Below are 72089 nucleotides of genomic sequence, written 5' to 3'. Positions count from 1 at the left end.
GGGGAAATCATGCAGAAAATTAATTCATACTGCTCTCAGACCTGCACAGTAAAAAAGGAAACAAGCTCAAATTAAAGAAAGAGAAAGGCCAACTTCATTCAAGACAAAAGGTTTCACCACAACAGTGGTCAAGAGCAGGAACAAGTGTCCAGAAGTAGTGGAATCTTCATCCTTGGAAGCATCCAAGCACAGACTGAACATCCTCACCCTTGGTCTTCATAGGAGCAGGGGCTTGGAGAGGATGGCATGCCATCCAACCTACATGATTCTGTGATTCTAAAAGAAAATAATAAAAGGCTTGCTTTTTGCCTAATGTATCCCCATTCCCAGCAAAATACCTCTAAAATATAAAACCAACATTAGGTAAATTGATCTTCCCAGTTTCTCCACTGCTTATTCAACAACAATAGATCTGTTAAATGCTATTTTTCTCTGGAGGAACATGAATCAGTATCCTTGAAAATAACCTGTCCATTTTATCAACAAACCTTAGTCCATCTGGTTTATGCTAGATACACTTATTTTATTAAATTAAAGTTTGGACATGCTATCTATCCAGCAACAGAGAAAAACATTGCTAAAGACAATTGGTCCAGTCTGATCTCTCTCTGCTGTGGAAGGGCAGGAACTTCACTGAAGTCAAATGAATTTATGTTGGCATAATAGTGGTTCCTGGGGGAGTAGAACGGATCTTGGCTGCCCAAGTCTGTTTGACAATAGAAGAGAGAAGTTCAGCAAAAGCTAATGGGTTTATAGTGCTTACTCCTATAGTCTCTGGGAAGGCAGAATACTTCTGCAATTAAAACTTTCATGCCTAGCTACACACTGGGTCAACAGCACAAAATCACCTCTGGCAGAAGAAAGATCTGTTCACAGGTGCTGATGGGAATTGCTGTCATATGTGGGCAAAGCATTCAGTGTGTTTGGTGTAGGGTTATGGCAGCAAACAAAGGCTCAAGAAACAATCTAGAACTCATCTGTCTTTATTTTATTTTTGTTTCTATGTCTCTACTAGCACCAATTAGCTCTACTACTATCTGAGCCAATGGAAATGGCAAAACTACCACATTGATCTTTCAGGAGGCCAGACAATGAAAACTGGGAGGACTGGTTCGCTTTTGTGGATAAAGTTTAATAAAGAATCTGCTTGCAGTCTTGTGATGAATTGCTTTGCTCAATGTGAAGAGAAGGATTGCTTGTGTTTTTTCTGGTGGCCAGCAAGAGGAGATAAGAACACCAGCATGTGACATTCTTCTGGGTTGGTTTGTGTTTTCTGCAAACACTGTCTGATCTTAGTCTGTGCACTAGTTATAGTCATTATAAATCTAATCAGCACACTAGAATCAATGAGAGGGAAGACAATTTAAAGAGATTAGAAGAAAATTCTGGTAAACAAGAGCTGCAGCAGTTCTCTTCCAAGGTGATTCAGACAAACAAGTTTAAGATGAGAGCATTGGTAGTATGCATACAACCTCAAAAAAGCAGCAGAACATGTTTTTATTCTAACAAATAAAAGAACTTCACCATTTGTTAAGATTTCACCTCAAGCTTAAAGCCTACTATCAGTTTATGTTCCAGCAATACACTACTTTAAAACTTCTGTAAGTCTTCATAAGGACGACATGAATAATGACTTCAGAAAATACAGATGCAAATAGCCAATCTGAAGATTTGTAAAAGCTTATTTGGAAGAGGGAAGAGAGCTACAGAAGATTGCCTCCATGAAAATTATCCTTAGGAAAAAAATTGCATTTCTTCAACTAAATCAGCTGAAGTTTTGTGTGCCTTTAAGAAAATCATCTAAGCCGAGTCTTTTTATATGCTTTTTCAAGCATATGGAGACTAATTTAAATTACAGAAGGTCCTTTCTGGTTGAGCAACAGCTTTCAGTCTGAATATAACTTTTGGTACAATAGACTTTAATACAGTTCAAGGTGGGTTTTTCTACATCCAAAAATAGCTTGAGTCATTACTGGGTGCTGCACATTGAATCATTACAGTATTTAGAAAATACACATAAATGTATATATACACATATGTTTGTTCTACTTCTGGTGGAAGTTCTGGAACTTTCTTTCTATGTTTAAACTGAGTTTTCTGCTATTGCTTCACATCACACCTGATTTTTTTTCTGAGTCTGTCCTTCTTCAACTTTCAGTCTGTGAGAAGAGATGACTCACCACCATGTGTGAGAGAGAGGCAAATGGAGGGCATCAGGCCCATGTAATTCTGCCTCATTTTTGCCTTATATCCCGCAAGAGTCTGGTTTCAGGGCAAGAGCAAGGGTAGGAGGGGCTTTAGATCCCTTTCTGTATTCCAGATGTTCGTCTGTTGAGTGGGTACAGACAGGGGACATGACTTGTATTCCTTTGCCAATGGCACATCCCTCCCTCACAACACCATCCCAAGGCAGCTGGAGCTGGCAGGACGTGTGGCAGGGACTCTGCCTTTGCTGCTGGTGGTCTGTTTGCTGCTATGCTGTTCAGATGAAATCACCTGCTGCCCCCTTAAATTTTGGTTTTATCTACACGTGAACAGTAGCTAAGTTATTAAAGTTCTAGCTAACCGTGCTCAAAACAATCCAGCTAAAAGTAAAATATGAATGGCAGCATTTGCATAGAACACCTCAGATCTTTTTAACAATAAGATATGTTTTAGAAAAACAATAGCACCTTTGAAGTAATTCCTGAGTGCTATAACAATTAAAGTAGTGCAAGAGCGATTAAAGGAGGGATGGATTTGGGACTGAATAATGCAACAACGTGTGCTGCTGACAGTGCCAGAGAGCCATGGAGAGCCCAGAAATTGTCACATTTTCTGTCTCCATGAAAAAGGAACAAAGACAGCCCTTATTTCCAATAGTACAAGGAAATGTATTGACATCAAGAGCTAATATGGGATTAGTGACCAACGTGTGACCAATTATCCACCAAAGTTCCTCTCCATACCAATTGATGTAGCAGATGGGAACCTGCCTTTGAGGTTATCCAGAGCCCTTGAGAGCCCTCCATTGCAACAGTCTGGTATCAGCCAGCAGAATCTTAGCTGGCCTTTTCATCTAAAAGGTCACAAGGTTTTTACAGGAAGAAGGAGGGCAGAAATTGTAATGAAAACTATAGGGTCGTTCCTGACAGCTGGTTTGCCCTTCTGAGAATTGAGACAACTTTTCCCATGGGATTTGACTAGAGACAGTACGTGGCAAGGATATCCCTTCTCTCGCCCCCAAAATTATCTGCCCAGGTTCACCAGAGCTGAGCAGCTCCAGTCAACAGAAGTTATGCCATATGAAGTGTGACATTGCAATTTGAAATTAGGTATAGTGCACAGTCAAATGGAGCCAATTGCAGCTGTATGGCATTCTCTACCTGGGTGTCTGGTGCTCTGCACCTCACAGGGGGCACCTGAGGACACGGAGTGGCTGCAGTAGCTAACCCAGAAGCTTTGCTTTCCTGCATCCTAACCTGCTGTCCCTGACTCCCAGCAGTGTTCTGACAGACAGCCCAGAGGAAGCTGATCTCCATCCTGTGGCACAGCAGGAAAAGGCACATCCAGCTGCAGTGGGAAAGCCCTGCAGCTGCATCCATGGGGTGCAGTGCTCTGTTGTGCACCCCCTGATCCCCAGCACAGCCCAGTCACTTGAGCTCATGGTTATCAGTGCCTGGGTTGGAGCTCAGGCTTGGAGCCCAAAGTTTCCTCCATCAACTATCCTCAATTTTCTAAAAAGCAAAGATGGCCTCCAAGCTTGCACCGGTTCAGAAAAAGTTTCTGCTTCATAGTCGGTTTTATTCTTCCCAAGTTACACAGTCCTGGGATTTGAGAGGAGCTGGTGTTTTCTATTCAGCTGATGTATTGCATTAGCCTGCTCTGTGAGTGCCATTATAATAAGAAACAAACCTATACAAGTGATAAAATAAGACACTAATTGTTGTATTTATTCCCCTGTGAAGGCACATTCTGGCACTATTAATTGTGCTTAGGCACAATCTGTTCATCATCTAATTGTTTTCCACAGAGCTGAAGAGAACCAAATATTTACCCACATGAATTTATAAATATCTACTCATGAATCATAGATTTCTTTTTAAAGACAAGAAAAAAATGCAGAAAATGAGACGTACAAGACTGAACAGACTTTGGGTGTCAGGGCTCTCTGGGGACCAGGAGCTACGGAGCCTCTCTGGAAGCCCAGGGCTCATCCCACCACCCTGTCCAGGACTGGGACAGCTCCATCCCTGGGCATCCCTGTGGGGGCTGCAGCCATGGGGGAAGGGGCTCGTGCCCCACCCTGTGGCCACCACAGCAGCTCTGGGGGCCTCTCAGCCTGTGGCTCCAAGAAATTCTCTAAGGATGCAATCCTGGCCTCAGCTGGGATCTTTTCCAGACCTTGCTTTGGCTTGTCTGTGATTTCAGGGTGATATTTCTGCTGCATTTAAGTTTAAGGCAGATTAATCTTTTAACTGCTGTAGCGACACCATCTCTGAACCCAGCGTGAATTGAACACATGAGCTGGCACTGCACTGATCAACCAATGGGACTAATTGACTTTCCCAGCATGTCATAGAAGAAATGTACCAAAAATAATTCTCTGATAATATAGCAGGTATTTTCAAACTCTAAAAGCAGAGTCCTCAAGTCCCCCAGAGAATTACCTTTGCTGCAGAGGTGGGAGGTGGGCTGTTGGCTCACATCAACTCTTGGTTTTTTCCAGATAGATTCTCCCCTTTACAATGTACATTTATTGTGATCATAGATGTGGTGAATTACTTGATCAACTTGTAGGGAGAAAAATTACGAACTTTTCTTTAAGTGGCAAGGGACATTTTCCTTTTGACACATTCTAAAATTTGTAAAAACAGTATGTGCTTAGTCAAACTCTACTTTCAAAGGATTGCAAGAGTCAATTTCATGTTAAGAATTACAGGGGCGGTTTTATAACTTTCATGTTGAAAACAATGCAAACTCTCTCTCTACCTGAATAGCAGTCAAATTTAAAGACAGAAAATTGGTACAAGAGATAACTGTAGTACAAACTAAGTCTTATCAAATACACACAGGAACTGTGGTTCTACTGCACATTTCATAGGAGAATATAAATCTCCTCTGTGATCTTAAATTTAGCCATTTGAGGTCTCCTTTTCCCCTTGGAAGTTTTGCAGCTGTGAAAGCTCTAGAATATATAGCATGGATAGATATGTAAATATTCTTCTGCAGAAAACATCTTCCCTTTTGTTCTGGGGTTTGATAGCCAAAATTACAGATCCAACCATGCCTAGGAATATTCTTTCTATAAGTCAAAGTGAAATTTATGTTGTTAAATTACTTAAAATACAAAGTCCTAGAAAGTTGAATGTGCATATGTGAGAAGTCCAGTAGATTAAGTGGCTTGCTTGGAAAAATGAAAGATTGTAGTTTTAATTTACAAATTTACAAATTTATATTTGTAAAGACTGTGGACCTCATTAACAACATCCTCCCCAAGACACTACCTCAAAGTAACACTAAATATACTGAAATACTCTTTTCTTTCACCCGTGGCTGTGGCTCACTGTGTAGGATGCCTGGATAGAACTGCTACCATAGTACACTTGATAACAGGGATGTATCACAAAGATAAAATCTCCTGGCGGTAAAAGCTCACTGTAACAATAAAAATCCAGAAAGAAAGAAAGAAAGAAAGAAAAGAAAGAAAGAAAGAAAGAAAGAAAGAAAGAAAGAAAGAAAGAAAGAAAGAAAGAAAGAAAGAAAGAAAGAAAGAAAGAAAGAAAAGAAAAAAGAGAAAAGAAAGAAAGAAAGAAAGAAAGAAAGAAAAGAAAGAAAGAAAGAAAGAAAGAAAGAAAGAAAGAAAGAAAGAAAGAAAGAAAGAAAGAAAGAAAAGAAAGAAAGAAAGAAAGAAAGAAAAGAAAGAAAGAGTGTCACAAGGACTCTGACAACACCATGTGTGAGTCACTCTGATCCTGCTTTCCTCCAGACCACCAGCAGAGAGACCTGTGCCTGGAACCTGAGAACCTGGAACCTTGCACAGCCCTCTGGGGACCCCTAGGGTCACTAGCTGTGACCACAGAGACAGTATGAAATCCTCCCCTCGCAGGGGAAGTGCTTGGGCATTCCCAAACATACCCAAGCCATATTAATCCATGGAACTCTGTGTTTTGTGGGACCACCACCATGAACTGGCTGAGCCACAGAAGCAGTGATGTGGTGAGCTTGGAGATGGGGCTTCTTCCATCTGTCCAAGGTTCCCTCCAAGCTCTGGATGCTCGCCCTGGCGCTGCCAGCAGCTTCTCTGGCACACCTTCAGTCCCAGGACACAGCTGTGCCTCAGCACTTCTCTGTGCAAGCTAATCTTCAAGGCTGAGTTTACACAGGGTAATTTAATGATAAAAGAATAGAGGAGAGGATGACAGGACAGGTATTTCAGCTTTTTTTTTTTCCAAATTATTTGTGGGATTTACAGCTGGTTTAGAGAGAACTCATACTGATTGATATTGAAGAGCTAGAATAACCACAAATATGATGCCTACTTAACTAACAGATTTCCAGAATTTCTGAGGCATAGGTTGAAATTCTTAGTGTCATGACAGCCAGCATCCTTCAGAGCTGCTCTTGAACCAAGCATGAGTCAACACAGTGGTTTCAGCCATGAAAAACTGGAATGTTTATAAGAAACTGATTAGCAAAACACAACACGTACATTCATCTGTCTGAGCAATTCATGTGAAATTTGGGGAGGAAATTAATCAATAATTCCACATTTTTATACATCTCAGTATCCTACCAACACCAGGTTCCCCATGGAGCAAGTCACTCCACCCAAGCTGACAGATGCAGGTACACAGTGGCCTAGAGCAGCAGAGAGAACACTTCCCAAAAGAAATGAAATTGCAATGAATCACTGTGATGAATAGCCTGGGACAACAGCTCATCCTGTGAAGGACCATTTTAAAAATGTTTTTCTTTTCTGTCAATGAAATATTGTCCCATCAGAAAGCACTGATGAATGAGTTGTGCTGGATCCATCTCCGCAGCAAGATGAATCTGCCTATTCCAAGGGAATGCAACGTGAGGTTTAGCAAGGCCATCCATGAACCAGGACACTTCTGCAGCACTTTGGTGCAGACAAGGATGCAAACCAGCATCCTTGAGCCAGCATTTCCTGTGCAGTGTGCTCCAAGAACCATCAGGTACAACAAAAACTTGCTCATATATGATAAAAAAAAGGGAGCTTGGGGCTGTAAAACAAAGCAAAAGGCTGTAAACCTGTTTCTAAGTGAACCGATCATTACAAAATCAGGATCATGTTTTTCAAGAGCATAACAAGGTTTCACAAAGGAAATTAGGTCAAATCTGTGTTCCTCATCTTAAACAGAAGTTACCAGGGAGCTATTCAGAACAAATATATGTTCTGAATATGTGCCATTGTCATATATTTCATGAATAAAGCAGATTGGCAAAATGAGATTGAAATAGGGAAAACACCATGCTTTTATAGACTGGTGAATGTTTCATAAAGATCATGTGCCATTCAACTCACAGCAAGAAACCGGGATGAAATATAACCCACTCATGCCTGCACCTATGGAGAACATCCTCTAGCTAATTTGAGCCAGGCTGGATCCTGTAAATCTATAATAGTTTGAGACAATCATTCTCATCTCTCTGAGAAACTCAGGTTTCAAAACAAATCAGAGGAAATTGCTAAGAAACGGCGAAGAATGGGGTCTGTATCTGTCTCAGGACAACAATATTGGACAAGTCCTTGCCACTAACACCTGCACCCCATCTAAATCTGTGATTAACAGTCAGACACTACTGACTTTGGGTACAATTTCACAGCACAAGGTCCTTTTCTGCTTCTTTTGTCAATTAACAAAATGCTAGCACTTCATTAATGTTAACTGCATTTCCCAGCAAACTTCTAATATTCATTCACTTCTCATGACAGTCCATATTTTGGGTGTTTCTGGGTGTCTTGGCCAGGATCCCTGAGCTAAGTAAATAGTGTTTTCCATGTCTGGAAAGACTGACATTTGGAAATCTTAGCATTCTTCTCACTGGAGCTTTGGCAGAGGAGAAGGAGGTAAGACACATGCCCACTCTTCAAGCACCTATCCCAGCACCTTCACATCCTAACAGCACAGTAGCATCCACAGTGGCATCCCTAAAATTCACTGCGTGGGGCAGAAAATATCCAGCCTGTTTTTTCTAGTGATGCAGCAGAATTTTTAGATCCATTAGAAAATTACTGTTTTCTTTCTTTTCAGAGACCAAAAAGACTCGGGTTTACAGTGATAGCTAATTGCACCTCCATGATAACCTCATAAAAAATTCTTCTTTTAGTTCAGTTGCTAACAAAGGGATTTGGATGTAAATTAGAACTCTGGAAGGGTTAGGATTACTAGGGATATATAAAATGTATACGCAGGTGAGCTGCTTTTGCAGTGCTACCTACAAGAAGCTGGTATCAAACATTACTAATGTTTTCAAATTTTGCTGCTAGAAAGAGCCTTCCTCATATGTTTTACCAAGAGGTAACAACAAAGTTTCTACCCTAACAAGACAGGCTTGGGGAGTCCAAGCATCCTGCACTGAAGGAGTTCACCTGGAGGTGAGCAAGGCTCAGTGCTCCAGCCCAGCTTCTGGGGAAGCTGTGCCAACAACAAGGAGCTGTGGAAATGAGTGTTGGCAAGGGCAGAGGCATTTGCAACATCTGTGTGATTAATGCAAGCCATGCTTGCAAAAACACACAGCAAACCTTGACCTGCATTAATCACGTTAAGAAGAGGAATTATTTTCACTGTCACTGTGATTAGGCTGTGTCAGAAGGAAACTTTTTCCATACTGGTAGTTACTAATATTTACTGAAATGCTTTAAGGCATTATTTAACTAAACTTCATTTCACTTTGAGTAAGGCCTTCTCTCTTGCTCTTTTCACCCAATTCTCTTCATCATGCTGGTGAGGGGGCTTTTGTCCCCATTTTTTGTGGGGCTTGGGATTTTGGGGTTTTTTTTTCTAGTTATGGAATTTTGAGTGGCTTTTTGATTAAACTGAACACTGAGCCTTTCTAGTTTCTGAATTGTTTCACTTGGCTGTAGAAACAGCAGGAGGTAACAATAGTATGCAAAGAATTTTTCACAGTGTCTGTGTTTCTCCTGCCTATTTGGGAGGACCACAGAGCTCTCCAGGATACAAAAATTCTCTTTCACTCAGACAAAAAAAAAAAATCACATAAGATCTGGTTCCATGCAGACATGACAAAGTTTTTTCTTGAAATTGAAAAGTTAAAAAAAAGGAAAAAAAGAGAAAGAAAAAAATAAAGAAAGAAAAAGACACATTAGATAGTCTTTAGACAAGCCAGTTAAGATTAACATTTGCAGCATCAGCAGGAGCTTGAATCTGGGTCTGATGCATTTCCATGTTCAGCCCACTCCCTCCCTCCCTCTGACTCACCACAATTACAGCCAAAGATTAAATCTCAAGGGATGTCCTTCCGTAGGGATCTTCATCTTCAGCCAATCTACATTTTGTGATGGAAAAATGTTTCATATACCATACCATCAGTTAATTGTAGTATTTCCAGGAAATTTTTTTTTTAAACCAAAACTACTCTGGATAGTGGAGACTTTGCATCCAAAGATTTTCCTTAATTTCTTTTTTTTTGAATTTCAGCACTGATCCATTAACTTATAAGGGATAATGGAGAGCATGTTGCTTCTTGTGTAACAGTGCTAATGTATTTCATTTATCAGATTTGGTAATTTTCTGTTTACAGGAAGCCAATATTTACCAGTCATTAGTCTTTATCCTTTTCATCCTTTGCAGCAAGGAGTGATCTGTATTTTCTCCAGTGGAGCCACTGAGATTTGTAAGCCATACAGCCTTGAATCTGATATTATTCACAATGGGAGCACTCTCTGAAATTAACTTATTGCAGAGAAATGTAAATCAATTATGTTTACAGCTCTCAACAAACAGAATTAAAATGTTCCACCAGTCTGTTTCGAATTCCTAATCATTTTTGTGATTAACCCAGTGTCTGGGATTTGCAAGAGAGTAGGAGATGAATTGGTTTCTCTTCATTATCTGACACAGTTTGGTTATTCCTCAGATGTCCTGAAAAAACAAGCAGCCAAGCAAATTCCCCTTAAATAGTGAGCCATCAAGAAATGGTTGACACCCACTGCCATTCCTCAGGACCACTGTGCAAGTCAGAAGGCCATGCTCTTGAGATGGCAAATGAAGCAAATTCAACCCCAGGCCACGAATGAGCACACAAGGCAAGGCCAGCCTGCTCATGAACTGTGAGTGAAGGCAAGAGAATTGGGTGCATGATAGACAGAAATGCAACTTTGGAAAATAATGAGCAAGCTCAAAGCACCACTCATCTCCCCACCACAACATTTTAACCCTGTTCTCTGCAGCAGCCATCTCCCATTGATTCCATTTCATTTGGACCAGTACAACAAGAAGATTTTGATGATCCCTGGGATCTGTCTGCTTTTGCAATCACATTAATAGCTAATCCCTCAGTGCATGTTTGATTGTCTCCTGGCTCTGAAGAGCCTTTTGGGGCAGGAGAGGTCTGTCTTACACCACCCTAAAGATCCTGCTCCCTGCTGACAGCCATTGGGGCTTGCATCCAGGCTCCCCACCCCTCTCCTGGGGAGGGCAGGCAAGGAGGTTGTAGTGAGGTGGAGGTCAGTCTGTTCTCTCAAGTAACAAGCCACAGGATGAGAGGAAATGGCTTCAGGTTCTGCCATGGGAGGTTTAGATGAGATATTATGAAAAATTTCTTCATGGAAAGTGTTAAGCATTCTAACAGCCCGACCAGGGAAGTGGTGGAGTCACCATCCCTGTGGGTATTTAATGGATGTACAGATGTGGTACTTACAGATGTGGTTTTAAGGTCCTAAACTATTCTATGATTCTGTTTGTGAAGGACATATGTCTTTCAGACATGCAAAACAAAACCAAAAACAAAAACAAAAAACAGGGCTGGAGCATTTTACCTTTTTGTACAGTAAGATATCACAATTTTTAACATAATCACGTTTGTCTTCCCAGCACACATGAAGCAGAAGACAGATGGGAGGCTCTGGCAGTCTGAGCACGTGACAGCTCCCTATGTAATATTCCAAAGAAGTGCATTAACTCAGGAGAATCCAGCCTGCTCATACTGCCCAAGAGCCCAGACAACTTTTCTGAGATGCAATGGCTGGGTCAGCTCTGCACGAGACACCAGCCTGAGCTGCCAGGCTGATTGTGCTCACTCCACCTTGAGAGGAATTGGCCAGCTGGGAGGGAAAGGAGCAGCCTCCACCCAGAGAAGAGAGGAGCCTCCACAGCTGCAGGAGCCCAGCTCCTCCTGCTCTCCAGATGTGCAGGCTCCCATGGGACTGCAAGCCTGGACCAAAGCACAGTTGCAGCAGGAGCACTGCTCTTGCAAAGAGCTTGCTGTGCTCAGCAGCTTCAACCATCTCTGAATTTCAGCAGCCCAGATCCTTCACATCCTTATGTAAATCTCTGCTCAGTCTAGACTGACTTACGCAAAAGCCTGCACTGATTTCTACAAATCCAGCATTTAGTGGCTTGACACACTGATGAAATATCACATTTTTTATTCCAATCTTATAATCTGAAAGTCAGAATTACAGTAAATGGAATCTTTTCTATCCTCTGTTTTAAAAGGTCTAATTATTTTATTATTCAGTGTATGTACACGCAGATAAGTAATAATTATTCAGAGTATTATCCTGCATAATAGAGCCAGTTAATGCTCAGAGATAATAGCACAGAGACAGCTCATTATACCAATTTGTACAAAAATAACATAATTATTTTCTTCTTCTGAACAAACTTGTTCTGGTGTGATAAGAGCAAGTTTCAATCACTTCTTTATTTGCTGAAAGATTAAACGCTATGCAGGCAGTAAAGTGATTATTATTTTCATAATGAATCATCATGTGCAATGAGGAATTAGGCATCCAAAGGATTTGAAGACAAATATAAGGCTACATTAAAATAAGGATGCTCCTGAAATTATTGCACATCTGTTTCTAAACAGCTTCTTACTGGAAATATCACTTAGGGGTTCGTCCTGCTAACAGCTGAGAAAACCCAGATGAGTATGGAGAGGCAGAAATGGTGATGTTTCCCAGACTGCAAGTTTGAGATGGAGAAAACCAGTTCAACCACTAAGTGTTTGGTTTCACCAAGGCTGAACTTACACTCCAAAGCAGGACAATGGCCACACAGAAGGAGGTTTTCCTGCAAAAAGACAGCTTTGCTCCCTGATAACCCAGTGGCCTGGAGTATCGTGGTCTCTGCTGGATCTAGCCGCCTGCTCTCCTCAAAGTGGGTGTGGAAGTCCTGTGACAAAGTGTGTTTTATTTTTCCAGCCCTTTTTTCCTTCATCACCACTGATCCAAGCCCTCTTCATTCAGTACTTCTTTATCTAATCCCTTACTCCACTTTTACCCTGAAATAAAAAAAAAAAATCTGGGGGAAAAAAAAGAGAAAATATAAACCAATGCTTGCCACTCTTGGCTCCTGTCTCTCTTGCTCCAGTATGTCCCCCAAAGTCAGCTGTGCCCCAGAACTGTGTCCTGGGAGCAGGGCATGGCAGGGCTGAGCAGCAGGAAGGAGACTGACCTGCCACCACCTCCTTTGCTTGTGGGATGGGGCTGCCAGGGCCAGAGACTCTGGGGAGACAACTTACTTTCAAGTAGGAAAATAAGGGGGGACAAAGGAAGAACTAGAATAAAATCTCCATGGAAAAGGAAGACTTTATTTCAAGCTTTTCTGTCTCGCATACCTCGGAGTCTGTCCTGGAGTGGAAAAAGAAAATCACCACTACATTGTACACAATTTCATAACTCACTTCTGCTTTTGATGAAAACTCATTCATGGTGGGTTTTACTCTGCACCAGCATTTATGCATGTGCTCAGGGAATGGGAAGGTTCCCCTCAACCAAATGAAATACTGTTATTGCCTCTAGACAGACACTATGGATCATTGCAATTTCTATCTCCCAGCAGAGGACCTGAGACTGTGAATTTGTCTGCAGCTTTGGGTTTTTTCTATGCCAGCTGTGTGAGGGTGAGCAATGAGCAATGCTGCTCCTTAATCACAACCTGTGCTGCTCTGACTGGAAATCAGGCTGCTTCTCAGGCCAAGATGCTGACAAATCTCCTTCTCTAACACCAGCAGCAGGAGCCTGGTTCCACAGACACAGGTGAACCTTGCCACCTTCTCTCCTGTATCTGGGGCTTACTGGAGGAATGGGGCTTGTCCTTGTTCTGGATTCCAGTTACTCAGTGGTGCTGCCAGTTGTACATCTTATTCCTACAGTGCTGATGGATTTATTTTCTGTGGATTAGAAAGGGCATTTTTATCATCTGAATTGCATGAGCCAGTGATAAAATTCACTGGAATATATTGCTATATTATATTATAGTGCTATATATCTATAAATATTTCATAGAGATATGCCAAGTACTATAAATTGTTTCATACCCTGCTCCCAAGCACCATGGAAGCACAGGGCACACCAAAGGCCTAGGAAGGCCTCTGGTCCAAAGTCTAGGAGGAACTGCCTCTCCCACCTGTTAGGAAGAAAACACACTAAAATCTTACTTGGACTAGGTGTTCACCAGCATGTCAATTCTCCATGACAGCTCTGAATTTTCACAGCGTGCAATCTAGACAGAATGTCAGAAAGAGTAGGAAAAACCCTTCATATTTATGGCAGAGACTGAGTCTAGCAACCAGCCACACTCCTGGGGCTTGGGAAGCCTTCTTCTCCATGCTGCATGAGGCTGAGCAGGGATGGCACAGGGCAGGGCAGTGGTATGTGCAGCACGAGGCTCAGAGAGCAGCTGTACCAAGAGCTGTTCACACCCTCCACAGCCCATCTGCCCATCCCCACCCCTCTCCACGCCCTCCAAAAGGAACCTCTGTGGCTGCCCCCTCTCCCCCTGCTCACCAGATGTGCTTTTGATGCAGCAGATGTTGCTGCATACTTGGTACTTGGCACAGGAGTGAGAATAATCTCTAAAAAAAATACAACAAGCAGTCTATTCTGGGGCTTGTTGTAAATGTTTATATAAAAGTTCATTTTTTATTTAAAGACATGGAATTTTAAGGCCCTGCTCTTTAAAATGTTCCATGTGCGCTGCAGTGACCTGAGGCTAAAATACACATCTAAGCAGTCTGTCCACACCAAAGCATCTGAGTCATTTCTAGAAGGGCTCACTTGCAGTCCACAACAGATGGTAGAAAGGTTCCCTCCTAATCCCCTCTGCGGTATGCTGAAATTAATTCAGAAAATCCACACAGTCCCTTGGAGTGAAGACAGAAGCCCCTGCACATTTGCACAGAGGAGACCTCTATGGCAGAGGCCAGTGGAGTGGGTCCTGAGCTCCCCAAAACTTCTGGTGTTCAGTAAAAAGCATCCATTTCAATAATCTTAGCCAGGTTTGCAAACTTTGAGCAGATTTTCTTGCCTGCAAAGGGGAAGAGATAACAAGTCATTTTCCCAAGCCAGGTTTTCAGTTTTCTCAGCTGCCTCCTCAGGACTGGGAAAAACACAGTAAGAACAAACACAGCTCTGGACCAGATTTGGTTTGATGCAATTTTCGGTTTCTTCCATTTTGTTTCCCCCCAAGGGAAGGTAAAGGTTCACTGTGGGCACACCACCTCAGTCCAGAGATGCTTTGCTGGTGTGTTACACAGGAAGAAGTGTGGACTTTGCAGTCCAAAACTCAGCCTGCTGAGAGCAATGGGCAGCATAATGCCAGGGTTTCCCTCAGAGGTTTGCTGAGCTGTGTCAGAAGAGCCCATCCTCACCATGCAGAGGGTGCAGGTGGCAGCCCTGTCCCCTGAAGCTGGTCACACTGCCTGGGGAGGAGCAGGAGTGGGGACCATGGGGAATGGGTGCCCCCTTTCCATAGGAGGACATTCCCTGGCTCCCACCAGCATAAATGCTCCTTTGCACACCAGAGTATGTGATACCCAGTGTTTACTTGATTTAGAGGGTAACCAAGTGAAAGACAGAGTGTGGTTTAACTTAACCATGGCTCTATGTCATGCCTCACATTTCTGAAACATCCCCACTAGAGCAACAAACTGTTAAGGATTGCAGCTATTGGAAAACAGCAATTTAATCTCACAGGTAGCATTGATATTTCATGTTTATTGCTTTTCCTCACCATCTTTGTGCAGGGAACAAACTTTTGCTCTTATAAATGACTATTCCATCACTAATTACAGTGATCAGTTAGTTATAATAGAAGGGGTTTTGTGATGAAGATGAGACCCAGAATTGATTATAAATAATACATAAGGTTTATGTGATATGAAGAGCTTCACAGGTATCTCATTACACATATTTTGTTCAGGAGTAATTAATAACATTATTCATTTTCTAAGCCTTTTTCATTGTTTTGTGGAGTATAGCCCAGGCATTTTCAAATTTCTCAAGTCTTAGTTACTTATAGGAACTCTTTATACTGGTGTTAAGAACCCTTGTGATCAGTTTTTGTATTTATTCCCAAACATGAAAAGAAATAGCTCCAATTTTTAACTCATCAAGCAGTTCTTATGGTAATAAAGAAATGAATTAAATTGAGCAAAATAAAGAACAGAATCATAGAACCATTAAGGTTGGAAAAGACCTCCAAGATCATCAAGTCCAACCAGGCAAGAACTGTCTTGAAGCTAGAATCAGTTTCTTAACTTGCACTTAGCATTTGAAGACACTCTTGAATTAAAACAATCCCCCAGATCCCTGTTCCAGTTCTCTAGATGTTTTCTCAGGAGCTAATTTACTCTCCCTTTGAGGCTGATTTTACATCAACTTTTAAATTTATCCAGCTTTTGAGATGAGCAGAATCATATTTTGGCCTGTAAACTTGCTGAAAATTAGTTTCAAAATAACTATATACATTGTAGGATGTCAATAACATTGGAATAGCTTTTACAGGGTTGTCTCTAGCTCCAAGTACCCCTGATGCCTTAAGTTTTACCTTTCATATTATCCAGATTCTGTACTGCATTAGTATATTACTCTGAACTTCCCCCTGATGCCTTAAGTTTTAGCTTTCATATTATCCAGATTCTGTACTGCATTAGTATATTACTCTGAACTTCATATAAAGTATTAGTGTTCTAACTTGTGTTAGTGTTAGTGTTAGCGTTAGTGTTAGTGTTAGCAAGTTCTCTTCACAGTTTCGTTAGGAAAAGCAATCCTTTTCCAGCCAGAGAACCAAGGACACTATTGCACCTTCAGACCTAAAAATTATAAACAACAGCAAATTGAGGAAAGCAATCTGGGAGGATGGGACTTCATAACTTGCAGCTGTAATTGGACAATTAGCCCTAATATGTGAATGGACCAAAATGTACAAAAGTGTGAAAACGTGTGATCCATTGTCCATCTTGGGTGTAGCCTTGGCCAGGCTCTTGTACTGCCCAAGGGGCATCCTTTGAAGGCCTTTTTAATACCCACTTTATTCCTTTAACACTCTCTAGCCTCTGTTCTAGGTAGCCTCTCAAGGCATCACCCCCTTGGCATTCAGGTCAATATTCCTTGCTTGTTTTGACTTACTATATAGATTTTGGTGAGATTTGGTTTGATATCCCCTAAAATTCCTACAAAAGTTCAACTTATAAGGGACCAAACTAGTAAATTCCTACAACATGTTCCCTGTTATCTCATTTCTGGGAGTTTTCTTAACACTGAAAGCCATTATCCAGTCTTTCAATAACTGTCCATCAGCACAGACATCTGTACACCCTCTGCCTTGCTGTTCTTAACTAGAGGCCATACAGGTGGTTAGGAACAGCCGGGAGAAACACTTCTTGCTCTGGGAGCCAGCTGCAGCTTTGCAGAGCTCAACAGTGAAAAAGCAGAGAAAATGGAGAAGCTAATTCCACCTGATTTACTTGCTCTGCATCATTTCCACTTGTTGGGGGCTGTTTCAGGACTGACACATGCATCACTGTGGAAAAGCACATGGATTCAGTTATGTCCCCAGTCACGACAACCAGAAGAGGCTGCTTATGGATCTGAGAGGTCAGGGATTGGACCATATGGCCACCCTCTATGCTTCTTCAGCACAGGATTTTAATGCTCATAAACCAAAAAGGGTATTTCTCCACAATGCTCTGAAGCCTGTCTGATCACAGTGTCAGGGATGCATTTTGTCTCCTGCAACATCAAAATGCCTTTAGTCTGGCAGTCCCACTTTTTTGTACTGATATGCTGGGGGTCTTTTAAGGGCAATCTATTATGCTTAGGATGTGTCATTTTTTGAAACTTCAGAGCTGCTTTCAAATACTGGAAATAATTTATTTACTGCAGCAATGTGATCAGACACACTTCATGCTTTGATCTGCAATAGAGCCTGGTACACCTCATGTACTGTACCCTTCATACCCTTGCTGATCATGTGCTCACAAGGAACAGGTACATGTCTGGTCCTTACTACACTGCCATACAATTGCTACAGCAGATTCCTTCAGGTGATGGACTAGCAAGGGAAGACCACATCCACAGCCATTTAGGAGGAGGTAAAGTCCCAGATTCCATATCCCTGTCATTGAAAGATGCATATTACAGATAAAATGTGGGTCTATCTTACTGTTAAAAGTGTTATGTTGCTCTCTTAGCATCTGACCATGACCAGGCTCCATGAACTGCAGGGCTGGAGCAGTGGCTCTGGATAGGGAACACTGGATCATCCAAAGAATCTGCAACCAGTGGTTGCTCTTATGTTCACTGTGGTCCTAGTTCCTTTTCTGCAGAAAGACACTGTCTTGACACACAAAGACTTTTTTCTCCTTGTTCCTGTCATCTTTGTTTTTCTTAGCAATACTGCTGAGAGGTCATTCAAATTGTAATCCTATATCCCAGAGGTTTTGTCCATGATATTTTCATGCTCCTTTTCCCTTTTTTTTTTTTTTTTGGCCTAAGATAAAGGAGAGAGAAAACAGAACAAGTCACTGCTGCATAAACTCCAGTCTCCATAGCAACAATGAAAAATGTTTCCCTTCCTCAGTTTTACAATTCCAATCCTTTAGTCTCACCTGAGCCTTGGAAGAGCGGCATGAGATTAAAATATTTTCTAACTTACTTGTTCATTGCAGTTTTGAAAGCAGGCTACTGGGGTGAGTAGCATAGGCTAAATTAGACCCAAAAGCTTTCCTGAGATCTGGGGTGTGAGGCTGGGCTTGGGAAGAGCAGGTAGGAAGTACTGGATTTACCTCTGTAGGATTTGTATGCAGTAAAGCACACTGCTCTAACACAAACTGCCTATGACAAAGAAAGCAATGGAGAAAGGAAAATGTTAACACTAAGCAATGCTGGTCTTCCTCTGACCATTCCACCCCTGTGGGATCAGGAAGGCAACACTGTACTAAACCCCTAGAAACTATGGGGCTGCATTGCTGTATTTGCACCAAAATCACAGTAATTGTCCCAGATTACTGCCATGAACCTGCCACAGCCACGCAGAGTGCGAGGCACAGAGCAATGCTGCACTCCTGAGCACAGGGCAGCTGACAGACATCCATGACCCCTCTCTCCTGCAGTGGACAGACCGAATTTTCCGGGATAAACTGGGGACCCCACAGTCTGAGTCAGTGTCTGGCACCAAGACCTTGGCTGTGGCTTTGGAGTTCTGTGTGATGGATCAGCACTTGGCAGTGGCTCTCCAGAGGAAAGTACCTTAAAGTAACAAGAGATGCTTGGAAGACTTAAGTTTTAGTAAAGCCATTTCTTCCTAAACCCTTTCTTCCCTGGCTGTCAGTCTCCTGGGCAGGGGCTGCAGATGTGCAGCTCTGTGTGTGCCACACTCCAGTCCACACCACAGCAACGTGTCTGCCACACATCATTAGGCATCCCAGTTGTTTGTGGAGGAGGTATTGATTTCCCCTCTCTCAGTGTGAGCTAAGTTCCCCCATATGAAATCAGCAACCAACAGCATGACTGGGGCTGTGCTGGCCAGTCTCTCTGGTGACCACTGAGAGGACCTAAGGGATTGGCATGAAACTGTGCCAGGGAGATTTAGGCTGGGTATTAGAAAAAGGTTCTTCACCCAGAGGGTGGTTGGGCACTGGAACAGGCTCCCCAGGGAAGTGGTCACAGCAGCAAGCCTGACAGAGCTCAGAAAGTGTTTGGACAACTCTTGGGCACATGGTGGGATTTTTGGGGCTGTCCTGTACGGGGCCAGGAGCTGGACTTGATGATCCTTATGAGTCACTTCCAACTGAGGTTATTCTGTGATTCTGTGACCAGAAGGACAAAAGCAGGCTGAAATACAGATGCATCTAAACAAACCTTATTGCACATTAAAATGCCCTAATTTCTTTTCCAAGCTCATCTTTCAATTGACAATGTTAATTTGGAATAGCTGAACTGGACAGGAATGGTGTAATTTAACTCAGAAAAAAAAAATGAAGCAGAGTAGTTCAGTTTCATCATTTGTAAAGAAAAGCCACAAAGGAGTTTTCCTTTTTACTGTACCTGAGGGTACATTCTGGGACCACTGTACAATACCAAGCTGATACTTAGGACAGGTCCATTTTCCCACTACCCAGCAGTATGTGCTCACATTATAAATTGAATAGGATGGAGTTCTCAAATCAGTTTTAACTGAGTATTTGATTAACTAGAGATTTTTTTCAGCTCTGAAAAGTTCTTTTCATTTATAATCAAAGGTGACTTCACTGATAACAGCATGATATTTTTAATATGTACTCAAGTAGTCTGCTCTGGCAGACTTTCTGTGCTACAGATTCTGTGTATTATTCTACCACAGTAAAGCAAAGTGAAATCCTGCCTTTGATTCAATCCCAACAGGGAATTCCCATCTTAGATTCCTCTGCATGTTTTATTGGTTTTGCTGTTAATCTCACAGGATGAACACATATCAGTGTTTCAGATTCTGTACTCATGTTTTCTTCAGTCAAAACCAGAAATACGAACCTTTGGGGAAAAAACCAGTAAGTACATTCATTTGTTTAACACAAATTTCACTTCAACCCTCAAGGGACAAAACTGGCATAAACCAGAAGGCTCATCAGTGATAGAAGTGTTGCAAGTGATGGTGTTTCAACTAAGGACTTTACAGTGGTAATAAGCACTTTTAACAAGTTCATAAATACTCAATGACTAAAGGTCATTTTATTAAAAAAAGGATTCTTCCTTGTTTATACTTCAAGTACTAACTTTGAAATGGTTACAGAGATTAAACACTGAACTCCCCAGACACACAGATCAGTTGCGCAGGATCGTGTGTCCTGTAAATGAGCTTGTTGGAACACCTCATATTTCCTCATAACACACTGCTACAAGTAGCAAAATCGTTTCATTCTTAGGCACTGAATTTATACACTCACTTATAGCTCTCAACTTCAACGAACAAAGAATACTTTGTATATACATATGTAAAGGCTACATTTAAATAAAATTTGTTTCTGTGATCTATACCTACCCTACCTGGTAGACAGAGCACTGGAAAATCTGGAAGGACTCAGCACTGTCATTGCTCCCAGAGCAGAGCTGTGGTCACTGAAACTGCTGAAAATGTTCCTACCAAAGCCAGTGGTTTTGGAGCAGATGCATAACCTCCATGAACAAACACAGATTATTTACAAGCGCAAATGTTATCACTTCTAACAGCTTTTAATTTGTGTCAGTCTTTGCAGCCAAATTCCTGATGCAGCTCCACAGGAAGACCCCACCCTACACCATTGTCTTAGGTTACAATGTAAGATGTAACCAAAAGTATGTATTCGATTACCATCTTCATGAGCTGCTCAAATAAGTGGGGGAGTATTCTTTACCTTTTCCACGACTCATCCCTGATAACTCCCTCTGGGGGGGGCTATCTCTGCTAACAGGCCATCGAGTCTCACTGCATGACTGACAAAATTACATCATCCCATTGTGAGATGCCCCACCCAGGGGGAGGAACCAGACATTCCTACCTGGATATAATCTGAGGCTTGGAACACCATGGGGGCAGTACCACTGGATTCCCAGCAAACAAGAGCTTGATACCCACTCCTGGACCTCAAGAGAGAAAGATCAGATTGTTCTACAGGATCACTGTTTTGACAAAACCACATCCATCACTCCAACAAGACTAACAAGACTCTAGCCATCATTTAATTAGACTGTTACCACCACCCTGACCGACAGGGTATCAGTTTGTATTCTGGCTGTCAGTTTAGGCCAGTGTTTCTGTACTATTGCCTTTATTTTAATTTTCCTATTAAATTGTAGTTCTGCCTTGGAATGTTCCACTGGTTTGTTTTCAAACTAGTACAACCATTGCTCACGGTGAGGTGGGCACACCCAGCCTGGTCCAGCACCAGGACATGGAGCAGTAGGAGACATATCAGGCAGTCCTGTTTATCAAACAAGCCCAGCAACACCTGGGCTGCTGCATCTATACCCTCCTGCATCTACACTATCTAACAGGAAAGATTTACCTTGAAACTCTTTCCAAGAGGTCTGAAAATCAACAGTTAAGCACATAGATATTAACAAAAGATAGCACATAGAGACTTATTTTGCCCGAGAATGTGAGCTGTTTTTCACAGTGATTCAGCTTTCACAATACATCAAAGGTACATAGATCCTCTGTGGTCCCACTTCGGTAAATCAGTCTGCTGGAAGATTCAGTCTTCCCTCTGCTATTAATTTAGCTAGAGAAAGTAGAAGATAAAATAGATTATGACATGCAGGGAAAGCCATGTTTCCTTCATTAATTCTCCAGTATTTTTACCTAGAAGCCAATGAAAATTTGGCCACTGACTCATCCATGCATTGTGAGTGTCTCACAAATACGTACTCAAGAAGAAATAGAATGTCCACTAATAATTAAAAAATATTAAAGTCCAAATATCTAAGGAATAAAACTTCTTCATAAATCCTACCTTCAAGATGTTACATTATTAATTTACTTTTAAGGAATAAATACATCCTAATAGCTCTTGCCAGGCAGTCAGTTAAAAACAGCATAAACCTACATCACAGGCATAACAAAACACTGCAAGAAGGACATTTCATTTGTTCTTTTTAAGATGTATAATTTTGCATATCAAAAGTGGTAGTTTTTAATGAGATTTCTGAAAATTATTTACTTGTTGATAAGACTTCAGCTTGTGCCTTTTCCAGCCACTTAAAACTTCAGCTCACTGCAACTCATTGTTTTCAACTTAACTATCATTAATCACACTTGTAAATCAAAGCATTTTATTAATGCGTGGCAGTGTTGGCATTATGAAGCTTCTGGAGGGCCCCACCACTCACATAAGCCCTGCTCAGATCAGAGCACACCTTACTATTAGCACTGCCTGTCTTAAAGTCAGCAATCTTGGAAGATGCTTCATTCCTGTAATGGAATTTTGGCTTTTGTGGGAGTTGTTTAAAACAAGAATACAAATACTGTACCAAATACAAACTACTGTTGGGAATGAAATAAAAAAATTCTTGGATTTACTAGACAAGGGGTTGTGGATGTAAAGATGTTTACCCTCACCTCCAACTCCCTTTAGGTCTCATTACAAGCTTAAGTTTTTCATACCAAATAGCAATTTTTCATTATTAATTAATTTATCCTCTAAAACCTAGATGCATACATGAGTAGACAGATGCAAAACAAGTATTTTACCTAGTTTCATTGAACTAACAAGTTCCATTAAATGAGTTGATAAAAGTAAGGTGCTTTAAACCGCAGTATTTGAAATAAATTTGAAGCAACTTGGATACTGACTGGAAAGCAGGCATAGATCTACTACCAATCAAGCACTGGAAACAAACTCTGTTGTCAACACCCAAAAATTACTTTTGGTATGAAAACCAAACAGATTTAGTGATGGAATAACTGATTACTCTGCATGTGACGGAAGCACAACAGAATAAATCTTTACGCCCTAAACTCCAGAGTTAGATTAGATTTTTACAGCCTTTAAACTGCAAAAAGAACAAGACTTTAGGAATGTGCGAATGGCAGTATCAGAGACAATTTTCAAGCTTCCTGTATGCACAAGCCATTTGCTTCCCCCTTTGATGCTGGGGCATCCTAGGTATGGAGCAGGCCAGGAGGGAGCTGCCATTCTCTCCAACCATGCCCCTGAAGCACCAGAATCAGGACCTGTGAACAGCCCTGCTGCCTGGATGTCATCTCTGCCCTTCCATCCTGTCTGCACTGGGTGCCTGAGGCTACAGCATGTTCCTACTGCACACACAGCAAACGCAGTGTGTGCCAGAGGAAGATGCAGCTGTCACCGTCATAGTTTCTGAAAAACCTCTTTGCCCAGGATTCTTCTCCTGGGAAGCTGAGAAGCCTTAGAGAAAAATGAAAACAATAATTTTCTGATTTGCTTCTCCTGTGTTTTGCTGCTTTGGAACATGTTTGCACATTGTACACCAACAATGAATTGTTTTGACTTAATCACCAGTCATGGTCAGGCTGTGTCGGGGCTCTGGAAGGCGTCACAAGTTTTCATTAGTATCTTTTTAGCCTTCGGTCTTTATTCTTTCTGTATTCTTTAGTATAGTTTAGTATAGTATTCCTTAATATAATATAGATAATAAAATAATAAATTAGCCTTCTAAGAACACGGAGTCAGATTCATCACTCCTTCCTCCATTGGGGGTCTCAGAAAACACAACAATGCAGCAAAGCAACCACACGATCCTCACACAGCAATCCTGCAAGTGAACTTTTAATAGAAATGAGCAACCTGCAGCCTACAATCCCATCAAAGAACTGGGAAGAGAGGTACAGGAGAAAGAAAGAGGCAGCTCCCCAGATTGCTCCCCACTCCATTGGGATCCTGGAGCACAGCTTTGGCAAACGGCATGTTTTACAAATTGAGACAGATGGAAATGCGGTTCCTTGTCAAAGCTGTTATTCCCCAAGAGCAAAGAAATTTTGTTGTCTTAAATGTGCTGTGAGTAACAGACAGAGAAAGGTCCAGAAATAGAACAAAACTAATAATATAAAACTAGGTTTGGAAGATGAAATTAAATCTGTCTTTTGCACAGAAAGGCAAAAGGTTTTATCTGTTTTTCTTAACCAATAAAACCCCCCTTTTTTTAGTTCCAACAGTATGAGTTACAACAAGCACACATTGTCTTACTCAAGACTTAACCTATTACAAATAAATTATGAATGTTGGTCATACAGTATCATCAACAGGATAATTTCTGTGATCAAGTCATTTACAAATTCTGGTCTGTACAAAATATTGCATAATATGGGATCCCAAACTACAGCATGTGAATTCAAACTACAGCACAACCCATTCATGAAAGGTTTTTAAAAATTTCAGATACGAACAATAATCTGAATTTAGCTTTGAAAAAAACACAGAATTTTCTGCATAAGAGTGATTCAAGGTTAATTTAATAATGAACTACATCTTTTATTTCAAAGTCCATTTCACAATAAAGCTCAAGACAAAAATCAACTTCCAATTTCACCAGCAGTATGCTTTTCTAATACTGCTCATTTCTTTCCATGAAAACAAACCCACTCTAGTACCATTCCTTTGTCTACTGAATCTTCACCAGAAAATAAATGCTAATAGCATCTTTTCCATTAAGGAAGAGGATGATAAGCAAACAGAAAGATGTTTTGCCCTGTAGGTGCCAAGATTACAAAACAACCCCAAAACTAACAACTCTATATTTTAAAAACATCAATTTACTTTCCCCAAATTCTTTCAGTCTTCAACATCCATTAGGAAGAAAAAAACAAAAAGGAGAAAAAATAGTGCAATTAACATAAAAGTGTGATTATTCCATTTTTCCATTTGTTCTTGCACAGAAAGCCAAACACATCCACTTCAGACAAGTTATAGCATCTGCAGCGTCCATTACCTCACAGAAACCACATTCAAGTACAACTGGAAAAAGCAGTTTCAAAATGCTTCCAATATGCATTAAAATATTTCTTTTAATCTTTTAGGTTTTGTATTCTGAGTCTTTAGAAATGGTGATTTTTTTATGAGGTTTGGTAGCCTCATCCATCAGTTCCTTCAGCTGCCCAATCTGTTCATCACGGAAGTCATTAAGGTTTTCTTCTGTGAGCTGAATTCCATATACAGCCTTTTCTCTCAAGTTTTGTTTGTCGTCATTAATTTGTTGCTGGATCAGGGCTGCATAGTTCTAATGAGAAAGAAATATAGAGGTCACAAAACTGAAAAAAGCAAGATTCAGGTCAAGTTTTTTAATAGCATTATATGGTAATAACATACTCTTACACAATCTCCTACAACAGTCTATTAATTGACAACGAGTGACTAAAAAAATTAACACTTTTTATAAGAAAGATAACTTATTCGAGCATTTCTACTATCTACAGCAGTTTTATGTAGCTAGTTTAAAATGCACATATTTACAGATTAATGCCCTATCATATACTACTATTGAAAACAAAACAAAATTTAATTATAGATCTAATATACATATTAAAATAATCTTTCCTATATAGCAGGATATCAATAGGATACACTTCGTAAACTGATACATCCAGAAAAGCATTATTCCCAATTTTCTGCTAAAAGGAACCTTGGCACAGCATACTGAATTGTTAATCCAATTACCTGCAAAGTAACTAAAGCCACTACTTGAACTGTATGTCTAATAATTCCAGAGAAGTGGGTGAGAAGAAATAAAGATATTCATGAGCCTGTGATAAACTTCCAAATTACACCATTTACTAACATAAATACATTAGATTGTTAATGGACCATGTCAAGCCTCACTGAAGCCAGCAGGATCTTACCAGCCCTGTTGTAAAGCGTAATTCATGACTATTTAAAGAAAACAGACAGCTAAAACTGGGGCAAACAAAAGTAAATTATTATTTGTACAGACTCTGAATCAAACTGATTCTTCATGGTTCTTCCCAATATCACCTCTTCTGCTTTTAAATTAAACAGGCATTCAGAAACAGTGACACCACGGTTAATTCCTGTGGTAAACCTACACCTCAGTGGTATTACCTCACAGTAGAGCTGCTGTAGGGTTTAAAATAAACTAAATAGTTTTTTTCCCAATGATTGAACAATCACATTGTAATGATAAGATAAAAAATTACAGACTTTCTTATCAAGGCAGATGGACAAATGTGATCTCTGAAGCTACCCAGCAGACCAGTAACACACTGACAGTTACACATCAACCATTCCACCTCATTCGACTTTATTCTATCTTCGCATTTCTGCACAGAACAATCCAGTCAGTACTGACTCTGGACTAGAAAAAAACAACCAAAACCACTCCAACAAAAACTAACAAACCCACATTAAAAAATACCAGAACAACAACCAAGAAACCCACAGGAACAAACAAACAAACCCCATACCACTTTCATTGTACCAAACGACAACATTCACAGCATATAATTCAGAAACAATGCTGAAAGCAAGCAATGCAAAACTCTTTACATCTTATCAAGAGATCTGACTGAACATATAAACTTCAAGAACCCCTCCATGCAGTGTCCCACCAGCGCAGGTTCCACAGAGGGAGGAAAGTCCTTCCCACTGCTAATAACAACCACCTGGGAGCAGCCTGCAGCTATTGCTGCAGGCATGAGCTCTTGTACCTAGAAATAACTCAAGTCCATTTAAGAAACAGTTAGAATTTTACAAACTGTTGACTGTTTTCCAAAAATATCAAATTAATTACGGACAAACAGTCTGCAATTTTTTTTAATCTAACACCACAGCACCTCCCCTCACAGTGCACCAGCATTTCAGAACCCAGATCTCGGTACTGGTGGTCCTCAACAAAGCTGCACCACCCACTCCCACAGGCGCCCTGCACCCAGACACATGGTCATGGACTGCACATCCCCTGTTCCTGACACCAGGTGCTCTGCCTCACAGCACTCCAGTGGGCTCCCATCTGGACTTCACTGCTGGCTCTTTTTCCCCCACTCATTTTCTAGCTGAAAAAATGTTTTGTACATGCCAGAAAGCCTCAGTGGTTGCAGTTTCACATCGATCTGCAATGTGAACAGAAATTCAATACTGGACAGTGGAAACATGCTGGGCTCTGATAGACTCCTGACAGAAAATGGAACTTTCTCACCTCATTTTACCAAAAGTCAGTGATGCATCAAATAAAATAAGCTTCAGCCTTTATAAAAGTGCTGAAAATAAGATTAAATATGTGGCATATCTCATTTTTTCTGCTGGTGTTACCAGATAAGGAACAAAGTCTGGAATATTTAACTGTTTAATACATTACTGTTCCCTCAGAAATTAATACTATTATTATGTGATCAGTGATTTGTGGAGAGGTACTCCATGATTTGATGGCACACAATAATTTAAAATTCAGCTTCTATCTAGAAAATGTGCCATTTTCCTAACAGCACATGAACTTAATGTGCTGAACTCCAAGGTTTTGTAACAGGTTTAAAAGCATAATGAAAAAATAAAAAGGGGAGAAGCTAACATTTGCTCTTACAATAATATAAGCTTCATCATAAAATACAATGATTACAGTCCCTCTCAGGTAATAAGGGGCAGTATGGTCATGTAAGGTCTAGTTTCCATTAGAACTTAATAAATACAGAATTTAACTATTTTCCAGGGTCATCTTCCTTACCAGCAGAACTGAAACCAATTCTTGCTTAGCTTCCTCAAACAAGGAAAATTACTTCACTTCTGCCTTTCATTTGACGTTATATTTAACTGCATCTTCCAAATATAACAAAACTCCTTTGTCATCAATCCTTAGCAGATTTTCCAAGGGCATCTTATTTCAATTACAGATCATACTGTGCTCACAAAAACAGAGACAGAAGACACAAAATGGAACACAAGTAATCCTGCACCCTCACAGAGCCAAGCTCAACATACACAAGGATGGCAGAGGGAAACAGGATCTGTCCTCCCTGGTGGCTTTTTAGGTTGGTTGGTTGTTTCTTTGGAAGGAGCTCTTACTACAATGATCCTCTGCCTGCACCAGCTGTAAACTTTCTGGGCTTTTACATGAAAAAAGCAAGCAAAACCCAAACCACTCGCTGAATGGCAAAAGCCTTTCCCCCTTGTACAGGACTGCCACCAGAAACAGAGGATCAGAATCAAGTTCAAGTTACAACCACCTCTCCTGACCATTTACCATCAGAAGATGGCTGATTTGTTCCGTATTAAATCCCAGTCTGCTGCCCCAGTCTGCTGCCCATCCATATCACAGACACCCTCCTCACCTTCAAGGAGGCCCAAGGTAACAGTCCAGGGTGCAGACTGGCCATGTCACTGCATTGCCATGAGTGTGTGCAACCACAGGGACACCCCAAAACCCTCTGTATGGGCAGTGTGGAGGCAGATGCCTCCCCTGGAAGGTCTGATGCACTCCTCACACACAGGTCACAGTTCTGCCTCAGATCATTGGCATCTACAGCATGCATGCTGAACCCAAGCATCAGGCTCTCTTAAATACTCTATGAGTAAATGCTTGAACCTCTAAATTATTTATACAAAAATACAGAAGGTGAGTGTTTGCTATAATAGGGGTTTTCTGTTTAAATTCACTAGCTGAAGCAAATACAGAGTTCCCCTCTGCTCTCTGACTCACAGGCATTCACAGAATGCACAAATTCATTAAAGGGCAAGAGGATGGGTGACATTTGAGGTTTAAAATACCACACACTACAGAAAGAGCATCAGCCTTCTTGTTTTCCAAGCTGAGAAAGGATTAAATAGAAAAATAAAAACAAAAATCACACAAATAAAAAGCCCCACTTCCCTGATTGCCAAATATACAGACTCCTAACAGATCTAGCCCACAATGACACACATTTATCTCATATGCTAATACAAAGTGCTGATAAACATTTATTATTTAATCATAAAATTAAATTACTTAAGAGCCCATTAGTTCATTTTCACTGAAAAGAACAACAGTCATAATTTTTATTTTCTCTGGCATCTTCCTAAACATGTACAATGCTGCATTTTAGACAACTGCTCCAAAAATCTCAGTAAGATATGTCTGTTCACAGTAACTACCTGTACAATTCACCTTCTAGTCAGATTTTCTCTTTAAAAAAGGTCTAAAAATTTTATCCCCTTTAAGCAGTCAAAGTATAAAGCTGAAGTATTCATCCATTCCAAAAGACTATCTCCACTTGCAGCCAAATTAATGACAGCACTGATAAAAAACATTACTGTGGGCAGATCAGAAAATGCTACCCTGAGATGTGTTCAACAGGGCACGGTCAGGCACTAGAAAAATACTAACAATTTATTTTAAATTTATTTTATTCAGGGTGACATAAAAAAAAAAAAGAAGAGCACGGCCTGACAAGTCACTGTCATCACTCCCTGGAAGTTAATTTCAAATTGCAGCATTTCAAGTGTTTCTGCTGCTACTCAGAGCAAAATCAAACACATGCTGCGAAGGGTGGCAGCATGAAGAAACAGCTGTGAATGAACAGCACAGCAAGGAGCACGTTGTTCTTATTGTTGTGCAGAGATATGTTGAATTAATAATTTCATATTAATTCAGATAGAATTCTGCAAATTATTTACTATATTTTTTACTGCAAAGCCGTTTTGATGTTAAACTGAGAATCAGAAAAAGATTCAGTATTACAGAAGGGGTTTTTAAATGGGTGCTATACCCCATGAAAATCCAGAGTATCTTCTTCATATATTTTACCTGAAGCTGTAAGTATAGTTAGAAATGCAATAATAAACCCAGGAAAATTCTATCACATTTAACTTCAGCTTAATACACCACTACAGTGAACATTGTCATGCACTCACAAACACATTAACCCATATAATCTATATTCCATGAGATAACACCATTAAAAATAGCCCTAAACATTTTAAAAATTGTATAAAATACAATTACTGCCAAGTTAATTAACTGATGTGAATAAAAACCTATGTAAAGTCCCACATCCCCTAATAGGAGCAATGTATTATCAATTTCAAAATTTAAATTATAAATCACTTTTGGTTTTGTAAAGCTCACACCATTAACACGTGAAAAAAGAAAAATCAATATACTACAAAGAGTTCTGAGTAAACCTTCCCCCTGCTTTTGAAAATATCTATCAAATGGTATTTAAATTATACCAAGTAATGACATATGGCAGCATTAAAAGAGTTTCTTATGTGAATAATTAAAACAGTAATTGCTGAGAAAAGGGCAACAGAATGAAGAATAAAGACTTTCACTCTGAGGTACCTAGCACAGCACAAGACCTCTAGGGAATAAAGATGTCCAGCTCCTATTGAAAGTCTTAACAGAAGGTGAAAAAGCAACTTTTTGTTGTGGCATTTGAATCACCTCAGTATCCACCATATATGTAACAACACACCAAGCATATACAAGAAAGAAATAGCAACAAGCTACTGTAATTCATGAGAAGCTCTAAAACAAGTTGTGTGAAGTGCAGCTTGGATAAGCTATTTTGTATTTCAGTCCATTATTAGATGGGAAGATTTGCAGAGATCATTTCAAGCCATGTCATGCACTTGCAATGGGACTGCCTACACCTAAATATCACGTGCCAAAGTGAAGCTGGAGATGTAGCTTGTCTTTGCGCTGGGCACTGGAGAGAGAAACTTCTGTCTTAAACACACTGCGATGAGTGGATACACTGGAGATGTGGTTCTCATCATCACATGTCCTCCAGAGATGTGGTTCTCATCACTGAGAAAGCTACTACATGTCTCTGTCTCTGGCTGTAGATGACTATCTAATCAACTTCCTTGCTTATGCTAAAAGGAAAATGTTTGTTAGTTATTTTGTTTTGTGCTTTTTTAATTACAAAAGGCAACAAAAATACCATTTCTCCTTGAATGACTCTGCAATCCCTCCCCTGAAGTTTGTTTTCTCTTTTCCTAATGTTGCTGATACCAGACTTGGCAACATCTTGAAGTGAAACACATGAGAGAAAAAAACTGTACTTCCTCTTTATCTTTAGAACTAACTTTGAATTATGCATAATTTCATTTCTGGCGATGAAAGACCATGTCTTACAATGCACAGAAGTAAAACAGATTTCTCCAGGACATCTGTATCATAAAGAACAGGAACAAGAAAACATCAAATTTTACCAAAAGTTAATCTGAAAGGAAAAGCCATGAGAACTTTAACAATATCAGGTTTTCCCAGGATATTCAAGAAGGATGCTAGTATATGACTCTCAACCAGTTTCAGGGAACTGATCATATTCACACAATGATGCACATACTGTAACTATATAGAATTGTTACCATAAGGGGTTTGATTGGGTTTTTTTTCAATTGCTTGCTTGTTTGCAGTTTAGGAGCAAAGAATGAAAAAATGTTCAGCTAAACGGAGCCAGGGAATATAATTATGTAATACTTAGTGATCAGCATGAAGAATTATTATTTGATCAGGAAGGTATAAAATGGACTGCTTTTTCTGAACACAGTTAACTAATATTGTTAAACTCAAAGAAAAGACATTTATTTAGAGAAATATGAAAAAAGCTCAAAGTCTAAATCTGCTTTGTTTGTAGCTTAAATAACATGTTATTTTAATGTCCTTTTTTCATGTAAGATTAATGAGATCATAATCTGAGGTGAAAGTGGAAAGTTTATGGCCTGGCCATCAAGGTAAACATACATAAATGCTACTGCATCCAAAATGGAACGCAGCACCATTTTTGGAAAAACAAGCTGTGATTATTTATTTCTTTCTGGGTGCAGAATACTTATGCCCCTGCTGTACATGGGGGCCAAAATACAGGTCACTACAAGCTTTTTGCATCATCTGGTAACAACCATAGTCTTTAAGTGTTTAAGATTCTCTCCACTTAGGTCAATAAGCTTCATCTCAGACCTCACACAGAAAGCCTGATCTTACTCTAGGGAATAAGGAAGTTAAAAAATCTGGAACACACTTGAACATTTAAGCAAAAATAAAATGGTCAATTAAGTTCTGGAAAAAGAGATCAATCTGAAATGTGGGTGCAGCACAAGAAATGAAGCAGGAGGAAGAGATGGGATGTAGAACAAAAGAAGTGGTCACACAATTGGTTCCAATGGCTAAACAAGATCTTGCCATGGTTCTCTATGCTTGGACAGGTTGTATCATTCAAAGTGTGAGTTTCACTGAAAAAAACAGTTATTTTATGAGAGGCTTAAAAAAATATTCTTCTCTGTTGGACATATCTGAATTTAAAAGCCGTTTAAATTGGTATTGGAGACAAAAAATACTTGGAAGAGAAATATATTAAAACTTCCATTAGAAAACTTATTAAACTTAAAAATTTAAGAACAAAAGGTGGACAATTATTCTGTCTGGACCTTCATCTGTAAAAATCAGGATGAAAACACACTGTTACTAATACTAAACTATGAGACTGTTGACAAATAAGGACAAATAAGCTACAGACCAGAAAAATTAAATTTCAAGAACATTATTTCATATTTGCATACAAATCCTATGAAAAACCCAACAATTTGAACAATGGCAATTTCTTGACCCAGGTTCTATTTTACTTTGACATTTTATGTCTTGCATAGCCAGGCAGCACTCTGGCTAATAAAAAAGTGATGTTTTATCTGGCAAATATTATGCTATAATCTCACAGAATACCCAAGGATTTATTGCATGCTGTTAATTTAAACCAAGGCAAGGGAAAAGACTGGAAGCCACAGTATCAGTTTGGTTTTAGGAATTTCATTTCTAATGCACCAGTTACACTGTAATATTTCTATTTAAACATTAAGCTAGGAAATCTTGGCAAAGTGTTTCATTGCAGATAATTTCCAGACAAATATCAACACTAAGGACAGGCATTTTACCTAAAAAAGCCACTAAAGACTGTTTTATCAACATAAGCACACAACTATAATTAAAGCTCACAATGCAAACATCACTTACAGACTTCTGTATCAATTCTTTAAATAGAGGACAAGCATTGTAAATCTGCAGTTATTTCTTTCAGAAGTATTATTTATAGATTTTTAAGGAAGATAATCATTTCACATCTAGATATTCACAAAAGGAAAATAAAGCCTGTTTCCAAGACAACCACGTTAGTTGCCAGACTGCTAGATGTTAAGAAGATGCAAAAGATTATATATTCTAGATGATAACATTTCAAAGATTTCCATGCATGTTCTTCTACTCAATTTATACCTAATGATGCATTTAAAGCGTACATATATATCCAAAACAAATTTGGTATTGTTATTTTTCCATTGCATGCATTTCTACATGCTCATTAGAAACAAAACCTTAAACTAATACAGCAACAAAGAAAATCTCAAGTATGAACAAAAAATTAATCCACTAATGGGCATCTTGTATTGATTTCCATGACACCAGAAATAACCCTTGTGCTGAGGGTGCACTGCATTTTTTACTTTAATGGACCTGTAGAAGAAATATGTGCTTGAATTAAGTAAAAGGTCGTGGGCAATACTTTAAAAACATACAAGATCATTAGTGTAAAAGTCAGATTCACCCATTGGGACAAACAGACAGAAACCTCCCCAGTTTTGCATAGTCAATGCTACCTGTTCCAATAGATTACATGTGATACTAATTTAGCAAAGCAAAATTTGGCGTCAGAAAACACTGAATCAGAGGCTGATTTCTTTGGCCAGTATTACCATGGTCCCCCCAGTAGCAGGGGACAGAGACAAGCCCTACCTCAGCACTTGTGGAGGAATTTAAAGCAGACAAACAAGGAGTCATGGAAGTGTATCTACCTGCTTCTTCAACAAGACACAAACATTCTGAGGTGTGCTCTTCCCAGAGCACTGCCTAGGAGACTGGCCATCAATAAAAGAAAGCCTACACACAGGCAGACTCATGATTTAAAAAATGAAAAAAATACTGCCACTGGGAAACACAGGTGAATTCTAATAAGGGTGTTACTTATCTAAGTATGACATTTAGTCTGGAACTTCTGAAAGTCCTACTCTGTAAAAATAAATCAGTGTATTTAGCCACAATCACTTGGTTACAATTCAGTCCTTCTTACTTTTAAACAGCAGCAACAGGACATCTCTATGAAAAGAAATGCAAATTGATGTAATTGACATCTTCCTTATAACAACAAACAACACACTGGTTTGTATTTGTAAATTCACTCTATGGAAAAAAAGCTTGTTACTGCAATTAACATCTACTTCACAGTACTTAATAAAAAGCAAAAAAGGTTAACTTATTACTTGCTGTGCAAATTTTTAAAATGCAAATTTTTAAAGTTCTTGTTGCTGCAGCAAAAGTATGTTAAATGACATCCAAATTTTAGACCAGACAAATGTTTTGTATACACATACACCTACATCTGTCAAATGAAATTAATAACATACATTGTTTTAAAAGTTTTCCATATCCTCCAAGCAATAGAATAAATCATGGCATTTCTTTCATCTTTAGTTTTATTGCTCTCAAAATTACAACATAAAGTTCCTTAACATATGTAGCCAGAGAGTCCTCTGGTGTAGCTGCAGATAAAGATGCAGAGAAACTAGAAGTTCCCATTCTAAACCTGGGCTTATTTTTTCAGCAGTTTCTTAATGTTAAAAAAAACCCTAAAGCCTACAAATGTATGTATCTTACCAAGGACTTTTAACTTGCAGATTTTTTTATATAATTTCTGATTTACTTCAGAACTGGCCACAGAAGTTAACTGAAGAAAACAAATGTGTCATCAGTACGGTCAAGAGCTGCTAAGAGGAAGCATGGATCTTTATTGACTACATGAGAACCCTCCAATCTGAGATACCAAAAATCTTCTGTAATCATCTGCAAGTCATTATCTGTTTATCCAACAGCTCTGACATTTAAGAGGATTTTTATAGAGTCTGTCACAATACAGCAAGTGATGGCCACACAATCAAAGACTGGAGGGATTAAGCAGAAAATGAAGAAGGAAAATTCAGTCATCTGCTAAACAAGTTTCAAAATTCAATAAAGTACTGTAGAGACAGTTAATCTAAAAGTACTTCTGAAAAAAAACCATCAAATATTCTGTACTGTTTTTGGGGAGATCAAATACATATGAAACTCAAGCCTCAACACGTTCTCCTGTAATCTCTATATAACAAATACTTCAAAAGCAACTCACCTATATCTTGTTCTATTTCTTTTTCCTGCTATTGCCAGCAGTGTTCCAGCTATTAAAGGGGGCTTGCTTTCAATTAGCAAATTACAGGGAAAACAGAAAAAATAAAGGAATGGAAATCAAGTATGTCAAATAGCTTAGAGCTGTATGTACTTCAGTTTTAAGTGAACACTCAGTTAACAAAGCTCTAAGATTTCACAACAAAAATCCAGATTGCCTATATATTCCTAAAAATTCTCACCCACCTAGAACCTCTCCTTTTTCTCTGTGCAAAACCAGGCTGATCCCAAGCAAACAGGTATATGTTGAACTGGCATAGAAACTAATTTACCTCAATACTTTAAAAAGCATGTGAAAATACCAGAGCCATGAAAATATCAGGGCAACCTTTCAGAAACAGGGATGCACCACATAAAGATTGGTGAGGCAAGCTCAGTTCTGTGCTCTGGTACTCTTGCAGGTTATTCTACAGCCACAGTCTTCACTAAGAAGTAAAGAAAGCATTAACATTTGGAGCAGAAGCAGCCTGCCTGTGGCAAACAGCACAAATGGGAAGTGTCACATATTAGTTGTATTTGTATGTCCAAAACTCCCATGATAAACTACCTCTGCTCTAAGTGGTATCATTTAATCATTTTGGTATGGTGCACCCACATCTGCTCAGCTGCCCTCTGCACACAAATACAATGATACTCCTATCACTAGCATCTATGTCAAACCACTGCACTGTTTGCTTACACTGGATTAAGAACACCAAGTTCTTTTCCTACTGTATATGATCAGGAAGGGTTTTAAATTGACTATATAATAAGTTTAGAAAAATCTTTGCCTGCCATCCACTGATGATGCAATAAGTATGGCTCCTACCAGTCAGGGAATACCAAAGCTATTCATGAAGTTTCATGTGTGTTTCAGGACTTTTCAACACTAAGGAATTATCTCAGGTTATATTTGCATGGTTTTAAAATTACTCTGGACTTATTTAAAAATTGCAATACTATTTGAGTAATAAAAACTTGAATTATTTTTCAGTTCTTTATATGTCTTAATGAATTTTACTTGCTAGCCAATACAAATATGGAAAAGAAAGTCTTCTGGACATCTGCTCACAAGCAGAGCAAAACCTCATGGATCACACTGAATGGCAATTTGTGGGGTCTTTGTGAGCAGGGGTTTATTTCAGTCTTAAAGGGATGGATGAGTATTCTTAGCATGATTTGCTGTCCTGCAGAACATTTCATGTACCTTTGAAAAAAAAGTAATTTCTGAAGGCACCAGTTGAGAGGGGAGCCTAAACCAATCTCACTACATCTGTTTAGTGATGTAGGGGAAAGCCCTTCCCCTCACCTGTATCCTGAGATGCAGCAGGGGAGCACAGCACACCTTTGCTGCACGTCACAGCTCTGAGCATGGCCAGGCACAGGAAGGCACTGGATTGCAGGGGCTCCTCTGCCATCCCAGCACGTGTATCATTGCTATCACAGAAGACACAGGTAAACCAGAATAAACACTTCTTCCAAAAGCCGCCTGTGGGCTGCTTGGGAAATGTCCCTATGGGCCAGACACTGAAAGCTCCCCATGGACCTCTGAGCCACAGGCACAAGCACTACAGCAAAGTCAGCCTGGAGTGGTCACTAGCTTTGCCTAGTGACCGCTGCCCTAGAAAACTGGAACAAAATGTAACATCTCTCTGTCAAAGCATAATGCTTTAACATCAATTTTTAATGCCTCAATAGGGGAAAACACTGAAACAAGACTGTACAGCGTTGGGGAAAAGTGATGGGATCGTTTGTATTCTACGATATTTATGAAAAAAATAAAGCAGATTTCCTCATCTTCACTGAACTCTTTGCTATATCCACCACACCAGTGAATTTACAAATAACAACTTTGCAAAACATCTTCCTTTACAGAACCTCTCGGTAATGCTTTATTCCGTCAGGTAGGTAGAGAATTTCCCTGGGAAAGTTCTGCTACAGCTGCTGTCAAAATTATCATACCTATTTGAAATGTTTCTCAGAATCTATCTTCCCTCAAAAATGCTCCTAACAAGCTACCTAATCACAAATGAAAACAAAAAAGTTCCATTACTCAGGAGAAAGGAAATCTTTGGCAGGTAACTTGGCAAGTACTCAGTGATGGGTGCATCACTGTACCAAAAGCTGAATCAACAAATGGGATATGCTATATAGTACAAGGGACCATGAGAATTTCATCTCACATAACAGAACTGAACATCTGAAGGTTAAGAAAAAAAGGACAAAGCCAAATAAATTCAAAGTGAATTTCAGTTTCACAATTAAATCCACTGCACACTGCTGCATGCTTTCTGCTAGACTACTAAATAAATTCAACTGAAACTGTTAGATATCAATCAAATGCCATGAAAGACAGGAAATAAATCTTTTAGATACCATGGCATTAATATTAAAAAAATGCACAAACTCATACACTTCATTTATTCTTATACTTGCTACTGTGCATTGAAAGTGTGTATTTGTGCAAATAAGTACACAACCAATCCATCAAAACCAATACAATAAAAATTAATAATGATGTAGACAGCATTCACAGGTTTCCAGACTCTTGCTAATTACCGTGAAAGTTGTTCCATCACAGTTACATTCCACACTGTATAGCACATTAATCCTCATTTCAATGACATATGCAATTTATATGGCTGACTTGTGTCTCTGTATAAAAACAGATAAACTAAAGTAATGTATACTAAACATACTGTAGAAGCATAAACACCCTGGTAACATCACACCTATGCAGTTATATGTCTATATAAACTTAACTAATTATTAGGCAAAACCCAATATAGTATGATTAAAAATTTTTCAGGTTTTCAATCCATACTACTGTTGGATTGAAACCAAGCAAGTAAAAGTGCCACAAAGGATACCAATGTGTGTCAGTGACCATATTCCTTCAGAGTGCTGAGTCAGCACTTGTACTTCAGTACCATTCACCTGTGAATACATCTTAGGTTACAACTGACTTTTAGAATTGTAGTTAGTCTTGCTCGAACATAAGAAATTTTGGGAACCTTCTCAGCTAACATTTGAAAATTATACTTTAAGTCAAATCTTTTCTGCACATCCTCTACCAGCAAAATCCAAAAGGGTTTGTGTAGAGGACTGGGTGAGGTCACAACCAGCCTGATCTAAAATGGCCCTTCCAGTAAAGATCTTCCAGGCTACCTCTGCTTTATTACTCCATTCATTAAAAACCTAAGATCAGTTCAAGTTGTATTTTAATGGCTAATCCCAAGATAAAAATATTTAAATTACAAATGTCAGGTTATTGTTAAGATCTGACATTATGTTTTGAGGACTATCAGATTTCAGATTTTTTTCAAATGTTTCAGTACTGAAGATATCATACTATATCAAACAATTCTCTTCTTCCTCCAAGGCAATTGTTTCAAAACAATTGAATCAACTACATAGTTCACTTAGACAGACAAGTTCCCATACCTAAAAGATCAGTAATATAATACTGACATTATTCAATGATCAGCTGATATATTCAAACTCTTTTAGTATACAAGCTATTACTAGCACACACACAAGCTAGTTTCCATCCTATTCTTTCATAATCAACACAAAACTTTATTAACAGCTATTTTTCACATAAGAAACAGACTGTATTTATAATTTTCCTCTCTATATGAAAGTCACTGAAGCTTTACTTGTACAATATGCAAGTGAAAAAAATAACAAAACCTCCTTTCTACTGGAAACAACACACACTATGCAACAGCACTCAAAATAAAATCTGATCAAAATTTACAAGCAATACATCTTAACGGTTCAGCAAATGAGGCTCAGTGACAACAAAACACAATCAGAAATGCTCTAATACACAAATTGGCATTACTCAAAGGTTTATTTTCTGCCTGCTTGCCCTTGAGGTATTGTGTAAGATGATAGTAGCTCTAGTTTTTTGAGGGAACTCAGGAGCTCCTCTATACCCACCACCATCCAAACACAGTAACAGCTTGTTAACTTGCTCATGCAGCTTGTTCTTCATGCAGCTTTTCCTTCACCCATACCCACAATACCCTCTCAAAGCCACCACACCAAATGATCTTTCCAAACTCAGTCTCATCTCTGTGGCCTGTGAGAGTGTAAACCTGGCCTATGACATTTCAGAAGCAGGTGAGTAAAAGGGAATGATGAAAAAGTGTGTGCTTACTTGTCTTATCAACACAAAGCACAACCATGAACAACACCTGGACTGTGTTCTCCAGAGGCCTCTGAAATACCAGTGAACACTCTTTTTTAATTGAATCAGAAATGAAATTTTCTTAAAATGTTAGTATTCAAATAATATTTGAATGGTACTGAATAGTACAGATCTAGGATGCTGAATAATGAGACACGTCTGGCAATCCCTCCTGGTTAGAAAGACAGCAAAGGTGGTTTTTTTCACATTCTTTTCCTTCCAGGAACACACTTTCCAGCAGAGCTGAACATTCACAAATGCTACTGTGCAGACACAGCGCCCAGCTCTGACATGCAATTTCATTTTGGCCTAGAGAGTCTCCTCTTGTTTCACCAGACCAGCAGCAGAACAGCACCAGAGAGCTCAGAGCTTGTTTCTCAGACAACTCAATCTCCACAGGGATTTCAGATATGACAACTCTTGATTTGGAGAAAGGTAGATAAATCCAAGAGCTGTTGAGAATCTGCTAATGTGTGACAGAGAGAATTCAGAACAAAAGCAGCACTTGCGCTTGACAGCAGAGGAGTCGGCACTCTGTGTGCAGTCACAGCTTACAGCAGTGCCAGGGAATGCTTTGAGAAGGTACCAGAACTCAAGCACCCACCCTGGGAGCTTGGTGCCACAGTCCCTGGCACAGGTTTTGATCAAGGATAACCATCTTTATGTGAAACAACTCCCAAGTTCAGCCAGTGAGCTGCCACAGATCAGGGACTGCTCCCAGCAGGCAGTTGGGATATAGCCACCCTGCTTTGGAGCACAGGAGTTTAACAGCATGGAAATGGGCTGTTCCACTGCCAGCTGCAAAGCAGCCCAAGCACATCAGTTCAGCAGCACAGACCCACCTTTAGCTCAACAATGCTGTGGCCAAACAGTCCCCAGAAAACTCTGCAAGAGGTGTTCTCTCTATTCCCAAGCCACTTGTTTCATGCAGTGCTTGCTTTTGTCTTCTCCTCTGTGCTGTGTAGTTTTTGTACTGGGATAACTTCTTCCAAAATCCCATCACTGGGAAGGCTCCAAAGGCTCTGAATGGCAGAGTGCAACATTTGGAACATTGTCAAGCAGAATTAATACAAAGGTTTGCTTGCATGCAAACAGGAAATGTTTCAGTTCTCTAACTGCAAAATTCCAACTATTTTCTCTCAACCAAACACTCTGATAGATGAATGGCTTTACCTTCATACTTCAGTAGAAGAGCTGAAAGAAACTTCAACTTCATCCACAGCTACTGTCCACTGAGGAGATTGCCATTTCAGAAGAACCCTGTGATTTCAACATGCTTTGCTCAAGTCAAAGCCATTAAACACTCAATGAAGCAGATGGTGCCAAACCCCTGAAATACACCATGCATGTATACTGCACAGCTGTAGGTATATGAATACAGAAAAAAATTCCAAAAGGTTGGAAATAGTTAACATCTAGAAAACTAAGTCTGTGAAACACTTAAGTCTGTTAACACTGGATAACTGACACTAATCAATGCTCCAGAAAACATCCTTAGGAGAAGCAAGTTTGTTGTAACATCAAATGAAATCAGAAACACTTTTCCCTGAAAGTGATGGAAATAAAACAAAATGCAGAATACACAATTTCCAAGGAAGAGCTGATGAAACCCAAACTACAGAACACAAACTAGAAGTTAAAGGAGAACTTTAACTTAACTTCCCAGGAAACATGTGGGAATGCAATAAAACTGGCAATTATGGCTTTTTTCACAGTTTCTTATCCAGGGCTCAAATGGCATCCCCACTTGAGGTTTCCCAAATGGGGATGCCATTTCCCACAGGTTTCCCACCAGCCACAAGAAAGTAGTCTGCACTATTTTTAAAGTTGAGGAGGCGTAATACATGTATATATATATATATATACACACACACACACACACACACACATATATATATATATAACATATCTTCTTTCACCAGGAATATAAATCAAAACCCTTTAGAATGAAACAACACACACAAGCAGTTCTGTGTGAAAAGTCAAAAACTTGTCAGCTATATCAGGAGTATTTCCATTACTGGCAGACAGATGGAAGGGGTCAAGGCTGGAAAGGTGACACCCATCATCTCAAACCAGGGTCTGGTGGTCCAACCATATTTGACAATTATCAAAATAGTCTTCTACTGCAGATGTCTACAGAGGCCAAGGCAGGCCTTGCCCATATCCAAAACACCAGCTGCTAAAAACACTGGCTGTTGAAGTTTAGAGATATCAGTGTGACATTATCCATGTCCCAGGACACATAATCACAGGACAATGTCTTTTCAAAATTTAGAAATTACAAACAGAATATTCTTACCAGGATTTCCTTGTCTATTTTCACTTCTTAGTTCCTCCTTACACTTAAAACTGGGCCATCTGTTTTTCCATATGCTTAAAGGTTTTACAAGGACTTGGCCTATTGCAAGCCATTGAGACTTCAGCTTCCAAGACTTTCTCGTTACATCTTTTCAGCAATTCCCACACAGATACCTTTACACCTTCTGTAATGAAGCTCCTGAGCCCCAAAGGATTTCTGGGTCATCCTCTGTTCAACTAAAATACTTTGAAGAACAAAAGCAGCTTACCTCACACACTACCATTTTTGCAGCCTTGGGATTTAAGGAAACATCAGCAGGAAACAAACCTTTAAACAGCTCCATTGTAAAATATAAATATTTAATTGTTTATAGCATATTTATAGCAATATAAATATTTAATTGTTTTATATCTAAAAGGCAAGGGTCTACCACAATTATTTTCTTCTATTTGGTGAAGTCTGGGAAATGCTCTGCTGCTGAGGAGTGGCATCTGCTGGCAGACAAAGACTCCATAAAAATCAGATTCCCCAGTAAAACAAATAATATTAATTTTTTTTTTAAGACAAATCAGAGTTGACATTATTCACAAAGCAACTCTCACTTCCTTCTTGATAGGATGATGATGTTTTTCTCAACAGTGTAAATCCTTTCATTTACACTGATGGTACTGAACTGTCCATGAACCAGAATAACACTGCTAGTGCTACCAATGAAATTTCTTTTCATTCCTCAATCAGCAGCTGAACTGAAGAACAAAACACATGTCTGCTATTTAATTAAAACCCTCCACATCATGGATCTCTTAAATAAATTCTTAAAATGACTCACTGTAATAATGGATGTTAAATAGCTCACCAGGGTACTTCACTGTGAACAATAAACTGAATTTAAAAGGCCCAGAAAACAACAGAATATCATGATTTCCTGAACACCTTAAAAATAATTCTAAGCATAAAATCAAGTTTAAACTACTGTAAATAAAGTACATAAACAGAACAAGTAATTGAACATGAACCAAAATATCCTTAATTTTAGAGCAGCCTGCTTGCACCACTGCCAAAAGCTGACCTACACCTTCCACAAGGTTTTATTATTGGAAGTGTGGCAATCTGTAACTTTTTGGCTTAAAATATCATGGTGGATGACTGACATATGCCATATTCATTTTGAAAGAGGCAGAAAAAAGAGAAAGAGATCCAGTTTAAATGTTTCATTGGTGTTCAGGAATAAAAGCGGGAATAAACAATATTTTATACTTTATTTTTAAAGAAAACTTCTTACTCTAAACAGTACTGTGCAATATCAACATACCTTGTAACAGCATCTAAAATGTGATATTGCTAACAATAAAACTTTTTATTTGGTAGAAAAAACATTTGCACTTCAGCTATTACAGTACACTTCCAAAATACAATCATTTTAAAACTCAACAGATACATTATGACAAAAATAAAATTTTAAAAGAGTTTTGTATCTACACACTGAGGCTCCATCTGCTCTGGGCTTACTCTCCTGGGGACTCCCACAGCTGATCTGAATTTTATAATCAAAGAACTTGCCAAGTTGGAAGGGACCCACAAGGACCAGTCCAACTCCTGGCCCTGCCCAGCACCATCCACAAGAGTCACACCCTGTGCTGTTTACCAATGCAAATCCAAACCAGAAAGCACATCATGACAGTATTATGACAGCTGGAAAGTCCAGTAAAGATTTCTAATTGAAAAGCCTTCTCAACATTTGTAGCAGTAAGTTAACAATTCTCAATATATATTTCAATAAATAATTTAACAATAATTTAATCTGTAGGAATTTTAGTTTGTATTAGAAAATTCAGCAGCTTCTTTTTTCTAGCATAGGAACAAAGCTTCTCTAGCTAAGTATTTGCTGCCATCATGTGTACACTTTAAAAACTGCAAACTTGTGAACAACACTTTTGCTTCATCAGGTCAAAAATTAGCCATGAGATTACACATATGAGCATTACAGACTTCAGTCAGAAGGTGATGAAGTCTCGAGGATTCCTAATGTAATATGAATTCTTACCTCAATACAGACTGCCTATTATAATCCAAATTCTACAACAAAAACCACATGCTTTGGGCTATGCAATCATAAGAAGCAAGAAACTGGCTATAAATAAATGGTGTTTGATGGCCCACAAAAAAATAAACCAGTTTCTCTGGCTTATTCCAATAAGCCAGAGAAATAATAAGCAAAAAGTAAGCAAATATCAATACTTCCAACACTACCCATCACCTTCAGCCACGACATCTCCAAAGAAGCAATGGTGATGGGGACATAAACCCTTCCATCACATTTCTTCTGGTTCAGGAAGAAAAAAAAAAAGAAAAGAAAAAAAAGTGTTTCAGTGACCTAATGTTCATGTCCTCTAAATTACTGAATAGAATAGTTCAGCAAGAAGGAAAAAATACCATAAAGCTGCATAAAACTAGTTTATCAAGTTTACACCATTCAGTAATTCCCACAGAGAAAGGGAAGATGCATCTACATTGTGTCTCTTGTCAGCTAGTCTTGAAATATGAGTGCAAGATCAATTTAGAAGGTATTTTACAGATTTACCTAGTTACTGCAGTGAGGAAAAAAGTTCATCATGCTCTCTTTCATCTTAGACTGCTCCTCTCACTAACATCCCTGAAACAATAAAAAACAGGACATTACCAGGACTCAACCCCCCCACATTTCAATAAGCCTAAAATCCAACACTCAGTAACTATGCTTCTAGTAGGATTTGTAACTTGTTCATTAGAAATACCTCATTACTATATGTTACTTCTGGAAACAACCTTTAAAAGCTAGAAGTTCAAACATTTTATCATACACTATGATTAAATATATTTTCTAAATTATATCCTTCAAAAATACAGTTTGAAATCAGCAGCTTTGAGACACAGAAACAAAATATATTTCAGCAGAAATTTTCTGCTTGCTGGATTCCCAGGAGTGAGCTGCACAAAAAACAGGGTATCACCAAGAAGATGTATGGTTGTAAGTACAGCCAGCTTCAGCCTCAAAACAGCCAAAGCTCTCAGCATTACAAAAGACAGCTAAAGCAACATGAATGGTGATAAAGATGCCACTAAATACAAGATTATGAGGTCAAAATCTGAGGTTCAACTTCTTGCAAAAAACAATATTCAATTAAATTACTTTAATATCAGTGAACTGTGTAAAAAAACCCCTTTCATTCTTCAATGGGTGCACATCAGTATGCCTTAAGTTGATCTCTATATATAAAAAATCTGGGGCTTTAAAATCCTCCAATATGCATAACTCTATTTGTGCAACCTCACATTACACTGAAAGAAGAAGAAAAAAAACCAGTTTCTAAACAATTATTCTGATGTGCTCCAGATGCAATTTTAACTTGCAGAAAATATCAATTTTCTGTCTACACAGGACAGAAAGGCACATCTATACAGTATATGCAATTACAGCACTCATAATATTATTGCAGTAATTACAAAATATGGTACTTGACAGCACTTGTAGAAAGTTGGCAGTGTTTACAGTGTTGATAGTGGAAATGCACTGACAAGGCGGTAAAAAAACCTACCATGCTTACAAAACACTACATGCTGACAATATTCACACAAGTGCCAAACAAATGCTAGAAGGAAGGTGTCAATAAAACACAAACAAGCAGAAATCCTCATAACTTTGCAACTGCAATTCATACTCAGTTTGTTTGTCTGATCCATGTAATGTTTAAGATACTACATTATCTTAAAATCCAACAAAGTTCAGACCTTGATACCTTGTGTTGCAGAGCAGAATGAGTTAAAGGACATGAACAATACTCTTGAGTTGCTGAAGACTGAACAGCAAGAGCTGTGAGAAAAAGCTGTGAGAAAGAACTGCAGAAACTGAGAAAGATACATAAAGAAGGACCTGCAGAAACTGTGTCCCCCTCCCAAAGAACAGAACAGCGTGCTATGATAAGTAATTGTGCAAAAGAAAAAATATCCAATATGGCCTGCTATGTACTAAATCACACGTAGACTGAACAACTGGAAATTTTTATGCAGAAGCTAAAACAATTTAAATATCTGTGCCTTTTGTCAATAACATTCTTGCAGCATCACACTGCTTGGTCCATCTTTCAATCACTGTTAACCCTCATCTCAAAACATAACCTGGTAGGTTTTCTAAATTCTACTGCAAAATACTTTAAATACTAAAAATAGGGCTAAAACATTGGGGCAAAAGAATCAGAATACTCACCTGTTCCTGTTTCCTTTTTTTTTTCTCTTTTGTTTACACATAAGAGAAAGCAAGAAATTGAACAAAGCTCATACTTGCACAGATACAACTTGCAGAAAACCTTTTAAGCAACCCATTTGCTTTCAATAACCTGTGTCAAACCTGTTAAACTTTTTAAAATGGCTGTCACGGAGTAATGAAAAAGAGGAATCAGCCTAATTCACAGCAAATAAGATAAACATATTTGGATATCTGAATGCACAAAATAACAGACTGCTGGTCATTGCAGCTCTGACTTTAAAAAATCTGGAGGTCCTGAGAATTATGTGCTATTACATATATAATTTATACATAATAAAGGCTTTTGATTCCCTAAGTTTCACACATATACACAAGTACAATGGTATGTTAGGAACATGGCTATGCACATGCTGTCTCATATCGCTTGGACAGAACTTTATACCACCACTAGATGGAAACCTGAATTACCTTTTAAACTGACAATTCTGTAAATGCTCCATTACTGGTTCTGCTTCTACTGTGTCTGGCTCTTTTCTTATTTAGAAACCTATTCTCACACTGCCTGTCACTAACCTGTACTCATTAAGAAGGTGCAGGTCTCTGCTCATGGAGCAGACAGTCACAAAACTTCTACAGTATCTTCAACCCTGAGAAATGTGGCCTCTCAGTGCTATTCAATGTAAGGAGTAAACTGTTAATAGTCATTAGAGATGCATCCCACTTCTACAGCAATTTAAACTTCTCAATCTAAGTTGTAACTAATAAAATTGCTACATACTGCCAAGAAATTTCAGTTCAGGGAGTCAATTCATGCCACATCTTAAATACCCAAGGCACGCTATGAAACTATCTGAAATTTATAAACCTATTTGCACATCATGTATTTATACTTGCATTGTACCTGAGGTGACTGGCACAAGCAAGTGACTGACATTACTGTTGGATGTCACCCCTATGACTTGGATATGATTTCCCGCTGTGTCAAAACAGTTGTAAATAAAAACTTCAACTAGCAGACAAGCAGTTATCAAAAGAGCCATCTGACTAGTTACATGCAATCATAGATATGATAGCATACTGATAATGGGCATAGTAACATGACAGAAGCATTGAGAATGCTGATGCTACCATTTATAAAATTTTGAAAATACAGTAAAGGTCTAAAACCAGCATGTACACAGGGGGGGGAAATAAACAAAACAACCAACCCAGCAAGAAATCACCGGTCTCAGCAGCGGCCAGATGAACCTGAAGGACAATGATGCTGGTTTCCAGGTGAGAAGTTAACAAATTCCCCTTCCTGCAAAGGGTGTGCATCATGCACAAGGCAGTGGGTATCCACCAGGCTACCCCAAGCCTCACCACTTCAGAAAGCTCCCAGACTAAGTTCTCTGGGGAAGAGAAGCAGACAGCAGCTCCTGCTTCTAAGCCCAAAACTGAAAGAGCACTGAAAGGATGGAAGTGATGGCGTAATATGAAAGAGTTTCATTTGTATGAAACTTCACAACAGAGATTCATAACAAATGTCAACCTTTGAAATTGCACATAAATACTAATTCAGGACACTCACCAAATCATGGGTGCACCCAGGCAAAATTTCCTCAGAGGTAGACTTCAAATCCTACAACCAAGCAGGCCATCAGGAACACCAAGTCAGAGCAGCAGCCTGTTTCCTGCAGCCATTCATGCCCTAATCCCAAATGCTCTTCAGTTTATCAGCCACAACTCCCTGGCTCTCAGAAAAGTGCAAAATTCCTTCCTACCTTTTCAGAAATATAAAAGAAAATAGAGGAAATTGACTCCAATTTAGTTCTTACAGATTAATAACTAGTGAACATCCTAAGTGGAGGATAAAAACATAGGACTCAGTAGGAATTTACTCTTAATAAGAAGGTTTTCATCCAGATAGCCATAAAAATCACTAAAAGCAAATTCCGATGTATCCAGTAATGTTAAAATGAAATATTACTCTAAAATCCTATTTCACAACTTTAATAAAAGTAATAAAATGGCAGAAAACCTAAAGACATATTTTACTTCCAAAAAAATGTATTTCTTTGTCAGGCAAAGAAAACATCTCTTATATAATGTACTTCACTAAAACTGAGAGCAGAATTCAGAATGCCAGCAGCTGTTTTATACTTATACTACCTATGTTGTTTGCTGAAAGACAGCACAAAGGGCAACCCACACACCCCATTCCCATTTCAGTCTGACTCCAGTACTGGCCACAATTTCCTCTTCCACCCTCTTTGACTATTTGCTCTTCAAATTCTCCATTCAACATTTCAACATATTTTTGAGTGCTAGTAGTTCAAAAATAAACCAAGAAGGGGAGGGAAGATTATACTTGCCCAGAAAATTAAGAAGCAAAAAGTTCTGGAAGTGTATCCGCTCATGAGCAGAAAAAGACATATCAGAACAATTATATTCTCTGAGATATGACAGCACCCCACAATCATCCCAGCAAAGTAAATGCTGCAAGTGACGCAGGCAACTGAAAATAAATTTGATGAATGACCATTATTTGTATTGCATCAAATGCACTGATTCAAAAATTTAGTCATTCCTGAGAGGCTACGTGACAGTTCACTTGAAAGCTTGTAAAAAGATTTTCAGGGTCAAGAGTGGCCAAAGAATTTCAAAGGCAATTTGTTCAATCTATTAAATTGAGAACATTTAATAATAATAATTAATTTAATAATTCCGCAGAATGATTCTGCTTGTCTTAGAGACAGTCCAGGCCCTCTCATCTACAGGGTCAGGCTTTTTTAAAAAGCCAAGTACAAAATGGTCATTTTCAAAATTAATGCTTAAATGCGAAACAAATTGTTACTGAAATTATTTAGCTGAATATTGTACCTATTGCAATCTGAAATGAAGTAATCAATACTATCTTAATATTACTTACCTTATGTAAGCATAACCTATCATCAGCTACCATGATTTAGAAGACTGCTGAACTAATTGACTTATCATACCTGTCAACATTAATTCAATATCATTCCAAGATAATAATCAGTATCAATCTAATTATATCAGCAGTCTCCTGTAAATGAGTACCAATTATTTTAATTAAAATATTAAATATTTAGAAAATAGATAGAACATATATTAATAATTTATATACTTAATTTGAATCTACCTGAACAAGCATAATTCCTGAACAACAAAGCTAGTTTCTTTGTATCCCCCTTTAATATTTTCCAGCAGGTTTCTAGACACAAACTAGCAATACCAATGACAGGAAAACCACAATATTTATATTCTTCTACTTTTACATAAGCACATATGAACTTGCAGTCTACTATTGGTCATACCCATTTAAAAACTCCTCCAAGAATATTCAGTGGATAGTTTTCCTATTTTATTAATGCAAATAGGTCAGCTTAGGTTTCCTACAAAACTTCATTAGCCATCTACATAGTTGGCTCTAACATTAAATCCCTCAATTCCTGTGCATTCTAAACAAGATGAGGTCCCTTCTCATCTCTTTTACAGGGTAACAACATGAACCACTCCCATTCTACAGCAATATAATCTCAGAGCTTTTTACTTCTTGTTTCCACTCCTTTTATTTTTAAAGCTGATCTTAGAAATCTCCCTACAGGTTTTCCACTGTGTTTCATAAGAAATAAAGGAAATTTATTCCAGTTGTGAGACACAATCACAGAATCATTCAGACTGCAAAAGACCTCTAAGGTCATGGAGTCCAACCTTTGATCAAACACAACTTGTCAACTAAAACACGGCACTAAGTGCCATGTCCAGTCATCTCCTGAACACTTCCAGAGACAGTGACTCCACCACCTGCCTGGGCAGTCTGTTCTTAGCAACCATTTTTGCTAAGAAATTCCTCCTGATATCCAACCTGAAGCTCCCCATGGCACAACCTGAGGCTATGTTCTCTCACCATGGCACTAGCTGCCTGGGACAAGATGCTGACTCCCACCTGGCTACAAACTTGAATTAATATGCCCAGCTCCCCTGAATCAACATAATTTAAACAGCAAGGGAGGCAGGGGCATCATGTGAGGCAACCATAATGTGATTGAAATGCCAGGCCTGTTTTCTAAATGTTCAGCTAATATGAATCAAATTGGAGGGCAACAAAGCACACCATGCGCTATGAACTAGTATATTCAGGCACACCCAGAAGGTCTGACTACCCAAAGAGAGCCTGAAGAGTTCTAGCAATAGTCAAGTTGTTTCGTGTTAAAATACGACATCCATGGAAATTTTCATTCAAAAAGCATTTCAGATGACTTATTAAGATTACACTTCATATTGAAATCCTCATTGAAAGTCAAGAAACATCACTGCAATCATCATATCCATAATCTTTACCCTCTGATAAATATACATCAAGATATATTACTTTAACATAAAATTAAGAATACTAATTCTCTGTCACATGAGACATCATGCCACTCTGTACCAAATGCCCTGCCCTGCATTCAACAGAATGCATGAGGAAAGAACATTTCCAGATGGAAGCTGAATATTGACAACAGCAAAGTGCATACAGCAAGGTATATGCTTAGCCTAATGAACAAGCAAATTGGGAAGAAAAAAGTTGGAAATGCAACATGCCATAATACTGTTATCAGAGCTGTAAGCACGCATTTTTCAAAAAAAAAAGAAACTTAACAGGAAATTTAAACAACCACTTTGTATTAATGTTGTAGTGATCTGTTTAGGTGGATTTTTTGTTTGGTTTGATTGGTTTTTGTTTCGTTTAATAAAATTAGAGGCAAGAACTACAGTTATGGTTCATGTACATGAACAGCAGCATTATCTCAGCTTCCCTCAAGGCTAACTGGTGACTCTCAGACAAGCACCTAAGCACTTCACAGCTATGCTGGTGTGTCCTGCAAGACCTGCCCAGGAAGGGTGCAAAAAATAAAACACAAGAGACACAAGTGGTGCACAGTACAACTGCTCACCACCTGCTGACTGATGCGCTACCCATGCCTGAGCAGCGATCAACCCTCATGGCCAACTTCCCTCAGCTTATAGATTGAACATACTACAGGTTGTATGGTATGGAATATCTACTTGGCCACTTTGGGTCAGCTGTCCTGGCCATTCTCCCTCCCAGCTTCTTGTGCATCTCCTTACTGGCAGAGCATGGGCATCTGAAAAATACTTGATTTAGAATAAGCGCCCTTAAGAACAGCTACAACAGTGCATTACCAACATTATTGTCATACTAAATGCAAAACACAGCACTGAACAAGCTACTACAAAGAAAATTATCTTAGCCAAACCAGGCCAGAGGACTGACTCCAGCATGAATTAATTAGTATGTAATTAGGGCCCAGAGTTACCTAATCCCAGTTTGCCCACAGTCCACTTTCCTCAATCCCCTCATTCAAGTCTTCATGGGGCTGGAAACCACAGCATAACATATGATGCAAAGCAAGTCTCACAGGCCAAAAATGTGAAAGTCTGACTTAAATTTCACACTCAAAATAAATTATTCTTTGTGTGAGAAAAAGACCCCAGAACAAAACAAAAATTAAAGATGAGAAGAGACATGTTAACTACGTGCTAATATCTCCCAGCATCTTGTTAGAAGACAGACATATTTGCAAAGTTCTTTATATTCACACACTCAAAACAGTTATTAAATTAGTTTCCTTTCCTTGAACATATCATAGCTAATAGCACTAAATGTCAGGTTTCAAAATTCAACTCGTTACTCGTAGTCTAATTTTTGACACCATTTTCCCTATAATCTACCTTTAAAACATTTCAGAACTGAGAAACATTTTCACTATTTGTACACTTCACTTTAAAAATGGCTAAAGATATTTCAATGTAAACATTTCCTTCCTTTTCTAAAACTATTTTAAGGAAGATTTTAGCACTGGAAATAGTAACCTGTAACTTGTCTCTTTAGCTCATGTTAAAACTGAAAGCAGTGATGCGGAAACATTTCAGCAGTATTAAGCAAACGGCAATTGAAAATTACAATAGCATCAGGCATTTGAGAGGTTGATACAAATTTCTCTGATTTGAGGATCTATCAGTTGGCAAGAGGCAATTAAAATACACTTATTCCTTTCCTCTGTAGGGAACGCCAGGCAGTCTTCTCCCTTCTTATTCCTGATGCCTCAGTTACTTTAAGCCATAAGATTTCAGATACTGCAGGTAGAAGGGATGGGGCAGTTCTCCCCCACTGCCCTTCTTCTGGTAATCTGGGAGGCAGTGGATGCTACCTTTGCTAACCACCTTCCACTGCAAAGCAGAACAGAGTCTCCTTCCACAGAAAGGAAAACAGTTTTGAGATTCAAAAGTACTACCAAGCCAGTAGTTCAAGGAGCATGAAAATTAATGGGAAGCTTGTCTATACATCTGTCTCTTGCAGCTGTGTTCATGCTTCAACTGAAGCTTCTCCTCTGTGAAGTGCCTACACATTTGCCATGTGGACTTCTTGGTGACCTATTAATATGCTGATACCTACTGGGGTCCAGGCATGTGGGGAAAGGGTCTCCTTCCTCTGCTGCTTGTGAAACTTGTTACAGCCTCGTCACTTGGGAGTGATCTGCTTTGCTCTCCTTGGTGACACCAGGCAGGAAGTTAAGCAGAGAAGCAATGTTCACATAAGACTTATTTCCTTAGGAAACACTGAAAAAATGTTACTCCAAAATCAAATGCAAGTCCACAGGGAAGCTATTTGCACCTATACCTAGCTAATTATAATTATACAATTAGTTATGTATGTAGTTATAAATATTTATATATACTTATACAATGCATTATTATAGATCATACAGATAATTATACGTATACTTTTATTTATATATTTATACATAGCTAATTATATAACTGAGGTCACTCTGTTACAGCTACCTGTGTGTGCTCACACATATTCGAGGCAAGGCACTGAGAACCATAAAAGATAACCTGCCTAGAGACATGGAGTCACAAGGCATTCTGCAGCTCCGCAAGGAGCTCGCCCTTCACGGGAGCATGCCCGAGCAGAGACAGAATCAGCTGGGCTGGAAAAGACCTCTGAGATCACCGAGCCCAACACCCGAGCAGCTGCGACCGCCCGGCGCCCCTGACCTTGCCGGGGCCTGCCCTGCGCCCCGCCGGGCCCCGCCGCGTCCCTGCCCCGCGGGGCGGCGGCCACTTGCCTCCCATTCCCGCAGGAAGCGCTGGGCCTCGGCGGGCCCGGCCGCCCTGTGCCTCCGGAACTCCTCCTTCACGTAGCGGTCGCCCAGGTCGCGCAGGGCGGGCGGCAGAGCGCGGTGCAGCTGCAGGATGCGGCGGTACAGGCGCCGCGCTCCGCCCGCCATGGCGGCCCTGGGGCGGCCCGAGGGGCCGGGCCCGGCCGGGCCGCGCCTCCCCCGCCGCGGCCGAAGCAGCGCCCAGCGCCCCGTGTGGGGCGGCGCTGCCCGCGAACGCGGAGCCTGCGTTTCGCTGGTGGCGTTTAGAGCGATATCCCGCAATGGGGTTGCAAATAGTACCTGTAAGAATGCATGGAGGATGTTGTTTCACAAAGACGGGTGCGGGTGGCAGAGATCACGATATATAGATAGATAAAGAAATCAGTTCATTTTTGGCTCCAGGTTCACCACCAGAAGAATGAAAGATGCACTTTATACCAGATTAGAATGTGGAACAAATTAATTAGGCCACTAAGCCCAAGCTTCATACGCTTAAATTTTATTTACTTGCATTTTCACCATAAGACGAGAGGAGTCAGAGCAGGAAACCTTACTGCTCCTGTTGGACTTTGTGCCACCGCGTTGTCGCTACCGAGAGCTCTCCAGCGTTCCCCTACCTCCCACTGACAGCTCAAACTCCAACCCCTAGCTCTCCATAAAGCTTTTTCAGCAGCTTAACATCACATCCAACTCACCCATGTGGAAAAACCCTCAAATGTCAGCAGTCATAGATACAATGGAAAAAGCAGAGTCAGGAAGTGGCAGCAGTGGCAGAAGTCCTGCCTCATTGCGGGTGAGTGTTAAGTTCCTTCCAGCCAGTGAAATTACTCATGATTCAAAACAAAAAGGAAACATTTCCATAGGGCCAGGGAGCATTAAGCTTTACTAAAATACTAGGAAATTACAAAAATTTACTGCCTCATAGAAAGCCCAAGTCACTGTATAAGAGCAACAGAGCAAAGTACAGGCTGTTTTACTGACTACTGTTTCTTTATGTTAATTTATTGTCCTAAGCACTTCACTGATGGAAAACTGAAGTTCCCAGTAACACAAAGTTACTGAAATAAAAGCAAATGCTTATAGGTTCACTATTCTCAACAACAGTCTCCTGTCCTTTTCCTGCCAGTGGTGCTGTCAGAGTGAGCAGTCAGGCCCTGGCAGAGATGGCCTGATCCTCAAATTGATTGGTACAGTTTCATATTTTCAAACTGTACTTTCTGCAGACATTTCTATGAGGGAAGATTTCTGGACCTAAAGCATTTTGTCTACCATATGTCTTTCAGCATGTCCACAGTTAAAAGGAGGTTAAAAAACCAATTTGCTGTATCACTTATTTGCAGTGATGCAATTCCTCTGAATCATCTCAGGGTGCATTCATTTAGAGAATTTATTTAAATATTTTATTATATCTTGACCACCATAGTCGTATTGCACATTGAGAGCTTTTTTTGCTACATCCACCCTGTGTTTTTAGGAGTCCTCTTCTTCCAGGGCCTGCTTAAGCCCTCTGCTGGGCACTCACTTTGCCTCTCAGATGCTCACCAGGCTCAAACACCAACTCAGGCAGATCTGTGACCTTCAACATTTCTTACATCTCATCTTTCTGTCCACAGAGACCAAAAGCCACTTTTGCCCATCCTGTGGGGCAGGTGGCTCCTGCCCAGGAGGATTCCTGCAGCATCTCTGCACCTCCAGGCTGCTTCAGCTGCAGCTCTTGAGCCTCATCCTTGCACCTTCCCTAAGTGCTGCAACAGGAGTGGGGATTTACCAGTGAATTCCCCCTGGAGCAGAAGATAGAGCTGTAAGTTCATCAAGATGCTGATAACAGTCTAAGATGTCAGTCTGTGTCTAGTAACAATTTTTATATGCCTGGGTCCTCAGAGGTCTCTGCACTATCAGGCAATGTGGTGAGGCAGCAGAGGCAATTGAGTGCCATATTCTTTGTGTACAAGCACAAAAGGACTCACCATCAGAACTCATTTAAGACATGATACAATCCTAGAGGTATTCTTTCCATATAATGACTTCTCAGTCATCAGTACTCAAAATATCTGTGCCACACGTTGCATCCAGATACAATTTTAGTTAGCACACGAGCACAACTCCTTTGCTTGCCTCTTGTTGGTGCCTGCCTCTGCTTCCAGGCAGCACTGCTTCTGTGCAGGGCACTGGGGCAGCTATCCTGCTGCTCCTGGTGCTCCACAGCCTGCAAGGATTTCTTAGCTTGCATCAAAGAAAGAGGCACCTCAGGAAAGTGTTCATCCCACTCCTTTTTGGGCAGGTGGAGGCAATTAAGCACTACATGTGATTTAGACAAGCCATAATGGATTATTCTGTATCTGACTGGGCTTTAGAGCATTGTGTCGCTGTTTGTTTTGCTAGAGCTGGTGTGGATCCTACAAAGATACCAGAGTGTCTTTGTGCCATGCTCCATCATAGTGCCTTTGGGTCTGGGGAGGCAGTGTCAGCCCTGCAATAGGCCAGCACAAAGGCAGGTGGAGTGGCTTGGCCAATATATTAAATCTCTATTTGCATGACTAGTGACTGTGTGAGTAGCATCTCAGCCTTTTCCCAAGGATATACAAGAAATCTGTGGTAAAGCATGGATGCAAAGTGGTTTCTTAGCCATCCTTCTGAGCTTTTGACCTTGTGAATCTATCAGAGTGGCCGTGTTGTTTGCTCCAGTCCTAATTCCAAATATAGAAAGACTGGAGGAACACTTCCATGTTTATTTTTTCCTTTTATCAGTAATATGTTGACTAAAGAAGATGAAGCTGAAGTATTTATTGAGCTGGTATAATTGCTGTAATTTTTTAAATTATCAAGAGCATCCTGAGAGAAGTTCTTTTTGTGAATCAAAATAAATGATTAAATATAGAATGCAATGAAGTGGTATTTCTTTACAGAACTGTTGGTACTCCTGATGAAGCTAAATTGTATTGTCATGTTTAAAATATACCCCCCAGAATAATATGCAATCTTTTCTCTAAATTGTGGATTAATGTTAAAGTACAGTCTAATTTCCTGCTATTAAAAAAAAAAGTATAGCCCTGTTCCATGTTTCCTTTTTTGCATTGTGCAGATCACAATAAAATTGCATCCTTCATTTCAGAATTATTATGTTTTTAATAAACTCTCTAAGTATTTGAACATATTCAATACAGTTTCTTTTTGCATGCTGTTCCAGACCAAGGCAGATTCAAAAACCATCTGTTATGACAGCACAAGTTGTCTACTAAACATTCTGTGGCACCTTCAAATGTGCCTCATAAACTAAAAAGACACTGAATTACCCCTGCTCTGTAGGAAACATAAACAGAAAATTAATACTTTCATAAATCACTTAGAAAAAAGTGATACCCATTTTTGGGTACTTTGAGATTCTGAGGATGCTTCTGCCTCTGTCAAAGTGGAGTGGAGTTTTGTCCTTGATTCAACAGAAGCAAAATCAGTTTTAGCACGGAACTGTTTGCTCAAAACCCACCCAGAAGCTGGACATGCAATCTACTATAGGTGGATGCTGCTAAAACTGGACCAGCTTTTTCCCTAGGCTTGGGGAAGTTGAGCTGATGAAGACACCAGTGATGTTTGCTGATGGCTGCAGAGGCTGGACACTGCCTGTCCATGTCTGGCCCAGCATTCTGCACACAGCCTGTGCTTGGTATGCTTCAGCCTGGCCAGCAGAGCATGGTAGGGAGAGCAGAACAGGTGATTTTCTTCCAAAAGCTCCATTTCAGTGAGGAAAAATGATGCCATAATAAATGTAATTTGGTGCAGCTCATCAGGATGGCTTCAGGTACTCACACATGCATCTGATAGTAGGATGAAAACAAATAGAACACATTTCTGATGAAATAAATACAGCGCATGATGATTTTGGAAGGGAGAGGCAGTCAGCTGGTTTTGGACTACAGTCAATTACATGCTTGGCATGCTGGTAGCTTTTGGACATTAAAAGGAAGTTCTGCTTTGGTTCAGCTTATGCTTGAGCTGCTCACTCATTGCAGGATTTCTTGTACTTTCATCTGAAGCACATGATCCATATCATCCAAAACAAATTTTTGACAGTTCCTGAGGAAGTTCTGCTTGCCTCCTGCAGACATGAAAGATGCCAAGTGTGCTAAAATATTCAAAGTATTTAGCTACCAAACTTTATCAAGTTTCTGCTTGAATATGTGAGAGCAGAGCTTTGCAGCAAGCCAAGTGTAGGCAACATCAGCCTGGAGGAGTGCCAGGCTTGCACGTGGACCCTCCTGCACACCATCTCCCCACCTTCATCTCCTCTCCCTAGTCCAGCACTGGATTTCAAAGCACACAGGCAGCAGCTTGTCTCAGGGAAGTGTTGTGAAAGAAAAAGAGAAGATTGCGATTAACCTTGTGAGGGTTTTCTTTAATCTCATTTCAGAAACATCCAGCATTCAGTGGAAATTTTCTAAAAGAGTTCTACTCGGTGAACTGATTCAAAATTAAAATTTTGGGTAGAATGATTAAAGAGCATCAAAATTCAATGTAATGGCAGGCAAGATGTTTTTAGGGGGAAAATCCTACACCGTCTTTTATAGATGGTGCCAAGTCAGACTGTGAACTGGAAATCTTTTTCATCCTTAAGTTATTGTTGTTTCAACATTCAAAGAAAGCATCCAAAAGATTGCATATATTGCAAAACATTTCTTCTACTTTTGAAAATTCAAACAGAATTTGAAAATGTCATTTATTTGGAAATGCTGTGTGTCTTCTTCTCTTGTGAACAATCTTGTTAGTAAATACATTACTAGCTCACTTGGTTAATCTGCCACATGCTGTTCTGTTTAACTGCATTCAAATTCTGTAAGAGATGCAATATTCTGCTCTTAATTCACATAATAAATGGATTAAGAGCAGACTGTTGATGCTGAAATAAATAAAATTTGAAAGCACACATTTTGTTATTTCAAATATAATATGAAGTGTGCACCATTCATAGGTAAGGCTTCATTTTCCTGTTCTACTTAGTAAGTCATTGTAAAACTTAAGGCCATGCAAAGATGCTTCCAAAAATCCATTAAAATTCCTTCCAGAATAACACAAAAAGAGCACAGAAATTTTTTTGTTGATTATTTTAAGAGAGGGGAGAAACAGAACAAGTGAGTAGATGATCAAATTTAAAAAATTAATATTCTGAAAAGCTGCAGAAGAGACCACATATATGTGACTGCAGAAGCATAGCCCAGCCTCAAGGCAGCAGGAGGGGAGCAAAAGCAAACCCTTTCTTAACAGCGGCGTCCATGGGCCCTGGGAGCTCCAGATTGTATGCTGTCAGGCCCTGAAGCCTAAACTCAGGGAATAAAGCTAGCTAGGCTACATCACTTCCAAAGTTTTAGCCCAGCTTCATATTAACCTAAGAGGAATTTAAAGTGCAGCATAAACATGTTTAAATGAAATTAGAAGAAAGCTTCTTGTCCCGTCTCCTGTTTTCATTAAATATGTTTTATATGAAAAGCATAGCTTACAAATGCAAGCTGTGAGGTTTCTCTGGGAGCATTGCAGCTCTAAGTAAACAGACCATAGTATTATTTAGTTTGCTTTCTTCCCTAATTAAGTTTTTTTAAGTTTCCTCTGCTCTCTGTGTGGCTGCTTCAGTTTAGGCATTAGTACTGAGCCAAAGGGGACTGGGAAGAAGACTGTGCTTTCTCTTTCTCCCTCCCTCCACCAAGTAAACACAGATCAATTGGAAATCCCTTCTTGCTTTTTTAAGATCTATAGATAGCAGACTACATGTCACAAATAAAGCATGAGCCCTGTGGCTCTTACTGGTCTGGGAGCCCATACCTTCCCATGGGAGAGAAACAAAGCCATTGACTGCACTGACCATGGGAGGTGCAGCTGCAAGTGTCCAGGCAATGCTGCACACTTCAGAGCAGAAAGCAGGGCAAACCCACAAAATTCAAAGGCAAACATAAATTTTGACAGCCTTTGAGAGTGTTTGTATTTCTCTTTTTACCATGCTCAGTGGTTACATGTTTTCAGGTTCAAGGCTTTGCTATAACATTGTTATTGTTTCACAAATCCAGATCATTGTCTGCTGTTAAAAATGAAGCATGCATAATCCAACATCATTCATTATTTTGGCATAAACAATATGCTATCAGCAAAGCACATGTTCCATCTCAGGTCTCTAGTGCTTTAAAAGCCTTCTGAATGTATCCAGTCTGTCCAGGACAATTTAACGTGCAGGCCAAGTTCTGGAATACTTAACTGGCCTCACGTTAAAACACTTGGCATCACCTTTGATGCGCAGCCTTGGATAGGCATCTCTTGTCTCTATCCAGTTTCTGATGTTGTAATCAATCAGGAAAACAAATCCAACATGAAACTGTGTAGCTCTGAAGCTGTTTGTGCTCTTTTGTTGTGTTCCCTGCCCTGAAACTCAGCAGCACACTGCAAACTGGGGGTGTATCTGGATGGCTACTCATCCAAGGTTTATTATTCACTGGATCTGGTAATATTTGTAATTATATTTCTTGATAGTCAGGATTTTCCTATGTGGTTTCTTGATATAACATCTTGCATTAATGGCTGGGATTCAGGATAGAACTATAGGATACCACATGAAAAAAAAATTATTTAAAAGTATTTAAATAAATACTCAAGGTTCCTTAAACCCTTTTTATCCAACATCACTATCACTGTTAATCAGTTCCTCCCTCCGCCCCCTCCCCAAACCACCTGAAGGCAGGATCAGTGGTGATCAAAGGACACGTAGCATTTCTTAGTATTGAAATTATCACCTCTGTGAGATATGGTTTTTAATAGTGAGTTTATTGCTGTTGCTTTGTGAATAATGGCTTTTCACTTCTCGTAAACCAAAACAAAAGTTATTTGCAAGGTACCACAGGAATAATTTTTAGACTGAAAACAAGTTAGTGATCACAAACTGCTTGTTGCTTTGTGGAAGTGGCATTTGGTTTTGACTTCTTTGAGATTTGCTTTTAAACTGAGATGTCAAAAGATAACTTGTCAAAAGATAACTTGTTCTTGTATGCTATGGAGCAGTAGCAGCTCCAGGTGCTATAGAAAGCACAGACTAAATGTAGGGAAAAAATTTCAGCTGTTTCAGTCTGATGGGTTAGACAGCAGGATGGTCAAAACCTCTTGAAAGGAAAAAAGTTGGAGACTTTTCACTGATGGGATATAGCAATTACAAAGTGTCCTAGCATGGTTTATTCTCCAATTTTATTTTCCCACCATGTAGAAGTTATATTTTTTTATATTCATTAGTAGAGTATAAAGATAATGTACATTTAAAAATCCTTGGCAATGAATGTTGAAAACAAATTGTTTAATGGTGCAGCAATGTACTCCTGGAGTTAATGGTGAAAACAACATTTTGTAGGACTGATGATTTTTCTGTGAGCTCTAAAATTCATGATTGCTGTGTCATCTTGAAAACTTGGAGAATCCCATCCAGGTCCAGGGTACGGTGTCTATTTAAAATATCAGGCTGTGATACCAAAAGATGTACTTGAGGAGATAAGCGCTTCAGAAATTCTTCAAAAGGACAAGAATTGTACCCCTTCTGTTGTTCAGCTTCATATATCAAAACTGAACTCTTCTCAGCTTCCAGAGGGCTTTGCTGGGACTCATTTACTGTCTTCCTGCACTCTGCTTTCAAAGTTATGCCCTGGGAGCAAAACTTCTCATTAAAGACCTGGATTTCAAAGTGCTCTGAAATCCACAGGCATCTTCAACATGTTTTGAAAATTGTTACACCTCACCAGAGCCAGAGGCATCATTATCCATGCAGGTCTGAAGTCAATTGGTCTAACAGGTCTTCACATAATACCCCTTCTTTTCAACCTTCCCAGGAGAGCTGCATTTTATATGCTAGGAAATCCACTGGGATATGATGATGGTCTTGAAAACTTAGTCGTGACGATAACTGAACATTTCACTGCGTAAATTTGGAGTAATTCCTCCCTCCCTGTGGAACTGCTAAGCAATTTTTGGTTCTTGATTTTTTAAATCTTTTTTTTTTTTGTAAGCAATTCAGAGAAATCTGAGGGTATGAAACCCATGAAATATGTGTATATTGCAGACTTATCCTAAGCTTAATTCTTCAGCCAGCCAAACTGACTATTGAAATTTGGTAAACAGCAAGTTGAGAAATATTTACCACTAGAGTGATGGTTTAGAAAAAGTAAAACAAAATCAAAAATTCTTTTTCTGGTACTAGAACATGAATCATTTCTCTTGCTGTCAGTAAATACTTTCAGTTCCTTCTCAAGTATTGTCTGTTTGATTCATGTGCTGCTGTACAAGCAAAGGAATAGATATGCCACACAAGTAGTATACGCTATATGTGCATATACCTGGTTTTATATAAAGGTATATACACATATTTGCACCCACATGCCCCTCCAAACTCACATATGTATGTCCATGGACACAAATACACACACACACACACAAGTGCACACAAAACTTTATTACTGTAACTTTCTGAAATAACATAACAAAACCATTTTTCCTGGCTTACTCTGTAATCAGATTTTTAAGGCTTTTAATATGTGCCTTTTCTTTTTCTTTCTGATAACTCTTCCCAGTACTTTGCACAATATAAACAGTGTCCTCTGCATGTGTACTTGACACTCACTGATTGCTTCGCACACTTGCCTATCAAAATGTGCCTTCAGGTGCACTGTGATTGTCTGAGAGTACCACATCACCATTCAACATATGGGAAACTTGAGAAACTGAGTCATCATGTCAACCCAGACTTCAGTAAGACAATGTCAGAGATGGTACAACAACTTAAGGCTTTCCTGTGTTTCAGTTCAGTGCTTCAGCCAATAGTTGATATTGTCTCTGAGGTTTGGACAACTTTGTATTATTCCACACTCTTATCAGTGTGTCAGTTTTTATTTAAAACTTTTTGGACAATACATCATTGTTATCATCATCAGATATATTACCCATACAAATCAACCTAAAGCCTATGAGGATTTTAGCAAATGCTTTCTATACATCCTATAGAGGTTCTCTCAACAACAGGAACATGCAGCTACTGAGATCTGAAGCCTTAACCCTAAAATGAACTGAAAGGTGTTCCCACAGCAAAGGTGGAAATGCCCTAGCAGCAAAAGACTTGAAAGATACTGATTGTCTCTATCTGACATTCAGTAACAAAAATATATCTTAAGGCAAGATTAAAACATTCATTAAAGAGTGAAAATAAAACATCATTACAAAAAAATGAGGTTTCCCTCTTACTCTTTAGTAGTTACAAAACATTCTCCTGGTTCTTTAATTGCTGCTTGCAAAGGCTCTGTACTGAGTCATTTAGCTTCTGAAAGTAACAACACTGTCTTAGCCTTCTTATTGGCATCTACTCCTATGCCACCCACATTGAGCTCCAAATCTGGATGCTAGGACTGCTGAGCTGTGAAGACTGTATTTGTGTAATTCTGCCAGCAACCACCCATATAACCTCAGAAGAATCAAAGAGAACTAAAGATATGCTGAAACATTCAAAAGTCATATGAGCACCAACTACGAGAAGATGCTTACAAGCTTAACGATATTTTATATACATCCTGTTCCCTTTTCTGGTTGGTCTTTTCAGGGTGGGGAAGAATGGGAAGTTGTCAAAGACAACTCTTTGTATTTGGTCATTTAGCAGAATGGAAGTTTTTTATTCTATCCATCTCATCTCCAGATGGTGGTAAGCCAAATCTCAGCATTGTGCTACACTGCAGGACCAGAGAAAGGCAGTTGAATGTTGCCACAGGATGAAAAAAATGTGTTTTAAAGGGGATGAGGACTAAAAACTGCCAAGAATTATTAACATGGTTGTGTTGTTTAGCCATTCCGCAGTTGGCTTATTCACTGTCTAGTAATTGTCCCTTCCTCACTGGGTGTCTCCTTGCTGAAGAAAATGAAGACATTTACCCAGGACCAACAAGGGATCAAGGCAAGATGAGAGTAGCTTCAACATCAGCATCCTCACCTGCCTCTCTTGGCTTCACCCCTCACCCAGGGTGTTCCTGTGCCCAGTTTTGCATGTCCTAGAGGAGTTTTGTCTTTAGGCTTGACAGATGAGGCTCTAAGGCTGGAAACAGTGTTCTTCACTTCTAGAGTCTGGATTAAGTGTCCCCAGGATGGTATAGGCTCTGTACTCCCAAAAAGCAGGATCTTCCAGGATGTCTCAAAGTGACCACAAAATGAATAATGCAGTTCAGTCCTGAAGTGTATCCTGCAGATGGAGACTGCAGTTCTGTGCATGCAAAGTTCTCTGGTTCATCTCTACATATGTATATGGAGAAGGTACATATTTATGCAAACAGATCTCTGTATTGAAGGCAGGAATGAAGAAAGTTATGTAAAAGGCTCCTCCTAACTTTGTTTAACTGGAAATAGCAGTGATCTAGCACACCTGAGGACAAATGTTCTTCCAACTGTGTTTTTAACCAGAGTGCTTAACCCTCCCACCTTTACTTTCTAAGATTTCATAAATATTTTTCAAGTATTTAGCTGCCCCTCTATTTTCTCACTCTTCCAAATTAAACAAAATTAGTTGATTCATTTCAAGTTTAAGTAATGAATTTCTCATAATTTTTACTCCCTAACTCACATGCACGAGCATAAGGCTGCATTGTCTGGGATGATTGGCTGGGATGAGTGGAAGATGTTTATTTGTAATAAGGATTCAAGAAAATCGCCTGTATCCACTGGAAATTATAAACATAGAAATGTCTCCAGGAGTCTTTGGTTTGTTAAAAGAATTGTGTTTAAAGTTGCTATCTTTAGGTCCCAGTTTGACATCACAGTATCTCTTTAAACAAATAACCCAGGCAGTGCAATGCTTTTTGGAGGGGGAGTGAAGGTTACCAGTGAACATCTTCTTGGCTGGCCAAGACAGTCAGCAGATTTTTGGGGTTTGGAAGGAAGAAAAAAAAACCAAAGCTCACCCTTTGTTATCTAAATAAATATTTTTTAACATTTCTATGTAAGTACATTCATAGGAAATGTAAATGAAAGTCAAATGAGGGAAGACAATAACTAGGGGGACTCCACAGAATCCTAGTAATTATTCTGGTAGTAATTGTTCCCTAGTAATTATTGTGGTAATAATTATGACGAGAATTATTGTGGAATGCACCCATGGACACATGGTACACCGCCTGCCAGCATGAAAGACAGAGGGTTTATATTAGCACTGAACAGGGACATGAGTATCACACTGGCTGTTTTCAGGCTGCATCCCAGTTACTCAGTGTGAAAACCACTAACATACATGACCACTTGCAGAAGTCATGGATGGTGTGGGGACAGAGGACAGCAGCCCAGAAATCTGCATCTGATTTATTTTTTACTCACTGTTAGGTGTCACTATGTTTAACATGACATTTCACATCCCATAAGAGCTCTGTTTATAAAAGTTACACATATCAGAAAAATATGGAAGACATTTCCTTGTTCTTGGTTATGTTTTCTTGTCTCAATAGAATGTCACCTTTCAGAACCCAAATCCAGGATGACATATGCAAACAAGCAGCTTCACAGACATACACATTCCTGTTTTGCTCTGCATCCTGAATGCTGCCAGTCGGGAATCAAATGCCAATTCTGACACTCTGAAATTATTTGAGGAGGGAAATCCAGCCCACAGTTGTCCTATTGCTATACAATGTACAGAAGGAATCATCCACTCTATATGGTCTGGTAAGAACTTCCTGCGATATTTTGATGGTCAGGCCACTTTTATCACAGATTTCTCTTTTATTGCTATGAGGAGGACCCTTTTAGACCTTTATAATCACAGACTGAACCATTTTTTGCTTGTTTGTGTTATGCCATCTCCCTTCTCCCCTTTTCTTCCTTGCAACAGCACTGTGAAAGGCCCATTGTTGAGCAGTAGGGTTGTGACATTAGGGTCAAATCCTTTTGCTCACATTCCCTCATCTCCTCTGTAAGGGTTTAAATCTAAGTGAGGGAGTGACATGCAGAACTGTACAGAGCTTTGGAGCACTCACTTACATTATACAAGATGCTGCTCCAGTTCAAGCACATTCTTGACTCCTGCTAAGCCCAACATGAAATGGTACTAAAGTCTCCATGGATTGCTGTGACCACATTTAATGCATTGCTCATATTTGCTGCTCTTACTTCCATGCGCAATATTCATTAATTTTAGACAGTCTCAATTTTCTTGTCACCACCTAGAAGCCTGTAAACCATGGACAGGATCTAGTCTATGCTGTATTCCTTAGTTCTGGATTGATTTGCTTCCATGAATGGAAGCCAAAGACTTCTTTTCCATACAGTTCCAATTCTGGATGCTGCACTGATATACTGGCTGTATAACATTTCCAACCCAGTGCCACTTACTGAGTAAATTGCACAACCTATCCATTTTAGAAAGCAAGCACGATGATTTTCAGAGGTGCTGGTTCTGCTGAACTGCATCATCTTGTTGAAGCAACACAACTAAAAATTATAGGAGCAGAGTTGATAGAAGACAAGGGATTTCAAAATCATACACATTTTGAACATAGGTATGAGCTGGTAGAAAATTCATTCTCAATTCATTGCTATTGTTAGCATTCACAGTTTCAGAAACAGACAAGTTTTGATTGTCTCCTTTATTTATTTTTAATAGCACTATTTGCAAGAGACATACCATACTACTGGAGCACCATACCTTTGGAGTTGATTAGGTATAGTCTTCTGCACAAGACTTAGAGAGATTGCATGCATCAGAGAAAAAAATGCACTAATATCAGTGCCATGCAGAACTGTGTCATTAGGGTATCAGAAAGTCCTGCTTACATGTATCCCTTTTTTAAGAGGAGATGAGGCACTTGTGCATTCTGGATCTTGTTTTGTGATTTTTAGCTGGCTACACCCACTGTGAGTTGCTTTTACTTTTTTAACTCTGACAGCCACTACTGAGGACAACAGAGAAAATTTGCACCATCAGAGGATTTGTGTTGTTTGTTTGTTTGTTTTTCAACTAACAATAAACAAGTTGTACCTAAAAAAACCCCTTATATTTCTGTTTTTCAGTCTCTATTGTATTTCTTGAGATATCTGTGGGTGTTGTTCTGATCTGTCATCCTGCCTCTCAGAAGAATGCTATGCCCTTTCCTTGCAGAGTCGACTCTGTGCTGTTGTGCTCCAGCAGACACTCTGACAGCCATCTTCATTGGCCAGTAGATGTCATTGTGTTTCCACCACAGAAGCACATCAAACATATTCATCTGGCTGCAAATGCCTGTCTGGTCCTGCAAACAATACTGTTGAGTATTTAGGATTTTCTCTACCCTGCAGCAAAATATTTGTTAAAAATTCTTAGCAAGAAAAGAGTGAAAATTAAGTTCCAAGCATTTGATAGCTGTGACTAACTAGCCAGAATACCCTTGGCTTCAGTTAATGTAGTGCAAATGGTGTTATACAAACACAGCTTACTCAATAGGACACAAATCATTGTTAATAAACTATTACAAAAGATGCCAACAGAAGAAGATAGAAATAATGCCTCATGGATTAGCCAGCTTCTTTAGGCAACCAGCTCATTCTGCTGTGAGGTCATCTGTCCTTCAGTACTCAGACAGGACTGAGAATTTATACTTCAGAACTTCAGAGCGTAATGAAAAGAGGCTGTAGTCTGTTATTTTTCAGTTATTTTATTCTGGACTATGTTAACAGGTTCCAAATTTGCATGATATAATATTTGTGATGTAATTAGAAAGTTCCATTTGAAGTCAAAACTTGGTAGCAATAGAGAAGGAAACACTTGGCAGTGGTACAAGAGGTAGGGTTTTCCAAAAAGTCTGACATATTTTTTATCAGTAAAAACTCAAGAGAAATCATTTAACCATCATCTTGCAACACCCATGCTGGAAATGGCATGGAGGGCCAAATTCCCTGCTGGCAGCAACCAGTGAGGCCCTGCTGGCTCTAACAACACAGGAGACCCTTGACAGATTCAGCAGAGAACTGGTGTTTTGCAGTGTGTTTTGAGTCCCAGGGGCCAGTGTGAAACTGAGTGAAGTCAATGGAAATCTTTTGCTTTTTGGCAATGGGCTGTGGATGAAGCCATGAATCAGGTTTTCTGCAGGCTGGCGCAGCACATCTGTCTTGGGGTGAGGCAGCTGAAAGGCATAGGCTTGGATTTGAAGAGACAAACTTCATTTCACAAGTCTCTACTCAGGCTTCACCAGCTCAGGAATACCCTGAGATGGCACAAGAGAAACTCTGTTCCTCCCTTAGAGTGGCTCATCCTCTTGCTTGATCATGGAAACAACTAAAACTCTTCCTGGACTGGGAGACTTCTGAACAGGTAGGTGACTGGTTTGGGTTGAGAGGGTCCTTTAAAGACCATCACATCCAACCCCTGCCATAGGCAGGGACATCTTTCACTCAATCAGGTTGCTGAACACCCCATCCAGCTTGACCTTGAACGCTTCCAATGGTGGACAGAGTGGCTGGACAGTGGCCAGGCAGAAAGGGACCTGGCCTCTCTGGGTACTGGTTGACAGCCAACTGAACATGAGCCAGCAGTGTGCCCCGGTGGCCAAGAAGGCCAATGGCATCCTGGCCTGTGTCAGGAATAGTGTGGTCAGCAGAATCAGGGAGGTCATTCTTCTCCTGTACTCAGCACTGGTGAGGCCACACCTTGAGTGCCGTGTCCAGTTCAGAGCTCCTCAGTTTAGGAAGAACGTTGAGATGCTTGAGCTCATCCAGAGGAGGACAACAAGGCTGGTGGGGGGCTTGGAACACAAGCCCTGTGAAGAACAGCTGAGGGATCTGGAAAAAAGGAGGCTCAGGGTGACCGTCTCACTTTCTACAACTCCCTGAAAGGTGGTTATGTTTAGCTGGGAGTCAGTCTCTTCTCCCAGGCAACCACTGACAGAACGAGAAGACACAGCCTTAAGCTGCACCAGGGGAAGCTTAGGTTAGACATCAGGAAAGAAAGTCTTCACTGAAAGAGTGATTGGGCACTGGAATCATCTGCTGAGGAAGGTGGTGGAGTCACCATCCCTGGACGTGTTTACAAAAAGGCTGGACGAGGCAATCAGTGCCATGGTTTAGTTGATGAGATGGTGTTGGTCATAGGTTGGACTTGATGATCTCAAAGGTCTTTTCCAACCTAGTTCATTCTGTGATTCTGTGGGTCACCCACAATTATGGATGGGAACTGTGGCTGTTTCCAAGCTTGGATATGAGGTGTTGGGCATACATACAGAGGTCCTGTAAATGAAGACCCCTTGGACAATCTAGACCACCAAACTCTTGAGCTTGGATGAATAGACAGAAGTCCACAGGTACTACAGCAGTGTCCTCTGGGCTGTATGGTGACAGAACAACATGTTTAAGGATCACAGTAGCCTCACCTGCTGTCTTACACATAAATTCACCTGCAATTAGAGCTATCCAGGGTGCAGAACTAGTCTTTATTAATATTCCAAAATAGTTTCTTGCAAAAAAAAAAAACCAAAAAAAACCCCAAAACTGTTGTGACAAAACATCAGCTTAATAATTCATGGGTCAGGCTACAGGTGGCAAAGCCATTTCCTACACACCACTCCACATTCATGACATACATGCTATGGCTGCTCACTTTCCAAAGCACATGGAGGAAAATTTGTACTCCTCAACTGAGAGCAGTGTCAGGCTGCTGAGCTCCCAGTGCTGTGCCTCCAGACTTTCACATTTACCTGGGATTTCTCATTCGAATAAGATCATTTAGAACTGCCCCCTGGTAATTTTTTTGATCTACATCAGCTGCTCCATAAATATCAAATAAAAAATATGCAGCACTGTCTTAAATAGTTGTATTCCCAGCTCGCTACTTCCTCATCTGATTCCTCTCAGTCCTGTTCCCTATCCCATGCAGCCAGGGCTTGCTGGAACATTTATCTGACAATTTAGCTGACTAAAAACACACCATAAATTTTTCTTCTTTCAGGTGCACATTTTTTCCCATGGAATTGACTATATCATTGCAGTGTGAAGGTGTAAAGGAGAAGAAAAATGTAAAGGAGAGGAAAATAGATCTCTGTTTTTCTATCTGCCTGAGGATATCCTCATGGTGTTGGAGACAGTGGTGAGATGGATGTGGGAGTCCAAATTACTGACTTTAATCTGGACTCCAGTAAATGTCCTCTGTCTCATTTTTCCATCTAAAACAGTGGAAGTAATGCTATTCACTGTCTCATTTCACCTTAGGAAAAACATTATCAAGGTTGTTAAGGCATTTACATACTGCAGAAACTAGAAAATTCCCACTGCTGCAAGAGACCATGAAGAAATGACTGATTCTACTTGTTGTACCAAATGCACTAGTGAAGAAGATCACTAATTTTAAAATGACACCAAAAATACTCACCTATCTCACTTCCTAAGTATGCCTTGGATATCCTCACCAACACAAATGTTCCAATTTATTATTAAAAAAATAGTAGTTGACAATGTAATTAGAGCCTGTGTTAGAACACACTTCCAGAAGGAAGATGAGTGAAAACTTTCTGAATATCGTACATTTTGATAAATCTAAGTTTTGCTGTATTTGATTCTGCTGCTATTTAAATATTCTCTAACTTTCAATGTAATTGTGCATGAGTTTGCATATCTTTTCTTGCTTAGAGCAAATCCAAGTCTGGGAACGCTCAGGTGCAGGTGGAGGTTTTGCAGCAGAGTTCAGGTTTTAAGGAAACGACCCTCAGATCCCAGATAGCCAGATCCCACTCTGAGCATCCATTCTGAGCCCCTCTCCTGAGACCAGAGACTGGGACTGCTGGGGTCAGAGGTCCTTCAGAGAAGGCAGCTCCAGTGTGCTGACAGGAGCCCTGTTTGACTCACTCCACACTGCACTCACACAGTCATACAAGGTTTCTTTACCAGTTTGGCTCTTGTTTTCCCGTAGCAGAGTCTCAGATGTCTAGTTCCATTTATTCACAGCACAGTAACATAGAAACTGCCAGAGCTGGTGTGTCCAAGGAGGACCCTCAACAAAAGAGTCTTCACCTGTCTTCATCTCCTTTGTTATCCTTAAGGTCAGCAGTTCCAGTTCCTGAAGTGTCTCTCAGTGTCCATTCACCTCGACTCTTCATGGCCTTTGTTATCCCAAAGGTTTGCAGTCCTTTTGTCTCAGAGCTCAATCTGCATCTCAATCTGCATCTCAATCTGCATCTTGCAAGCCCAGCTACCTGGATGAGAGGTGTTTATCGACTCAGGGAACCAGGGACACTGGCCATGGCACCCAGGGAGATGCCTCATCCTGGGGTGGCTGCACTGCCAGCCTACATGAACATCACTTCAAGAGCACCTCTGCCACCATGGATTCCTCCTAATCATGGGGGCTCAGAAAGGCATCTGTCTTACACTTGTCATTTGGGTTTCCTTTGCACACCCTAGCTTGTGCAGCCATGAATCTCTAAGACACAGCACTAAGAGATGTGTTGGAGGTTAGGGGTTCTTCCTTTTTTGTTTGTTTTCTGTCATGGCATTTTTCTTCAGTTTCCTTTTTTTTCACCTCTTTGGATAGAGCTGTACACTCCTAACTTTAATTTTTTTAAATTAAGCAGTGATGCTAACTCACAGAATCATAGAAACACAGAATGGTTTAAGCTGGAAGGGACCTTAAAGATCACCTAGGTCCAGCTGCCCTGCCATGGGCAGAGACACCTTTCATTTCTCCAGCCTCCTTCTGCAGTTGGTACCATCATGGTCCCAACAAAATCCCATCACACCTTAAGAAGCTGGTCTAACACTAACAGGTTCCTTTGGTTCATCCTGCTGTCTGTGGTGGGAATTGAGACACAGCTGGGCATCTTGCTGCCCAGCTCAGGCACCTGACTTCCAAGGAACCAAAGTGATGAACTGGCTCCTGACTCCTGGTGAGTGCAGTGGCCACTTTTGCTAGCCATAACAGCAGTTTGTGAACCCACCAGGCTCTGCATCCTTCAGTTGCAAGGTAGCTTTACCTACAACTTGAATCTCTTGACCAGTTGTAAAAGATAGAAAATATGAAATTTTGCAGCAGCTGAAAATCTAAGCAAGAAAACTTGCTCATGCTCGTGCATAATAATTAATCTTTAGTAAGGTTATTTGTAATCATGTTAATAACCTATGTATTCTAACTGTTCTTAGTACAGCATCATCACAAAAGCCTCTTGGTGTGCTCAGTGTGGAGAGTTGAGATGCTATAATGATGTCAAAATGAAATGCTGTCAGTGCAAATCCACAAAATGACATACCGGTGTCAGAAATGAAAGAGAATCATACCAGAGTGTGTTCCAGTACCACACAAAAATTTGTGAGAGGAAAGGGTCCCACAGCTGGGGGACAATATTTGTTATGACAGAAATGCTCAAGAAGCTAAAAAGGGAAACCATGTTTGCCAGCCACATCACTTTTAAATCCAGCAGATTTATGAAGAAGTTGTGCTAATTTTCTCTATAAATATCTCGGTGAGTAGAAGAGTGCTTTGTGTTGGAGAAAGTGGTTTTTAACTAGTTATAATTCCAGGTTTCTTCTGAAAGGGTCATTGCATTGTTTGTATAAGTAAACAGTCATTTTTCTTTTGAAATAAAAAGAAAACCAAAATACTTCTTATCCTTCTTAAGGAAATTCACATCCCATGACTCAAATGCCATCCTAAAGAAAGGACTCTCTAGGCATTGCAGGTAGGACAAATCTGTCCCTATATCTATTTTTTAATGGTTACAAGTGCTTAGAAATTCCTGATCCTTTCAGGAAGGATCAGTGTTTTGCAGCTGTTCACTCCTTACCCTGTAACATCATGGTCAGCAATAAAACCTGAGGCAGAAGAAGGAGGGATGCAGAGCCAGTTTCCAAGTTGGTCAAGTTCAGCAACTGTCTGGGCATTGGTCTGCCCATGGGAGGTAGTGGGTGGTTGCCTTTGCTTTGCTTGCTGTTTTTTCCTCTTTTCTTCACCAATGAAACTGCTTTTATATCACCTTGGGAGTTCTCTTGCTCTTTTTGCTCATCCTATTTCTTCTGGGTGGGAGAAGTGAGTGAGCAGC

The 72089-nt window shown here is 39.7% G+C and overlaps 1 protein-coding gene across 3 annotated transcripts; it reads right to left on the bottom strand.

The window, feature by feature from the left end:
- Window positions 1–23733: 23733 nt before the first annotated feature.
- Window positions 23734–53207, bottom strand: SDHAF3 (succinate dehydrogenase complex assembly factor 3). Of its 3 annotated transcripts, none has more exons than XM_030943279.1 (2): window positions 53029–53207; window positions 23734–25186 (listed from the first exon to the last, which is right to left on the bottom strand). In XM_030943279.1, the coding sequence occupies exons 1-2, from the start codon at window positions 53188–53190 to the stop codon at window positions 24983–24985; spliced, it is 366 nt and encodes a 121-aa protein (XP_030799139.1). In that variant the 5' UTR covers window positions 53191–53207; the 3' UTR covers window positions 23734–24982. The 3 variants fall into 3 exon arrangements, 1 of the variants encoding a protein (XP_030799139.1); XR_004060516.1 differs by lacking the exon at window positions 53029–53207 and adding an exon at window positions 52353–52448 and having other exon boundaries at window positions 25054–25186; XR_004060517.1 differs by lacking the exon at window positions 53029–53207 and adding an exon at window positions 40181–40354 and having other exon boundaries at window positions 25058–25186.
- Between the last annotated feature and the right edge of the window lie 18882 nt (window positions 53208–72089).

This window comes from Camarhynchus parvulus, chromosome 2, assembly GCF_901933205.1.
Source record: "Camarhynchus parvulus chromosome 2, STF_HiC, whole genome shotgun sequence".
Classification (NCBI taxonomy): domain Eukaryota; kingdom Metazoa; phylum Chordata; class Aves; order Passeriformes; family Thraupidae; genus Camarhynchus; species Camarhynchus parvulus.
The sequence above is the reverse complement of the archived record's forward strand: the minus strand, read 5'-3'. Positions and strand labels throughout refer to the sequence as shown.

Coding starts and splice junctions, on each gene's coding strand:
- SDHAF3 (XM_030943279.1), bottom strand. CDS start 53,190: ATGGCGGGCGGAGCGCGGCGCCTGTACCGCCGCATCCTGCAGCTGCAC. Junction 25,187..53,028: donor GCTTCCTGCGGGAATGGGAG/GCAAGTGGCCGC, acceptor CTTTCTCATTAG/AACTATGCAGCCCTGATCCA.